We start from the raw sequence: 72,089 nt of genomic DNA on the forward strand, positions 1-72,089 counted from the left end.
GTATAAAAATGATTTTAAAAATAATTATAGATTAATATAAAATTTCTTGAGGGTATTGAATTCTAGATGTTTTTTTAAAAAATATTCATAACTTTTATGTAGATAATAATGAAAGAGGGTTTGTTGGACCTAGATTATCTTCTTATGCTATAGTAAGACCAATACTTTTATACTCATGAAGTCTTTGAAATCTATTCTACTTCAATGTCTCAAAGTGTATGTTATATTAGACTATGATATAGTGGAAGAATCTTATGTCAATCTAAATCTCACAAATAAGTTCTTAATTCTTTGTAAACTAAGCCATTTATGGAATAATAAGATAAGATAGGCTGTCATATTCTAATTAATTCTTCAAGATGTTGAAGATACTACACTGTCAAAGATATGAATTTTGAAGAAGGAAAATCTCAATACATTCTTGCGTCACCCAAAAAGACTAAAAAGTCACTCAAACATAATACGATATTAAATTAGAATGGCTATTACTAAAGATAAGAAGATTAAAAAGTCTTGATATAAAACTAAAGACTAAAAAGTTATTGATAATAGTAAAGAAGGCTTCACTCTTACTTCCATATATACTCTTAACTTAGAGCTACGAGGTGATGTCCTATAGGACCTCCAAAACATGTTGACTTTGTAAGTCACATATCTTAACTTACAAGATAAGTTTTTTATATAGATGCCACATAATTAAATTGTGTTGTAAGCTATTAATATAAGATAAATTTATTGACCAAGTTTTTAATCTATCAATCAACTACAAATACATATAAAGTCAAAGCAATATCTATGAAGCTTTTCTAAAATATATTATAAAATAAATCTATTTTTATTTACTTCTACTTAATAATATAGATAAATATTAGAATAAGTATGTATGTCCATGATATTACTACTTTTTTAAGAATAAGTTCTGTAAAGAGTAGTCACCATATGTTGAAGAAATTTAAAATGCAACAAATTATATTTGCCTCATACTCTAATCTTTATTTTCTTTGAAGATAGTTGATAGGTCCTTTCAACCATCAATAGTGTCTTATACTAAGATAGAAAGATTACCTTCTTATTTGATCATTGTTGAGGCATTTATAATTTTTTTAAAATAAAATATTTTGAATACCATCACGAGTCATTTCTATCTCTAATAAAATTATCAAATATTGAAAGTCTCTTCTAAGGTCGTGATATCAAACATATTCTATTTCACCATCTATTTGAGGAAGGACATGTTATTCTTGAAGATCTTCATCTTGATTATATTATCTTGAAGATTGTAACAATTATAATGTCTCTTCTAAGAAGTCAATAAGTGATAGCTCTTGAATTGCATCTACTATTTGTTGGTTCTCCATTTCTTTGTATTTGTGTTTATATATGTTGCTAAATTCTAAAACCTCGCTTATTCTATTTGTCCATCAATTTGAGGATAAAAAGGCATAGAAAGCTTTATATCTATATTTAAAAACTTGAAAAGTATTTTTTAGAATCTTGATATGAATAAAGTTTTCTTATTTAATATAATATCTTTTAGCAATCTATAATAGCGATAGATGTTGTTAAAAAAATACTTAGCCATTTCTTCACCTATAATACATTTTATACATGATACAAAATATCTATTTTTTTTAAAACAATCTATTATCACAAATTTAAAATCAAACAAATTTGAGATTAAAAAATCTATTATAAAATCTATAGAAGCAAAAAACTATGATTGTTTCAATATAAGTAATGGCTAAAAAAGTCCATAAGATAGATGTCAAGGAATTTTTGAACTTGAATAAATATCACATGATTGTATAAAATCTTTAACTACTATATTTAATACCATTAAATTTTTTTAAATATTAGATCCAAAATATTATTATATCTAAAATATTCAATTGCTAAAAAATCATGAAAAACTTAAAAAAAAGTAATCATACTTCAACTTCTAGAATATATAATTATTTTTTAAAAATAGAATAGATTATTTTAAAATTTGAACTTAAAAATATCATAAGATTTGAAAGAACCATTCTTAAAATTATAAAGAAGAGGATTACAAGACATATTTGATTGAATTTGCTTGAAAAATATTGAATCAATATCAATATTGATTTTATTACTTGTAGATGATTATGCTTTGGCTTCAAGAGAACTATTCTTTATTAATGAAAAGTTGCATCTTCTTCTTTTGGTGTAAGATAAAAATATTTAGAAAGAGTATTTAACAAACCTTATTATTTTTTGGATCAATAAATAATCTTGAAATCAAATGTTGATAATGACATGATTCAATGGAGTTGGGAACAATTCAAAATATATATATTGATATAAAATATTCAAGGTTCTTATAATTTCTATATATGATGATTAGACTTGAGGTGCCTTCTAGATAATGATATAATTCTTAAAATGAATCCATAATTATAAGAAGTTCTTTGTTATAAATTTCATAATTATTCTCAATTGCTAAAATTTATTAAAATAAAAAGCTACCAAGTGGAGCTTTTTGTCCACTCTCATTTGTGACAAAATTGTACCTAGAGCAAAATATGATTTATTTGTTTCCATGAAAAATAACTTTTAAAAGTCAATGTAATATTAGATTGGTACAAAAATAAATGCCATCTTAATGGCTTCAAAAGATGCTTCAACTTCTTTATTCTACTTAAGTTTGCTTTTACATGTCAGATATGTAAGAAGAGCAACAACTTGAGAAAAGATTTTAATAAAGATCCAATAATAATTTTATAATTTTTAAAAAATATTACATATATTTGACTATTTTTAGAATCTCCTAATCTATGATAGTTTAGAACTTCTTAAGATCTATCATAAGACCATCATTTGAAATGATTTATTCTAAGAAGTCAACTTAAATAGTATAAAATACATACTTTTCTATCTTGGCATATAATCCCACATCTCTAAGTTTTTGTAATACAAAATAAATATGAATTTTATGCTCTTCTATGTTCTTAGAATAGATCAAGATATTGTTTAAATAAAAAATAAAAAAAATCATCAAAAAATTCATAAAAAATAACATTTATTAGATGTTGAAAAGTAGCTAGTGCATTTATGAGTCTAAAAGGCATGATATTATATTTAAAATGCCTGAACCTAGTTTAAAATGTAATTTTTTATTTGTCTCTTTTTTTAATGTATATCAAATTATATGCTTTTTTTAGATATATTTTTATACAAATCTTTGTTTGTTTTAGTTGATCAAAAAGTCTTGAAATCAAAAGTAGAGGATACTTATTCTTCAGAGTGATCATATTGAATCCTTGATAGTATACACACATCCACAAAGATCTATCTTTTTTCTTCACAAATAAGATAGGGGATACAACTAGAGATTTAAAATAATATATGAAGTTCTTAGCAAAATCTTCATCAATGTATTTCTTAAGTATAATCAACTTATTTTGTGATAGGCTATAGATTGGTCCAAGTGGTAGTTGAACTCTTTCTTAAAGATTGATGGAACAATCATAAAAAAAAATACTTTGAAAGAATATCTTCATTCTTTTTTTCTAAGATATCTTCATAATCATGGTATTAGCTTGAAATGCCACTTGAAATATTTTTTTCTAGTAATAATAAGTGTGGCATAATAACAAAAGTTGAATCTTTTTTTGTACCTTATATGAAAGTTCTTACACCTATCAATAATGATTTAGATATATTGATTTTATAGATTTCTACTTGTCTAATAGAATCTTGAGATAAACTATGGAAAAAATTAAGATTACAAAAAATTCAACCTATTTGAAGGTTATATCTTTCTTATCATGATAATCCTACAATAATTAGATAAGAAGGATATTTTATCACATTAAATATTACTAAACTGTTATGACCACTAGTTATTACTTCTATAGAAATAGTTTCTTATGTAATATCTCCAAAAGACAATAAACGACTATTTATTACTTCTACATGCACAAGTTTGATTTTCTTAACTAAGGAAATATCTTATTTTTTGACAAAGTCTTTGTCTATAAAAATAAGTTGAGGATCTTGAATCCAATAAGGCTAAGACTTTCTAATTTTTTGGTCCTAAATAGACTTCTATTATAAAATAAGATGAGGGATTTGAAAAAAAAATAAGACCTTTACTAGGAGTTGGATAAGATTTTAGCCGCAGTCTTTATTGTAGCTAGAAAAATTGGTTTTTTGATACATTAGACTCTTTAGCAACCATTCTTCTCATTTTGTGATTGCATTACTTCTTTAGACAATATTAAGCAGTGTACTTGGATTTTCTATAATATAGATATAAACCTTCTTACTAGCAATGATTCTTTTGTTGCTCAATAAGAGGTTTAAAATATACCATATCAATTTGCATTGGTTTTAGCTCTAATGAATAAGTTTTAAAAACTTGAAAACTACCTTCATTACTTGATTTATTTTTTTTTAACCAAATCTTTGATATTGATGCTTTTCAAATAATTGATTGTTATATATAATTTCTTGAGCAATAAATTATTTAAAGTTTTTGTTTCAAAATTATCAAGAACATATCTTTGATGTTGTTCTTCAATCCATATCAAAATTGATTGATAAAGGCTTTGTTATTCCAATCCATGTGGCAAGCAAAGTTTTGGAATTCAACAACATATATGGTGGTTGATTGTCATTCTTTTTGTAAAGATAAGAGCTTAATCTTTGCTATTTTTTCTTAATTACTTTCTCCAAATATTGCCATAAATACTTCTAAGAATAAATTCAAATCATAAAAGAGTTGTGAATCCATTTCCATCAAAGGTACAAACCAAAAGATAGCACTTCTAAATAAAAAGTATGCCTATAAAATCAACTTGAGTAAATCCATGAAAACATTGGAAAAGATGTAACCTTAAATAGAGCTTGACTTATTACAAAAATATTCAAAATTTTGATCTTATTCCATCAAACTTCTTAAATACACTAATTCTTGGCTTGATTGTACTTGTAGAAGCAAAATTTCTTGGATTTGGATATAAACATGACATACTTTTTTTCTTTAATTCTACAAATTTTTAACACAGACTCTAAACTTCTTCTATTGGTATAAGATTAGTGTTTCTCTAGTTAACGCTAGTGATGTATGAAATTTCTATCTTAAGAGTGTTGATAAGTTTGCGAAGGTCTGTAAGAACTACAAATCTATTTTCACTTCCACTAAGTATAGCATCCATAAGTTTTTCTTCCATTTCAAATAATTTAATAAATCTACAAGTCAAATTAGAGGAAAGTAATCTACAACTTCTAATATTAAATGTAAATTTCTACATAGAGAAATAATTTGCTCTCTTCATGGAAAAATCAGTATTAAAAAATAAGATTATTTTTTTTAAAGGTGGATAATCTACAACCTTTAAAATGAAACAATAGAATTGAAATAATTCATTCACGTTTCAAAGAAGAAAAAAATCATAAGTTAGTACTCTTATTAAATTATCAAGGATATGAATCTTAAAGAAAGAAAAACTCAATATAATCTTGTATTATTTAAAAAGACTAAAAAATCATTGAAAAATTATATAATATTAGAATGGCTATTGCTAAAGATAAGAAACAAAGATATTAAAGATTAGAAAGACTTAAAACAAGACTAAGGACTAGAAAGGTATTGGCAAGAGAGAAGAAGGCTTCACTCTTGCCTCTATATATACTCTTAATTAAGAACTATATGGTAATGTCTTACAAGACCTCTAAAACATGTTGATTTTGTAAGACACATATCTTAACTTGCATGGCAAGTTTTTAATATAAGAGTGAATTGTCATTTATGCTCCAAAATTTTATTTTTTAATTTTTTTCTTATTTATGATAATTAAACATGTAGATTAGGATTTATATAAGTAAAATTAAGTTTTATTAAATTTTTAGGATTTTAACCTTTGATGATATAACTCCTATCTTGATTCCTTGAGTTAAGTTAATTAAGATAAAAATAATAAGGATTAGAAAATTAGTATAGTAATTTGGTTAATTTTAATAATTTAGAGGTTATTAGTTACTACCATAAGGGTTGATTGTGAGCCTATGAATTCACCTACAATCATCTCATATGATTTAGAGGGAATTAGAATTAAAACTTTCTAAAAGATTTACTAAAGTTTACTAATAACAGTTTTGAAGCTTTTTCTTTAAATTTAATAAATCCAAGCATTAAAGTAATTTTTTCAATTAATGGAGGCTTTCAAATGCAATGGTAGCATTAGATTCACCTCATGGAATGAAAAAAACAAGATCAGCACCTTCTCCTCCAACATACAAGTGGAGCACTAAAATTTTCATTTTTGAAAGATTTTACAATAATTGCTAAAATATCTAGAGGTAAAACATTTCATAAAAATTACAAATAAACATTTTTAGAGGCATGTGAGTAGTCAATCTTAGCATAAAAAGATGTTTTGAACACAATGGTGGTCATATTTACCGAAAATTACTTTTTTGATCACTTACAATAGCCATCAATATTGATAACGAAATTAGCTTTTGGGTGAATAAAGGCCGTAGATCTAAATTAGGAATCTTAGAAATCAAGGGTGGAGATGCAGCCACCCTTCTACGAGCCTCAATTCAATTATATAAGAGAGGCTTGGTTTTCCAAGCCTTCTCTCTCTCTTCTTTTGGTAAAGGGCAAAGCCATGCCAAAATTTGGCCAAAAGCCCTAATCTTAATTTTATTTAGAACTTTAAATCTCATTATGAAATTTGTGGATGGATGTGCATAGATTTTGAGTTGTGAATGATAGTCATTGGATTTTAAAACATACTTCATTGTGGTAGATAGCTCCCTTGGCCTCCCAAGTATTCCAAGGGTTTCAAGAGTCTCAGATTTCCCTCACTCAATCACTCAGTTCTTTTAATTTCAATTTCAAACTTCTACTGATTGTAGTTTTTGTTGTTTTCTTTCAACTAAGATAATTTTTGCTTAATTTGGAGTTGAATTGAATTTTTGGTGAAATTTTGAGTGTGAGGGAGTTGACTGCCTTTGCAGTTCGGATTAATCGAGTTTGGAAAGGTATTTCTCAGTGCCTTATAATAAGATTCAATTGAAATTTTGGAAGCATTGAGCTTTGTAAGCTAATCTTTGAATGACATAAATTTTTTTAGATTTAAAGAAAATTTGGATTTTTAGCGAATTTCTAAGTGAAGAGGAGGGGTTGTCCAAGCAACTTAGATCACTCAACTTCACAGGAGCAATTCTCATAGCAAAGTCACTAGATTGCAATAAGATTTATTAGAAAAAAAGCGTCTTTAAGTTAACCTTACAAAAAACTAAGAACCATTAAATTTTGAGCTTATTACAACTTTTGGCAAATTTTGGAGTAGAAGAAGATCAATGCCTTCAATCCTGGAACTTTGTTAAGGTACCTTCGCTTTTACCTCTCTTATTTTAATATTACTTTTATCTTTAGAGTGACTCATAATCTCTAAATTTTGACTTGATATTAATAAAATTTAAGTTTTAATTTTTAATCTTTAATATTTTTACTTTAATTTTTAACTTTAACTTTTTAAATTTAAATTTTAACTTTTAATTTTAAGTTAAACTGAATTTTTTATTCTTATTGTGAATTTATCACGGACATATATTTACTGTAATTTTTTATTTAGGTATGAATAGGTAGAAGTAAGTAAAAATAGATTAATTTCATAATATCTTCTAGAAAAGCTTCCAAGAAGCTTCATAGACGCTGTTTTGACTTTACATGTATTTATACTCGCTTGATAGGTTAGTAACTTGATCAATAAGTTAACCATGTACCAGACATGTTGATAGCTTGCGGAACAAGCTAACTATGTAGCACCCATATAGAAAACTTGCCTTTCAAGTTAAGATACATGTTATACAAAGTCAATACATTTTTGGAGGTCCTATAGAATGTTGCCACGTTGTCGTAATACGTGAAGTCTTGCTTGAGAATGTTCCTAAATAAACCTTAAACCAAATCCTAACCAAATCCTAAACAAATCCTAAACCAAATCCTAATCCAAATCCTAAACCCTAAACAAAATCCTAATCCAAAACCTAAATAAAATCCTAACCAAATCCTAAACCAAACCCTAAATCAAACCCTAAACAAATCTTAAACCAAATTCTAATACAAACCTTAAACCCTAAATCAAACCCTAACTAAATCCTAAATCCTAAATCAAATCCTAACTAAATCCTAAATCATAAATAAAATCCTAACCAAATCCTAAACTAAATCTTAATCCTAAATCAAATCTTAATCTAAATCTTAAAGCCTAAATCAATTCCTATACAAATCCTAAATCCTAAATCGAACCCTAATTCAAACCTTAAATCCTAAATCCTAAACCAAACCCTAATCAAATCCTAATCTAAATCTTAGTAATTCCTACAACAGATTTAAACCTCAATAACTAATGAATTAACCGTTGATCTTAAATTAAATTTTTGCAAACTTCTTAAAAATTAAGTTAAAAACAAGCACAAAAAATTTGAAAAGGATCGGTATTACAAAATTGACGATAACCTCAAAAATGAGCTGAGGTCTTGGCCGGCCTCCTTCTTCAATCTTGATGCTAATTTTCTAGAGCCAATATCTCTCCTTTGCACCGTTCGATTGATCTCAAAATTCTCATACAAATAGAAAAACAAGTCTAATATCCTCTCACATAAGTTTCACTCCAATCCAACTAGAAGATTGCAAGAAATCTTAAAAACCCCCTCTAAACCTAAAATTCTACTTTCTGAGACTTTGACGTGCTTAAACCTCAATATCCTTCAATTAAACCATTAGATTAAGCTCAAATTTACAATACATATTAAATACAACTATAACCATAAACTGAAAAATTTCACCCATAGATCTATTACTTAACTCTAGAAATCATCCAAAATGTAAACCCTGTTTTATTTCATAAAATCCAAGTCATCTGAAACAAACCTTGACTTTGCAAAGCTCTTACAAAGTCATAACAACTTCAAATCATCCAAAATCAATGCCCATAGAATTTTTATTTAATCTTCTATCAAATCCCATTCTTTGATCTGTCAAAGAGTCCCGGAGTCGTCATCGAGACTCAGTTTTGTGCATCTGGGTTTGATTTCGACCCTGGTTCATAACCGACCCTCTTTGGGTATCAACATCTAGTTTTTTTAAATAATTTTTACCAAAATTTACTCATAACTTTCTCCTAAAGATGTCTATATCATTTAGTTGTCCAATCTACCTTATTTTGCCTTATTTTTGGCCCTACAAAGTAAGTAGAAGCTATTTTTTCTAAAAAAGCAGCATTACTACTAAAAGTTTTACTACATTCCTATCTTTTATCCATATTTTTCTACCTTTTCTTTTAACTTGGCTCTTCTATAATAAGATCCATATTATCATCTTTCACCATATAGTCGTATTACAATACGACAACGTAGCTCTTAGGTAGATAGTATATGTAGAGGCAAGAGTGAAGCCTTCTTTACTCTTGTCAATTTCTTTCTTACTTCTAGTCTAGTTTCAAGGGTCTCTAGTTTTCTTGTCTTTTGGCAATAGCCATTTTAGTTTCTTTTATAATATATATATTTAATTTTTTTCTATTTTTTCATCTTTCTTTGAAAAAAGTCTCACTTGTTTATTTATTTTTATCAAGTTCTTGTTCTTGATGGATTGACAAGAGTGCACCTACAATATCAGAGCTTTGTCTAATCTTCATTAAGAGTGGATTACTCCTTTCTCTTTATAAAACATAAGCATATTAGAAGTTGCGGATTACCTTTTTCGACACTGATATTGTTCTTAGTATTTTTTTTGTTCTCAATCCCTCTCTTTTATTTGTCTTGAGTGATATTAGACATCTTCTCTTTTCTAAGTGTTATCATGGCAGAACTTATTGAAATGAAGAGTGCAATGGTACAAATGCAAGAGCAATTGAGGGAGTTAATGCTTGCGATGCATCAATTCAATTTATCATTACAAAGAGCAACAAGATGTGCAGGAAGTGAAGATATAGAAATGATTGGAGCTACTTCAACATCTCCACTAAATCATGTCCCTTTTCTTATGATGGAACACACTTCCAGTATTAGAGAACCAAGAATTATCCTACCCAAGAAGTTTGATGGTACCAAATCAAAGTTTAGAAGATTTATCAATCAAGTATAACTTTTGATTAAACTTCAATCCCAAAGCTATCCAACTCCAGAATTGCAAGTGAGATTCATTAATACGCTTCTTTCAAGTTCAACATTATCCTATTTTTCATCTTTTCTTGAATGATGAGATTTAATATTAGATAATCTAAAGGCTTTTTTGGTGGAATTTTGATCCATGTATGAAAAACATGATGAAATTTGTGTTGCAAACAACAAGATCCATACTTTGCGACAAGGCAATCGATCAGTAACATTATATGCTTCATAATTTTGACAACTTGCAATTGATATCAAGTAGAATGATACTGCACTTATTAGCCAATTTTTCTACGGATTACAATATGAGGTAAAAAAATTAATGCTCAACTTACCTGATCTTCAAACATTGAGTCAAACAATTGACTTTGCTATGAAGTGCGACAATCACTTTTTTGAATTTCGATCTGAAAACTGTACAAGTGGACCTCAACATTATTATAATTCAATGGCAATACCAACATCTTTTTAACACATACATTTAAAAGTAGAGGATATACAAATTAATGGAGTACGTTTCAAATATCTTACTGAGCAAGAAAAGACGTCATCATCAAGAAAGAATATGCTTATATTATAGAGAACCTAAGCACACTACTCAACATCACCTAAAGAAGAGATGCAATCATAAAATAAGAAATACAGCTATCAAAGAAGATAGTATGTCAGAAAACAAGTCTGTTCAGCTACAATAGGGACCGTGCGGCTAGAACCTTGTACAATACCAAGTGAAGGTCTTATTCTCTCCTCAAAACCCTCTCCTTGTTTTACGATAAATGTTATTTTACAACCTGAACATGACAATGCCTCTACCTTGCTAGATTCACGAGCCTCAGTATGTTTCTTAGATGATGAATTTGCTTAAAGACATAGCATACTTTTAGTGAAGAAAACTAAACTTGTTCATAAAGAAGTCATAGATGGTCGTCTATTGTCTTCAGTAGTTGTTATTCATGAAATTCTTCCTATAGAATTAACAACTAATGGACATAGTAGCTTTGTAATATTTAATATCATTAGATCTCTCTCTAATCCAGTCATTTTAGATTTATTATGGCTAAAAAAATGTAATCCTAAAATAGATTGCACTTCTCGTAGTCTTGAATTTTCTAAAAGTATAACTAAGAGTATAGTTAATCAAATAGAAAGTCATAAGTCTAGTATAATTAAACCTATATTTATAGGTGCAAGTGCTTTTTTGCATGCCGCAAAAGAAAGATTACCTTGTGTTATTTATGCCACACTTGTTTCTATTAGTGAAAAGACTTGAAGTGGCATTCCAAGCCAATATCAAGATTTTCAAGATGTATTTAAGAAAAAGAATGTGGATACTCTTCCAGAACATCGTTCCTATGACTGCTCAATTGACATTCAAGAAGGAGCACCACTGCCATTTGGACCAATCTATAATTTATTTCAAAATGAGTTGGCTGAATTCAAGGAGTATATTGAAGAGAATTTGGCCAAGAACTTCATATGCCAGTAGGAGCTCTAATTTTATTTGTGAAGAAAAAAGATGAATCATTGCGGATGAGTGTTGATTATCGTGGATTCAACTAAATCACTATCAAAAATAGGTACCCGCTACCTTTGATATATGGAGTTCTTGATCAGTTGAATCAAGCTAAGATCTATATTGAAATAGATCTATGGGGAGTATACAATTTGATACGCATCGAAGAAGGAGATGAATGGAAGACTGCGTTTCGAACAAGGTATGGACATTTTGAATACAACGTCATGCCTTGTGGACTTACAAATGCACCAGTAGCATTCTAACATCTAATAAATGATGTCTTTTGGGAGTTTTTAGATGATTTTGTTGTCTGTTACTTGGATGATATTTTAATCTATTCTAAGAACATAGAAGAACATGAACTTCAGGTTCGTCATGTCTTACAAAAACTAAGAGATGCGGGATTCTATGCCAAGATATAAAAAGTGTGTATTTCACACTACTCAAGTTGACTTCTTAAGATACATCATTTCAAATGATATACTTATGATGGATCTTAAGAAAGTTTAAGCTATTATGGATTGTAAGATCATAAAAATGGTAATAGATTTTTAATGCTTCTTGGAATTTGCCAACTACTATTGAATCTTCATCAAAGACTTCTCTCAAGTTGAAGCTTCAATTATACATTTGGCTTATATAGACAAACTTCAATGGAATCAAAAAGTGGAAGTAGCATTTGAAGCTTTGTAGATAGCCTTTGTTTCTACACTAATCTTGTGTGACATTGATTTTTTTAAGCCATTTTTTTATGAAAATAGACATATCAAACTTTACTTTGGGTGTCGTATTGTCACAAATGGGAACAAATGATAAACTTCATCAAATAGCTTTTTATTTCAGAAAATTATTAGCAGCCAAGGTCAACTACGAGATCCATAACAAAAAACTTCTTGCAATCATGGATTTATTTCAAGAATAGCACCATTATCTAGAAGTGCTCCTAGTGCAGTCATCGTGTATACAGATCATAAGAACCTTGAATATTTTATGTCAACATGTGTTTTGAATTGTCGCTTAATCCGTTAGAGTATGTCTTTGTCAAGATTCAAATTCATGATCACTTATCGATCGAGAAAACAACATGATTTTTCAGATGCACTCTCTAGACGATCTTACCTTGCACCAAAGAAAAGAAATGCTGCTTTTGATCAGTAACGGATATTTCTCTTGAAGCCAAAACATCTTCATCTTCGAGCTATGAAATCAATACTAATTGTTGATTCAACTTTCATTAAGAAAGTTCAGTCAAGTATGTCTTTTGATCCTCTTATTTGTAATAGTAAGGAAATCCCTTCAAAGTCTCATGATACTTCTAAGTTTGAATTCAAGAACAATCTACTATACTTTGAGGGACACCTATATGTTCCACAAGGTGAAGCTCGATTACGTGTTCTTGAAGCTCGTCATGACTTTCCAGTAGCAAGATATTTTGGATACAATAAAACTTTGGAACTAATATCTAAGGATTTTTGGCGACTCCAAATGTGGAAGGCAGTGAAAGATTTTGTATAATCTTGTGATATTTGCTTAAGATCAAAAACTCCTTGTCATCAACCTTACGAACTTCTTTAGCCAATATCTATTCCAGAACAACTCGGTCTTTTGTTTCTATGGATTTCATCATGGATCTTCTAATCTCAAGTTCTTATGCCTATATATTTGTGATAGTAAATTGTTTTACCAAGATGGCACATTTTGTACCATGTACAAAATCTATCACATGTGAAGAAATAGCTAAGCTCTTTCTCGACAATATCTATCTCTATGATGGATTATCTAAGGATATTATATCGAATAGGAGAATTGAGTTTGTATCAAGATTTTGGCGGACTCTTTTCAAGATTTTAAAAGTGAATATAAAACTATCTTCGACATTCCATTCTCAAAATAATAGACAAACGAAGCATTTTAATCAAGTTTTGGAGTAGTATTTAAGATGTACCATCAACTATGAACAAGATGATTGGACAACTCGTTTACCATTGACAGAGTTTGTTTATATTAACATAATACATTCTTCTACAAAACAAACATCTTTCTTTGTTAATTATGGTTATTATCCAAGACTTGATACTTTTGACTTTTTAGAAGCTGATAATCTTATGACAGAAGATTTGGCAAATCGTTTGTCAGAGCTATATGTAATAATGAAAGCAGAGTTAAAAGAAGCTTAAGAATAACAAAAGATCAATGTGGATGTCTATCAAAAGGAACAACCACCATTCTTCATAGATGACAAGGTATGGTTACTTTGTTACAATATGAAGACTACTCGTCCTTGTGACAGATTGGACTATTGAAGGCTAAGACCATTTTCTATTTCTGCACAAATCAATCCAGTTGCTTATCATTTATACCTACTGGAGTCAATAAAAATCGATCCAATATTCCACGTGTCTCTTCTTAAACTTATACAAGATAGTAGACATACCAAGAAGAAAACAAGCTCCACCTCTTCCTATAAAAGTAGACAATAATAAAGAGTTCAAAGTAGAAGAAGTCATAGATTCAAGGCGGTGCCAAAATAAATTAGAATATCTTGGCCAATAGCATGGATATAATATTAATGAATGCACATGGCAGCCAGTAAAGAATCTTACAAATACAAAAAATACAGTGGAGGCTTTTCATCAATGACATCCATCAAAATCTTCATGAAAACCTTCCTTATAAAAGAAACAAGATCTAAGCAAGATAACATTTTACTTTCAATCCTTGTTTGTAGCTTCTTTATAGTTGTGACGTTAAAGAGATGGAAAACCAACAACTAGTATATTTGACTCAAGAGCCTTTGATTGCTGACCTATGAGTCAAGACATTACAATTGTTACAACCTTGAAGACAATGCAATCAAGATAGAGATCATCAAGAACGACATGTTTTTTCTCGAATAGATGGCAAGATATAATGTTGTCATGATGTAACATGACTAATAGGTGAAAGAATGTAGAAATTATTATAATGTAGGAGATCTTAGTTCAAATTATTAGAATAAATTATCTTAGATATATAGTTAATATTCAAAAGGGTACTAAAACTAAAAGAAACCAATGCTGCCTTTTTAGAAAGGTGACTTCTACTTATTTTGTAGGACCATAAATAAGACAAAACAAAGTATATTGGAAAAATAAATGATATAGGTAACTTTATAAAGAAGTTAAGAGTAAATTCTAGCAAAATTTATTTAGAAAAATTAAATATTGATACCCAGAGAGGCCCGGTTATGAATCAAGGTCGAAATCAGGCCCTAAGGCACAAAAAGTAAGTCTCGACGACGACTCCAAGGTTCTTTTGTACATTAAAGAAAAGGGTTTGATAGCAAACTAAATAAGATTTTTAGTAGCATTGGTTTTGGATGATCGGAAGTTGTAATGACTTTGTAAGAGCTTTACAAAGTCAAGTTTGTTTTTGGATGACTTGGATTTTGTGAAATAAAATAGGATTGACGTTTTTAGTGATTTCAAGAATTTTGTAATAGATCTATAAATTAAATTTTGTAGATTAATAGTCATAGTTGTGCATAATATGTATTGTGAATCTTAGCTTGATCTAACGGTTGAATTGAAGGTTATTGAGGTTTAAGTGAGTCAAGGTCTCAAAAAGTAGAATTTTAGGTTTAGTAAGGGTTTTAAAGATTTCTTGCAATATATTGGTTGGATTGAAGTGAAATTTATGGGTGAAGATAGTAGAATTATTTTTCTATGTATATAAAGATTTTAAGATCAATTGAATGATAAAAAGGAAAAATATTGGCTTTGGGAGATTGGCATCAAGGTTGGAAAAAGAAGCCTATAAATATCCCAACTTGTTTTTGAAGTTATTGTCTATTGGATAATTCCGATCATTTTTAATTTTTTTGGGCTTTTTTTCAACTAAGTTTTTAAGAAGTATACAAATTTTTAGTTAAGATCAATGATTCATTCATTAGTTATTGAGGTTTAAATCTGTTATAGATATTATTAGGATTTGATTATGATTTGATTTAGGATTTAAGATTTGATTAGGATTTGATTTAGGATTAGGGTTTGATTTAGGATTTAGAATTTGGTTAGGATATGGTTTAGGATTTAGGATTTGATTTAGGATTTAAGATTTGGTTTAGGATTTAAGATTTGGTTACGATTTGGTTTAGGATTTACGATTTAGGATTAGGATTTTATTAGGATTTGATTTAGGATTAGGGTTTGGTTTTGGATTTAGGATTTGATTAAGATTTGATTAAGATTTGATTTAGGATTTAAGATTTGATTAGGGTTTGATTTAGGATTTGGTTAGGATTTGGTTTAGGATTTAGGATTTTATTAGGGTTTGTTTAGGATTTAAAATTTAGTTAATATTTGGCCTAAATTTTGAATGAAGTCGAAAAGGATTTTAACTAGGATTAAATTAAGATTGAATTGAGATATATTTGAAATATATTTGTGATCATTCTTATATTTCTTTAATATTTCTTATTATTGCTTTATAATTCCTTTGAATTTTCTTTGAATTTGATTAAAGCTTACTTAGCATTGTTATGATCTAATAAGAGTTTAGTTAGTATTCTATTAGAGTTCGGATTTTGTTGTTGCAATTTCCATTCTACCTTCCACAGCCATATGCCCGAAGCATTCTCAAGCAAATCATCACATATTACGAGAACGCATTTGGTATCAAAACCTTGGAAGGGACTCCCAATATTTAGTGATTTTACTAGATGTAGGAACAACTTATGATGGTGTTCCAAATATTTTACTTGAAGGAAGTTATAAAGGCCTCAACAGCAATCAAATAATTGGGTGATCTTGTTGCCCTAGTATGTAACACTATCGATAATTGAGAGGCCTTATCAATCATCTTCAAAGAGGACAAAGATCAAAGTATGTGACAAATATAATTTGCCACATTTTAGACTTCCTCGAGATGTAATCACCGCTCCTTGTGGAACTCGCCCTTAGAAGGAGAGATAATATTATGGACATATGTTCACTATAATTGTTACTTAGGTGATATGAATAGATAGAAGTAGATAAAAGTAGATTAATTTCATAATATCAAATCCTATATCAATCTACTTTGCAGTAGAACTTGGTTTAAGAAAATCTTTCAATTGTCAAATATATATCACAAACATACATATTTATTCTAATCTTTACATATATGATAACATAGAAGTAGATAAAAATAAATTTATTTCATAATATTTTCTAGAAAAGCTTCCGAGAAGCTTCATAGACGCTGCTTTGACTTTGCATGTGTTTATACTTGATTGATAGATTAGAAATTTGGTCAACAAGTTAACCACGTGCCATACATGTTGGTAGCTTACGAAACAAGCTAATTATGTGGCACCCACATAAAAAACTTGCCTTCCAAGTTAAGATACATGTTGTATAAAGTTAATACGTTTTTGGAGGTCCTATAAAATGTTACCACGTAGCTCCTAGGTAGATAGTATATATAGAGGCAAGAATGAAGCCTTCTTTACTCTTGTTAATTCATTTCTTGCTTTTAGTCTAGTTTCAAGGGTCTCTAATTTTCTTTTCTTTTGGCAATAGCCATTTTAGTTTTTTTCTTAATATACATATTTAATTATTTCTATTTAGTCATTTTTCTTTAAAAAAAGTCTCACTTGTTTATTTATTTTCATCAAGTTCTTGTCCTTGAAAGAATTAATAATAATATTTTATTTTATTTTATTTTATCATTTTTGCATAGTAAATTTTATTTAATATTTTAATTTAATATTGATAGCCATTGCTTGAAAAGCATTAGTTTTAATTGAACTACAAACACCTGCATTTAAATTAAATTAATAATTTCACAATTGGAAGTTCTTCCATTCTACCTCTCAAGCTCGTTATGTAGTACTAATTCTATACAGTGGTGGATTTTAGGTTCACAATAAGCACTACATAATTAGCTAATTTTACAAGCTATCAACTTATGGTTAACTTATTGACCAAGTTTCTAACCTATCAATCAACTACAAATACATGTAAAGTCAAAGCAACATCTATGAAGCTTCTAAGAAGAATTTTTAGAAAATATTATGAAATAAATTTATTTTTATCTACTTCTATGTTATCATATATGTAAAGATTAGAGTAAATATGTATGTTTGTGACATATATTTGACAATTGAAAGTTTTTCTTAAACCAAGTTCTACTGCAAAGTGGATTGATATAGGATTTGCATTTGTGAAGGCAGCCATATTAATTTAAGCTAAAATTGAATATAATATATTATTTTTATTGACATCAATGTTAGACCTCATCATGATGGAACATGTATTTTTCTTTTTTTGTATTAGATTCTTATAGATGTACAAATTAACAACCTTCTTTATAGGTTCTTATGTCATTATCAAATTATTCTATAGATCTATATTGGTCAATGGTATAAGATTTTCTTTCTAGTCCATATAACTTCTGCTTGGCCTTACTATTTTTTGGTTGACAACTTGATTCAATATTAGCAAAATTTTAGACATTGCCTAATATTACAATGATCATTGATATATCAAGTATTGGATTAATTTTTTGGTATATCTCAATTTGATGACCTCGAGATCCATTAAGAGATTCTACTGCAATCTAAATCAAGTTAGATATGGAATTTGGCCTCTTATATATTACTTGTATTGAACAATGAATATGTATAGTCAAAAAGATATCAAAAAGAAACATGATACTTTATCTTTTATTCCAATCATTTTGAACTTCACAAATTTTTTTGACATTCAAGAATTTACTTATATTCAATGAAGACTCTTTTTTTTTCTTACTGTCTTTGCGCTTTCTATTGTATCCAATCCAAGCTCATACCATGTCCTAGATTCTAGTTACTCTTATGAAGTTTGAGCCAATTAATATCACCTCCTATAATATAGTTTAGTTATTGTGAGTATTTTTAATTTGTTAATGAGTTTGTAGTGTATGTGGATATTGTTGTAGTCCGACCTTCTATTGGAGTTCTAATAATTTTGTTGTTTAGCAAGGGCATCCATTGTTCAATAGTATGAAGTTGTACTTTTATAGATGTGCATGATGGAGGAGGGAGAGATACATGTACTTCACATGGAATTGGTACAAGTATTTTTTTTCTCTATCTATTCTGCCTTAATCTATGTCTAGCATTTTAATCTTTCACAAAATGTGTTGTTGATATGTAATATTGACAGCTTATTGGAAGATTATTGTAGTCGAATTTAATTAGTGTTATGTAATTTGTAATAGGATTAATAGCTCTAATTGTTAAATCAAATGGCACTTTGATTTTTAATGCTATATAATATTTTTGATCTACACTATTAGCATTGCTTTGATATTTCTCATGAATTCTGCTTAGACTTTGTGCCAATTCATATAAACTATTCAAGATTTTTTTTAGAATAACTTTGAATATAATCCATATTAGCATCTTCATGCCTATGGATTTTGCAATATTGAGTTTGAGGATCCAAGGTTGTAAGATATACATCGTCTAATGAGATATATGAAATATTTTCATCAAAAGTTTTTAAACAACTACTTCAGCTTTGCTATTGACTTGAAAAAATCTGTAACCTAAGTCACATTTTTATTTCAAGTCTTCTTATGTATGCAATGATTTCTCTTTTTTGATAGAATTTTATTTCAACCTTGACCATCAATTCACTTAATTTAACCTGTAAAATTCTATTATTTAAAAATAAGCCTTTACAACTTCAAAACAAATCTTCTACAAAAAAACTCACCAAAAGATGCTTGGGTGGACTGTATGTTGTCATACTTTCTCATTTGTGTTGCTACATTGGCTAACTCTAGCTCTATCCTATCATCTTAAAATTCTTGTTATGTTGTATATTTTTCTTCTAAAGCCATTGGCAATACAAGAGCATGCGCAAGTTGCATTTTCAATGTTGTTGCATAAGTTGTTGGCAATACTATCTTGTTTCCCACTTTAATCACAATGTTGATATCTAATATAACTTAACATTGATTTACTTACTTGCTATTGTTGACACTATGTTTTGTAGTCAAGCCCAAAATCCTAATATGTCCCATCTTAAATATATATTCCTTTTTTTGTTAAGCACATGATGAAGGAAATTTTCATAGGAACTTTATGGTACTACTTTGGATTAGATATAAGATTGATCTAAGATTGGAATGCATGCATCTTCATGAATCCATGGATATTCTTTGCACCAAGGCAGAGGAGCCCATTATGGCTTCATTGCAATCTTTGAGCCACCCTATTATTTTAAGTTTTGATAAACTTATCAATCTCAACTTATTATGCCATTCAAAAGCTTTGTAGGATATTATAAGAATATGGTAGAATTTCTGATTAATAATCACAATTTATTTTTAACAACTTTTATTGTATTGGAATCTATCTACATACTAAACTAAACACATCTGGTCTAATATGATTCTAAAGTAAATATGTAATGCAAATTAAGATGTATAAAGGAGATCATAAAGCAGTAGTAAATACACAATATCTATACTATATTTGTCATAAAAATTAATTATGGAAGAGAAAAAGTTACAATATAAAACTTTAAATTAGCCATGTAAAACTAAAGTATTGTAAAACTCAAGTAACATTAAATCAATGAAGATTCTCTAGTTCATTCAACACATGAGTCCTATTTTGCTAATTAGTATCATTTTAATAAGCTTGAATTTTTTTTCTTCTTCTGAATGGTCATTTTTATTGAAAAAAACCTTTCTCTTAATTCTATTTTATGTTAATAGTTGGAGTTATGTTGTATACAATTTGATTTATTTTTTATAGAACCAATCAAAATTTGTGATGAAAGCAATGGAGCATCAAAAGTCTACAACTTGATTTTTGAGGCAGTTCCTGAAAATTTTGATTATATAATAAATTGTTTAAAATACAAAAAGGAAAGAAAAAACTTCCTTAGAAAGGAAAAACTCTTGTCCATAATTATTTGATGAGCTAATAATTGCTAAACTAGTGATGTTTTTCTTGCAAAATATCATGCAATCCACATAAAGTCTTGAATAAAAAATTTAGAAATATTCATACTTAAATGAACATGAAATGAGCATTTCCCACTTTACAACCTTGATAAAATTAAGATCACAGGGTGATTAGTCAATCTGCTTGGGGAACATTAGAAAGCCAAAGATGTAAAAACAACCCACCCTGAGTAACTGATTCAGTCACCCCAGTTAATAAGCTGTATGTTTTTGTCCCAAACCAGAATTAGCATGAGCAATGTTTTGTGCCGGGTTTCTAAAATAATAGACCACGCGTGTCCCTCCAAACCCCTACACGGAATTAGGATGGGACCCAAAACCGAGGCAGACATGGGACCCAGAGCTAGCCAAGTGGCAGAGCAGCTGAAACGACTATCCTGACGTGGCAGTTCATTCCTTCGATTGTTGTGGTGGATAAGCGTCCCCCGTTATCTGACGTGGCACAAGCTAGATGAGTTTCATGGATGTACATCGGTGCTTCGTCACAGTTATTCATCTGAAGACGGATGTAGAGCGGCGCAGTTCGAGATTCCCTGGAGCACGGTGAACTAACGAACCCCTAGTTGTGGAGTTGGCCCTCTTAACAACAGACTGTTTGCATCGAGAAACGAGTTTTTGGGGAATGTGAGGAATTGTTGTTGAGATGCATTTTGTCAAGCTGAGGCTGCTCTCTGGCACGCGAAGGAATGTATATTCTGGGAATGTGACACAGGGGAATGAATGAGGGGAGAGAACGTACGATTGAAGGGTATGCACAGCAATCACCTGGCAGGTCATGCTCCATGTTAGTGGAATCATGCGTGAGCAGAGGTCGCAAGGCGGCAGTGCGGCACTGAGATCGCGTCAACTCTAACATAAAGGAAAGCTCCATGCTGGTCGAGTCTTAATTTGTCTCCAGCCCCCGACACAAGCGTCGCTCCTTAGCTCATCGTTTTGCGTGCCCTTGTTGACCGCTTTGTGCTGGTCTCTGACTCTCACTTGTCGTTGCTCTGCACCACAACTAGGGCAAGCAATGGACTTATTTTAAGTGTTGCTTCACGAGATTGTAGTTTCCCGAGTTTGGAGTGGGGAATGTGGTCCTGTTGCAACAGAGTGATTGGGAAGTCGCATCACTAATAATCTCCATGGTAAAGTTTGATTATTCGCGTGCGTGTATTCGTGACTTTCGGCAGTGGGTTCCATGAACAGAGTAATGTCGCGGCCATTGAAGCTATGCACATCAATTACGAGTGGTGATTTTTGATAGATCACAAGATTTGTCCCAGCACCTCACTTGAGATGCCGCATTGATCAAGGCAGTATCGACAATGCGTGTGTGATAGACTAATCAATAAATCGGACGCCATTTGAAAGCACGCATATTGAAGTCAAAGTCTTTACTAGTCGTTATTTGTTCTGCTTTAAGCACGTGAGTATAATCTGAGGTTGATGCGTGACTCGCACAGGTGAGGCTGGCAGCAGGACTTGGATCTACTTCCTTTGTAATGAGCAGGCACATAAACTTCAATGGCAGCCAACGTGTATGCTGAAGATATGAGGGTCTCATTCAATTCAGTTATTCTTGTACGTTAGCGATGAATTTCTTTCTCCTGAGAGAATCGAAGGATGTGCTTAGAGAGTGATTATTTTACTCTCAGAGCCCATCAATAGCTCAAGTGCTTTAGCTGTGTACGTGCCGTATTATGAAGCAGAAGGCTTTACTCACATAACATAGCTTCCCTGCAGCGAAGTCGATGATGAATATACAATCTCATTTCGGTTCCGCAAAAGACTTTCATTCTCATTATTCTACATCGAAAAGCAATATATCTAGTTCGAAAGGTCGACATACCAAGAATTCCTTCCAATTGCAACCCCAGCAGAACTGAATTTGGCACTTAGTTTGCAATGTAACACTCCACCTATTAACGATGACATCTTCAAACGAAAATGAGAGCTTAATCTTAACAGTTCCAACCACATCGGATTCTAAAGACTAGCCTGGAAGTTATCCTCAAGCACCCACAGTAGCAATCTCAGCACAAACTGTCGCAATTGATAGCGGCAGTTGAACAATGGCGAGCAAATTCTTCTCGAATGAATATCTGGGTCAGGGCTTGGACACACTTTCAGAGCTCCACGAGTAACGCCCGGCTGCCAATAATGATATAAAGTGCCAAGTGGAACGAGAATGCATCCACGAGTAACGCCCAGCTGCCAATAATGATATAAAGTGCCAAGTGGAACGAGAATGCAGAAGAAGAACAATCCCAGCACTGGGTTAATCACCCTAATGGTGCTCTCACTCTGGGGTGTTCGTAAGGAAACCAGCTGAGCCCTTAAGCTCCATCCAACGATAAATTATATTTGTTTAATTTTAATATTTTATAAAAATTTACATATATACAGTTGAACAATTACATTGCTCATACGGTCCCATGGTCCAGTGGTTACGACTTTGGACTTTGAATCCAAATACCCGAGTTCGAATCTCGGTGGGACCTGATTTATAAAAGTTTGGAGGTGATCAAAGAATTTATGACTTTTTATTTTGGCTTGTTAGCATCGTTATTAACGAAGACACACAGGATTGTTTTTTCAGATAAATGTAGATTTTATTACTTTTGAAGAGCATTTGGATTTGTCTTTTAATCATTCTTATGCTTTCTTTTTATTTTCCTCAAGTGAAAGAGATGACACAACAAAAATAATCCATAGATAAAACTGTAAGCAACACATAGTCAAGTGAAACTATATATATATATATATATATATGTGTGTGTGTGTGTGTGTGTGTTCACTTCAGCATAGATTCAATGAAAATAATAATAATAATAGTGAAGAACTAGAAATTAGTGTTACATATGGTTTTAGATACTTGTTACTAAAAACTTTAAACATATAATTTTTTTTTAAAAGTTGATTGTCAAATTGTATTTGAAGATGTACAACATTTAGAAAAGTTTGTGGTAATTGGTAAATTTATAGGCGAAAAATCTTTCAACATCTCATTGAAACAATTGCACGTTGAGCCACAACAAAAGAAAAAGAAAATGAAAATGAAAATGAAATAGCACTTTGAAATGATTAAATTATTAGAGATAATATGTCACTATAAAATAGTTACAGTGTAATTTTATAAATAATTTGGACATTTCACTTTTTCAAAAAATAATATACATTGATATATTTATATTAAAAAAAATCTTGCTCATTAATCCTTTCACTAGCTCTATTTGACAAAATTGAGCTAGATTTCATACTTAGATAATTCTAAAAAAACCTTTGAAATGAATTTAGAGTAATTTATAAGGGTATAAAAAGTATTTTTTGATGTTTTAGCTTCCAATAAGAATGTAATTTAAAATCAATTTTTATTTAAATATTATTAATTGAAAAAGAAATGAAGATTCTATAAAAAAAAGTATTTAGATAACACATTGACATTATGTATCAAATGTGTTACAATTCAAAGACAAAAGATGAATAGATGTTCATGCATTAAGATATGAATAAGAATTTTATTTTGAATAATTAATTGAAATAAAATTTATTATTTAACTTGGTAATTACTATTATCAATTAATTAATAATCACCAACCAATCAACCATATGGAAGTTATACTTGTTTCATTACAATCATTTAAACTTAATTTTGCATTAGATTAATGTAGTCAAATCTAAATCTTAATTTGACTTTATTTTTATTTGAAATATTTTTCTTATACTAAAAATATGTTTTTTCTATTTAAATAAAAATTGATTATTCTGCCTATAATAATAAAACTTATATATAAAAAAGACTTTATTCTAATTCTTTACTTTTAAAAATATTTTCTAATATTGAATATTTATTGATTTATCTGTTACTACACTTATTATTGGATTTAGGTCATTCAATCCTCAAAAAGCCTTTGTAAACCATAATACTTTGTTATGATTATTTTCTTATGTTTAAAGTTTATTTCTTATTTTTATTTTAAATTTATAAAAATTAATTATTCATAAAAAATCAAACAACATACAGCCTTAAACACAATACAACTTTGTACTTTGTAAAAATTCTAATTGTATTTATAAGCATCTAGCTTATAAGGAGATTATGCCTACTCCTATTTCTTTAGTTTTTTTCTTCTAATATGTTTCTAAAAGATGTAATCTATTTTTCTTCTATATGTTTATTAATTTTATTTTTTCTAAAAATATATTTTATTCTTATTCTATTTCTTATAGAATAAAAAAAAAATTATTTCATAATAAGTATTAAAATCTTATTGTAAATAATGATATGTTTTTTGATTTTTTCTTATTGATTGATTTAATTAAAAAAAGTTAAGCATATTGATTTTGATATATATATATATATATATATATATATATATTTATATATAAGAAATTTTTAAATAGACTACATTTTTATTAAGTTTATCCACCTATTATGAAAAAAATGATAGCTAGATTAATTTCTTTATTATTAGATTCAAAATCAATGAAACAAATCTACAATTGATTGTTTTTATAGATGTAGTTAAGGTTATCAATTAACATGTAGAGAAGTTTGAGTCCAATTAAACAATTAGATTGGAAGTTATTAGGTAATACAAATTTAGAAGGAATTTCTATAAGAATAGAAGTGGTTTTAAAATATATGGTCACATTTAAGGAATTCTTATGTATCCAAGACTTATATATAAGTAATTGTCTTTATGATGACAAGCTATAAATAAGATTTTTGTTTTATGAACTTGCAACTTATTTGAGTAATTAGTAACAACCAAAGCCCTAATACTTTTTTGAGGCAAACTCTTCCTACTACAACATTATTCGTGCTTCCACTAAGAGAGTCATAAGGCTTTATTTTTTCAACAAGTTAAGATAGAAAATACAAAGCAAGGAAGCTCAAAAAATGGAGGTGGTCAAAATCTTAGAGAAAAATATTGCGTATTCTACAATAGTAGTTGGAAAGGTCAAGAAAAATAAATAAATAGAGCCTTAGTGTAATTGATAAGCAATCTCCATTATTAGAGTATATGTCAAGGACATGAATAAGAAGGTGATGCATAAATCAATGAAATATGTATCAAAGAAAAAATAACAAAATAAAAATAAAGAAGTACGTACTTTAAAAGAAACTAGAATGGTTTATTGCCAAAAGACAAGAAAATTTCAGACTCTTGAAACTAGACTAGAAGCAAGAAAGGAGTTGACAAGAGTGAAAAAGGCTTCACTTTTTCCTCTAGATATACTATCTAACTAGGAGCTATGTGGCGAAATTCTACATGACCTCTAATATGTGTTGACTTTGCAGAACACATGCCTTAACTTACAAGGTAAGTTTTTTATATGTGGACCACATAATTAGCTTGTTCTTCAAGCTATCAATATGTGTGGCATATGGCCAACTTGTTGACTACGTTTTTAATATAAAAAGTTAATTAAAGATACCTATAAAGTCAAAACAACATTTATAAAGCTTCTAAAAAGCTTCTATAAAAGATATTATAGAAATGACCTACTTTTACTTATTATAATCTAAATCATATAAGTAATAATTGATTTACATGTGTATGTCTATGACATTATCCACCTTCTAAGGACATGTTACGGACATACGCATGTAAGCTAATAATTATATATATAAATAGGTGGAAGTAAGTAAAAATAAGTAAAAGTAAATTTTATAATATTTACTATGGAAGCTTCCTACAAACTTCATAGATGCTGCTTTGACTTTATAGGTGTCTTTAATTGACTTTTTAGATTAGAAACGTGGTCAACAAGTTGGCTATGTGCCACACATGTTGCTAGCTTGAAGACCAAGCTAATTATGTGGCCCACTTATAGAAAAACTTACCTTGTAAGTCAAGGCATGTGTCCTACAAAGTCTATACATATTGGAGGTCCTATAGAATATTGCCACGTAATCCCTAGTTAGATAGTATATATAGAGACAAGAATAAATTCTTCTTCACTTTTGTCAACTCTTTTTTTGTTTCTAGTCTAGTTTCAAGGATTTTTAATTTTCTTGGCTTTTGGCAATAGCCATTCCAGTTTCTTTCTTAATATACATATCAAATTATTTCTATTCTTTCATCATTCTTTGATAGAAGTCTCACTTTTTTATTTATTTTTATCATGTTCTTATCCTTGACAAATTGATAAGAATACACCTACAATATCAGAGCTTTATCTAATCTTAATTAAGAGTGGATTATTCCTTTCTCTTGATAAGATATAAGCATATTAAAAGTTGCGGATTACCCTCTTCTAAGATGATATTGTCCTTAGTATTTTCTTTGTTCTCAAGTCTTTTCTTCTATTTGTCTTGAGGGATATTAGACATCTTCTCTTTTTTAAGTGTTATCATAGGAGAACTTGTTGAAATAAAGAGTGCAATGGTACAAATGCAAGAGCAATTGAGGGAGTTAATGCTTGCGATGCATCAATTCAATTTACCACCACAAAGAGCAATAAGATGTGCAGGAAGTAAAGATATAGAAATGATTGAAGCTACTTCAACATCTGCACCAAATCATGTCCCTTTTCCTATGGTGGAACGCCTTCCCAGTGTTAGAGAACCAAGAATTATCCTACTCGAGAAGTTTGATGGCACCAGATCAAAGTTTAGAGGATTTATCAATTTAGTACAACTTGTGATTGAAATTCAACGACAAAGCTATCCAATTCCAAGATTGCAAGTTAAATTAGTTGATATGCTTCTTTCAAGTTCAACATTATCTTGGTTTTCATCTTTTCTTGAACGACGAGATCCAATATAAGATAATCTAGAGGCTATTTTGGCGGAGTTTTGATCTATGTATACAGAACATGATACAATTTGTGTTGCAATCAATAAGATCCATATTTTACGATAAGGCAATCGATCAGTAATAATGTATGCTACACAATTTTGATAACTTGCAATTGATATCAAGAAGTATGATGTTGCACTTATTAGCCAAATTTTCTACGGATTACAATATGAGGTAAATATTAATGCTCAACTTACCTGATCTTCAAACATTGAGTCAAATAATTGACTTTGTTGTGCAGTGCGACAATCATCTTTTTGAATTTCAATCTGAAAACTGTACAAGTGGACCTCAACATTACTATAATTCTATGACAATATCAACATCTTCTTAATACATATATTTGGAAGTAGAGGATATGCAAATTGATGCAGTACGTTTCAAATATCTTACTGAGCAAGAAAAGACTTGTCATCATCAGAAAGGAATATGCTTATATTATAGAGAACCTAAGCACACTACTCAACATTACCTAAAGAAGTGATGCAATCATAAAATAAGAAATATGGCTATCAAAGAAGATAGTATGTCAGAAAACAAGTCTGTTCAGCTACAATAGGGACCGTGCGGCTAGAACCTTGTACAACACCAAGTGAAGGTCTTATTCTCTCCTCAAATCCCTCTCCTTGTTTTACGATAAATGTTATTTTACAACCTGAACATGACAATGCCTCTACCTTGCTAGATTCACGAGCCTCAGTATGTTTCTTAGATGATGAATTTGCTTAAAGATATAGCATACTTTTAGTGAAGAAAACTAAACTTGTTCATAAAGAAGTCATAGATGGTCGTCTATTGTCTTCAGTAGTTGTTATTCATGAAACTCTTCCTATAGAAGTAACAACTAATGGTCATAGTAGCTTTGTAATATTTAATATCATTAGATCTCCCTCTAATCCAGTTATTTTAGATTTATCATGGCTAAAAAATTTATCCCTAAAATAGATTGCACTTCTCGTAGTCTTGAATTTTCTAAAAGTATAACTAAGAGTATAGTTAATCAAATAGAAAGTCATAAGTCTAGTATAATTAAACCTATATTTATATGTGCAAGTGCTTTTTTGCATGCCGCAAAAGAAAGATTACCTTGTGTCATTTATGCCACACTTATTTCTACTAGTAAAAAGACTTGAAGTGGCATTCCAAGCCAATATCAAGATTTTCAAGATGTATTTAAGAAAAAGAATGTGGATACTCTTCCAGAACATCATTCCTATGACTGCTCAATTGACATTCAAGAAGGAGCACCACTGCCATTTGGACCAATCTATAATTTATTTCAAAATGAGTTGGCTGAATTCAAGGAGTATATTGAAGAGAATTTGGCCAAGAACTTCATATGCCATTCCAAATCTCTAGTTGGAGCTCCAATTTTATTTGTGAAGAAAAAAGATGAATCATTGCGGATGAGTGTTGATTATCGTGGATTCAACTAAATCACTATCAAAAATAGGTACCCGCTACCTTTGATATATGGAGTCCTTGATCAGTTGAATCAAGCTAAGGTCTATATTGAAATAGATCTATGGGGAGTATACAATTTGGTACGCATCGAAGAAGGAGATGAATGGAAGACTGCGTTTCGAACAAGGTATGGACATTTTGAATACAACGTCATGCCTTTTGGACTTACAAATGTACCAACAGCATTCCAACATTTGATGAATGATGTCTTTCGGGAGTTCTTAGATGATTGTGTTGTCTGTTACCTAGAAGACATCTTAATCTATTCTAAGAACCCAAAAGAACATGAACTTCATGTTTGCCAAGTATTACAAAAACTAAGAGATGGAAGACTCTTTGCCATGATAGGAAAGTGTATATTTTTTTACTACTCAAGTCCGCTTCTTAGGATACATCGTGTCAAATGATATACTTATGATGGATCCTAAGAAAGTTCAAACTATTATGGATTGCAAGATTCTAAAAACGGTAAGAGATGTCCAATATTTTTTGAGATTTGCGAACTACTATCGGATCTTCATCAAAGACTTCTCTCAAGTTTTAGCTCTACTTACACATTTAACTTATAAAGACAAACTTCAATGGAATCAAGAAACAGAATTAGCATTTGAAGCTTTAAAGAGAGCCTATGTTTTTACACCTATTTTGTATTGCGTCAATTTTTTTAAGCCATTTTTCATGAAAACAAACGTATTAAGTTTACTTTTGAGTGCCGTATTGTCACAAATGGGAACAGTTGATAAAATTCATCCAATAACTTTTCATTCTAGAAAATCTTCAGTAGCTGAGATCAACTACGAGATCCACGACAAAGAACTTCTTGCAATCGTGGATTTATTTCAAGAATAGCACCATTATCTAAAAGTGCTCTTAGTGCAGTCATCGTGTATATAGATTACAAGAACCTTGAATATTTTATGTGAGTACGTGTTTTGAATCGTTGCCAAGCTCGTTGGAATATATCTTTTTTAAGATTCGAATTCAAGATCACTTATCGACCAGGAAAACAACAAGGTTTTTTAGATGCACTCTCTAGACAATCTTATCTTGCACCAAAGGAAGGAGATGCTACTTTTGATCAACAACAGATAATTCTCTTGAAGCGAGAGCATCTTCATCTTTGAGCAATGAAATCAATACTAATTGTTGATTCAACTTTCATTAAGCAAGTTCAGTTAAGTATGTCTTCTGATCCTCTTATTCGTGATATTAAGGAAAATCCTTCAAAGTCTCATAATACTTCCAAGTTTGAATTCAAGAACAATCTACTATATTTTGAGGGATGCCTATATGTTCCATAAGATGAAGCTCGATTATGTGTTCTTCAAGCTCATCATGACCTTCCAACAGCAGGACATTTTAGGTACAATAAAACTTTGGAACTAATATCCAAAGACTTTTGGTGGCCCGAAATGTAGAAAGCAGTCAAAGATTTTATACAATCTTATGATGTTTTCTCGAGATCAAAAACTCCTTGTCATGGACCTTATAGACTTCTTCAGCCATTACTTATTCCAGTACAACCATGGTCTTTTGTTTCTATGGATTTCATCATGGATCTTCTAATCTCAGGTTCTTATGACTCTATATATGTGATAGTAAATCGTTTTACAAAGATGGCATATTTTGTACCATGTACAAAATCCATCACGAGTGAAGAAAAATCTAAGCTCTTTTTTGACAATATCTATTGTTGTCATGGATTACCCAAGGATATTATATCAAATAGAAAAACTCAATTTGTATTAAGATTTTGGTGGACTCTTTTCAAGATTCTAAAAGTACATATAAAACTATCTTCGGCATTCCATCCTCAAACTGATGGACAAACGGAGCATATTAATCAAGTTTTGGGGCGATATGTAAGATGTACCATTAACTACCAACAAGATGATTGGACAACTCTTTTGCCATTGGTAGAGTTTGCTTACAATAACACGGTGTCGTACTGTAATTACTTACAGTATGTAAAAATTAGTGAAAACATGTAATATGTTTATAAGTCTTAATGTGAGTTAGAATAGTTAGTATGTTAATTTAAAATGAATTGAAATAAGAAAAATTATTTGGAAGTTAATCTAGTTTGATCATAGAGTTTATATTATATAGGATTTAGTTAGTTAGTATAAAGACTAAGGGAAGGGAGGAGTTAAAAGATGAAAATATAACTAGAAGGAGGCTTATTGGGAAGGATGAAAGTAAGGCATGGTTGGATGAAGGCAAGGGATGAAGAACTTCATCCCTATTGGTCGAATACCATGCCCAATGGGCTTTGAGGAGGCTGCCTGAGGCCATATTAGGAATTAGGGTTCCTCTTTCGAGGCCATTCGAGCTTTTGAGGCTAGGATCAGAAGGTTTATGGTTTTGGGTATAATTTGGGTGACGATTTTGTGTGATTTCGATTTTTTATGGAAAAGATATGAATGTTCAAAGATAAGGTGTCAATTTCGTACCTACTGTCACTTTTTTTAGGCATCACATACGAATACGGAGAGCAACGGAAGATCGGCGACTGGATTTGGAGGGAGGATTTTCTCGGCTACACATTCTACTTACTGTATAGTGAATTCTAAGATTGAGTAAAGGAGTTATGAGGCGTTGAAGACAGCACTTGTAATTTGAAGGCAGTAAGTATATCGTTTTGTTGCTAGTTATGGGTGAAGCCATATCTTGAGTTTCTGGACGAATTTTTGGCTCAAAATTTCCACAAGTATGTGTAATTGGGTTAAGAAGCTTTAGATTAAAGTTTCATAGTATTTGAATAATTCCTTTGTGAGATATGAAAGAAGTTGTACACGGGTGTAAAAAAGCTAGGGTTTGAAGCTACAGTTAGGGTTTTCAAGATATCACAAGATCCAAGACGAATTTACGGTTGAATTTTGATGTGGTAGTTGCTAAAGATATATCAGTAATCCATGTAAAATTTGGAGTTTTTTAGACGGTTAGATCGTAAGTTATGAGCTGTTGAACTTCAAGAAAAATTCCTCATAAGGATATATAAGTTTTTTATAACACCTTATCAAGTATTTTGGTGTTCTTTGGATTTTAAGGCTTGTATATTGATGTAATTGCTCCAAAGGAGAGGAGTTTATATATATAAAATTTTTACCCTTATATTTCAAACTTGATTGAGTATTTAGTGACAGCCAGAAGCCCAGCGCTTTCTTGAGGCAAACTCTCTCTACCCCGACAACGGTTTATTCTTCTACAAAACAAACAGCTTTCTTTATTAGTTATGGTTATCATCTACGATTTGATACTTTTGACTTTTCAAAAGTTGAAAATCCTGCTGTGAAACATTTGGTAATTCATTTGTCATAGCTACATGCAACGATGAAGGCGTAGTTAAAAGAAGCTCAAGAACAACAAAAGGTCAATGCGGATGTCTATTGAAAGGAACAACCACCATTCCACGTGGGTGATAAGGTATGGTTACATTGTCGCAATATCAAGACCACTCGTCCTTGTGACAAGTTGGACTATCGAAAGCTTGGACCATTTTCTACTTCTGCACAAATCAATCTAATTGCATATCGTTTACATCTATCGGAGTCAATGAACATCCATATAGTATTCTATGTGTCTCTTCTTGAACCATACAAGACAGTGGATATACTAAGAAGACGACAAGCTCCACCTCTTCCTATAGAAGTAGACAATAATGAAGGGTTTGAAGTAGAAGAAGTTTTAGATTCAAGGCAGCGCCAAAATAAGTTAAAATATCTTATCCATTAGGGCGAATATAATATTAGTGAATGCACATGGGAGCCAATAAAGAATCTTCCAAATGCAATAAAGGCGGTGGAGGCTTTTCATCAATGACATCCATCAAAATCAAGATGAAAACCTTCTTTATAAAAGAAACAAGATCTAGGTAAGATATCATTCTACTTTCAATCTTTGTTTGTAGCTTCTTTGTAGTTGTGATGCTCAAGAGATAGAGAACTAATAACCAGTGGATTCGACTCAAGAGCCTTCGTTTGCTGACGTACCAGATGAGACATTATAATTGTCTCAACCTTTAAGATGATGCAATCGAGATGAAGATCTTCAAGAACGACATGTTCTTCCTCGAATAGATGGCGAAATACAATGCATTTGATATCACAACCTTGGAAGGGACTCCCAATGTTTGGTGATTTTACTAGAGGTAGGAATAACTCCTAATGGTGTTCCAAATATTTTATTCGAAAGAAGTTATGAAGGCCTCAACAATGATCAAATAATTGGGTGGTCTTTCCGCTCTGGTATGGAATACTACCGATGGTTGAGAGGCCCTATCAATCATCTTCAAAGAGAATAAAGATCAGAGTATGTGGAGAATACAATTCGTCGCATCATAGACTTCCTCAATATATGATGACCGCTCCTTGTGGAACTCGTTCCTAGAAGGGGGAGTAATGTTATAGACATACACATGTAAGCCAATTATTACATGTATAAATAGGTAGAAGTGAATAAAAGTAGGTAAAAATAAGTTAATTCTATAGTATTTGATATCAAAGCTTCCTAGAAGCTTCATAGACCCTGCTTTGACTTTATAGGTGTCTTTAATTGACTTTTTGGGATTAGAAATGTGGTCAACAAGTTGGCCATGTGCCACACATGTTATCAGCTTGAAGACCAAGCTAACAATGTGGCCCACACGTAGAAAAACTTGCCTTATAAGTCAAGGCATGTGTCATACAAAGTCAATATATATTGGAGGTCCTATAGAACGTCGCCATGTAGCCCCTAGTTAGATAGTATATAAAGAGACAAGAGTGAAGCCCTCTCCACTCTTGTCAATTCCTTTCTTGCTTCCAGTCTAGTTTCAAGGGTCTCTAGTTTTCTTGGCTTTTGGCAATAGCCATTCCAGTTTTTTTCTTAATATATATATATATATATATATATATATATATATCAAATTATTTCTATTTTGTCATCTTTCTGTGAGAGAAGTCTCACTTGTTTATTTGGCTTTGTCATGTTCTTGTCCTTGATACCAATCCAATACTATTTCTTGAATATTACTTAGAAATTTATATGAAACAGATTTGAGTGTGACTTAAGTTGGCATCTTTATATTGACTAATCTACTTGGGTCAAACTCTAAACTCTGTGGCTAGAGAATGCACATCCTTCACTTAGATAGGTGAGATGTGTGCAAAAGCAGTTTCTACAAAGATGCTTCATCTTGCTGATTTGGAAGAATCCATGACCTAAGGTTTTGCAGAGTTTTGGATAGTTGCAACTCCTCCTTAAGGCTTCTAACCAATCCTATGTTTTTTTCACGGTTTGATGCCCTTAGACAAAATAGAATGTGTTCCATTTCATGTTTCACCTTGTCAATTTTAACCTTTACTTCTACCACTCTTATTCAAAAGAAATCATGCCCTATTGAGGAATAGCCTCGTCCAGAGTTGTTAGCCAAAGACGCTCGAGTAGGATGTATGGTTGCATATATGCCTAGATTGGTTGTCGCAGCCACAAGCTCTAGTTTCATTTTGTCATCATGACTAACACATTAAGCCTGATGTCCTTCTTTTGACTCCGTTGGGGTGACTGGTGTGTGGGCCCTCATCTGCTACCCACCGAGCTATGTTGTGTGCAACAGTCCGGCCTCCCCTCCAGTAGTTGCATGTCTTCTTGTATATTGTGTTAAAAAGTTGCTAACCCTAAAATTAGGAATCCTAATATAATCAGTCCTACCACTAATCACTCCCTGTCCCTCCGTTGAGTTGTGGCCAAGAGTAAGAAGATGATCTGATATCTTGCTCTGTTATGGTTGAACGCGTAATACTTTAGGACACAATGTTAGACCTTTCGCACTCACGGCAGCTTTGCGCGCCAGCGTGAAGAGCCATCCCGGAGCCTCAACGTGTCCAAATCTGAATGCATGAGTGGCCAATTTTGGCGAGTTCAATGATTTGAAAGGGTTTTGAATAGGTTTACTAGTTCACATTGTCTGCCCACGGCTGATTTTCGGGCACTTTGTCTGCAAGACTAGGTTTCTACATCACTATTCTCAACAAATTCTTTATAAGAAGTGGTATTTTTATGTAACTCTAAGATGACAGTGATGACAAACTGCGATGAACTGAGGATATTGAAAAATTAAATTTTAGTTTATTCGACGTCATGCTTTTTCAATTTTTCCAGTCAGTGATAACTGGATCGCAATATTTCGCACCTAATAGACTCGTAACATCTGTCCTATTTACAGCATCCAATTCAGTATAAGAAAGTAGTGTAAAAATAAAGATGCCTGTACAAACTCTGAAAAATGATGGTGGAAGCCCTAGCTCAGCTCTGCAAACTTGGTTCCATAATTGCTAAATTAATGAAGTTCCAAATAACCCAAAAAAAGAAACTTTGATAGTCATCGACCTTCTGACTCCGCACACCCCCTCAGGATCACAGAAAATGCAGCAACACACAGCGAATCATTCCAATTTCAGACACATTTCTCAAGCAGGATTGAATTTGGTTGAAGGAACAATCAGTTTCTCTGCATGAACTGAAGTTTTCAGTTCATACAGAGCCAACATGGGACACACTGGATGCTGAAGAATGTGATGGCCGAAACCATTCCAAATCAATGGAGAATGTTAGCATTACAGTGTGTTGTGTTAAGGGTAACGTCCCCATAATCTCTTTGCTGGTAAACAAATTCGTGATTCCTAAAAAAAACAAGCCTGCTCATCTCTCAAAGGCCGCGTCTAAGCTTTTTATGAGACTACTTCACATGTTTATCTGCAGGACCTTGGCACGCAAAGAGCGTTTATTGGGTGTAAAAATAGTGGGAAAAAAAATCAAGAACAGTCTCTCAGTGGCTCACTCGCCAAATCATTGTCGGGGTGATTCGGCTCCTTGCATGTATAGCCTCAATGCCTCCAACAAATAATCATGTTTAGAGGACTGTTCTCCAAATGCACGTGAAGTCCGGGAGTAAAACTTACTCACCAAGTTGATGGAATGGAGAAAGTTCTGTGGGCGCGGCTGCACTCAGCCAGAATTCCAGAAGCAAGCGACGATGAGCAGAATGGCCGTAGTCCAGCAAATGTATTGATTCATGTCGGCGTCACTCAATTCCGGCGGTGACGCCGGTGGGGATGACAGAGGGATTCCTACGGCAGCAGGTAGTACGGTGGCCGAAATCTTCTGACCCTCCAAGCAATGACCCGAGACAGTGCAGACAGCATAGAGCATTTTGCCTGACAGGGATTCTGGGATTATCATCTGGAGGTCACACATCCACCGAGCATTTTTAATACAGTCCGAAAGCAGAATTAATTTATGGCTTGGCACGGAGAATGCACGAAATAATCATTGATTCGGTTTGATTGCAAATAGCAAGGACTAAGAAGAAGGTTGAGAGATTAATTTTACCGTGTAATTTTCCCCCGGTCTTGCAGGGTGGGTAGCATTAGGTTGTATTCCTCCCAAGGTACACCTTTGGTAAGCATCGAGGGAGTCGAGGAGGCTGACGGTGTGGTACTCCGAGTCAGGGTTAAGAAAAACTGCACAAGACCAAAAGATGGCATCAGCAATGATCTGCGACAAGAAGAAGACGGGTTAGGCTTCGGCGAAATCACATAACACGAAGCAACACAGATGGGTTTGCAGCTATTGAGACTGACCGAGAGAATCCCCAACTCGTGGTCGAAAATTCTGGCTTGCAGCCCAGGCATCGTAATCAAACCCAGTGGTCCACCCCTTTGTGCCGCCCACAACTATCTCGACGCATTCCGAAACTGACACGGCCAGGAGCAGCACAGCCAGCAACAGACGCACAGAATTCCCCCTCATCTCGACCGACTGCAGACAGATCAGAGGAAACTCGACGTTTTTTCAATCACAGAGCAATACAACCCATATTTGTCAGCCTTGAAAACTCGACTACTTCGTGAGTCACTGCCGAAGGCGAGATTCCGTTAGAGCTTGGATGAGGGGGCAGGCCTCCTAAAATTTCTGTAGCTAGTTATGTTGACAGACCTCTCTTCCTGTCCTTCCGCGCGTTTTCTCCGGTTACACTTGCTTCGAAACCCCTAGAGCATATCGCGTCGCGGCTCATACCAAAATAAGCCAGAAGAACACAACAGGTAAGACCCATCCTACTGGCTACAGGCATAATAATCCTTCAATAGAACCTGAACCTAAAAGCGGCACAGCGGAATCTGTGGCGGAGGAGAATTGATCCTACACACCCGGCGAAACAGTAGCCATAGGCAGGATGTGAGAACTTTAGAACGTTCTACCCTAGGCTAGATTCCTCACCGCGGTGACAAACCCATCGACTTGACCAGAATGCCAGTTCTTCAGAACCTGACAGGGATGGCTCGTGCTGCAGGGTCACGACTCGACCACGCACGCACACACTCGACCACGCACGCACACACTCGACCCCGTACACACCACGCACTCGTCGCGACGCTGCTAACTTGGCAGATGTTTGATAATTTTAGAGGGGTTTTTGAGATGACTAATGCAAGGCTTTCGAGTTTTGTGAGTGATATCTTTGTCATGACAGACGCCGGAATGTTTACTTGCCATTGCGCTCAATTTCCAGTTTTTTGTGGAAAAAGCGGATGTTTGTGTAAAAATATATACACATACGTTATTTCGTTTATAATTTAGAATGTAGAATAGTTGGCCATGGGAATAATATAGTTGTATCAATGAAAAGTTAATAAATGATTCCATTGTTTTCTTGTTTGTTAAATCGCTTAGATTTGTTATTTATTTGAGAAATAGTCATTACTTATGTTTTGCTTATTGCCAATGTCTAATAGACTATTCAACATGATATGTGTGCATGTATGATGTCACACACTTGTAACGATTTTGGTTCTATAATAATAATGGAAGAACATCAACAGGCAGTATTGCTGAATGAAACATCGTACATGTATTTGCACATGTTTGTATAAATCACAAGCAGGATAACACATTGCAATTTGAGATTAAAAAGTGTTGTACAACATAATTATATATCTATAGATATGGAAACTATCATATACGTTTTTTCAGAAATAAAAAATTGAGATCTAAAAGCAATCTCAAGAGTGCCAAATAACTATGATATTTTTATTTTATGAAATTATATATAGAACCTTCAGATTTAACTTCATAAAAAATTGTTTGCAAGTGCTGTAGTTTAGAATTTTAACATTAATTTTACTCTATTTCATAACTCCATTCTATATTCAGAAATATAAAATTTCACTGTCAATAAATTGGTTAGAATAATAATAAACTTCTGTTATTTCTTCAGATATAAAATTTATCATATTAAACTGTTACAAAAACTCATCAATAACCAACAACCTTCAACTCTAACTGGTTTAATCAAGTGATGATGCTGAATAAACTACATACATACTTGTTTTTCATAAAGTTTTAATCAACAATAATTAAAATTTTCTTTTATGCCAAATGTCTCAATTCTACATCAACATCTCTAAAATTACAGTTATGTAACTTAAATAATTACATATATAAAAAAATATTCAATATTACCATTTGATATTTTTTTAATATTTAAAGGTATTTTTTAACTTTTTGAAATTTTATAAGGTTTTGAAATTTAGAAAGAAATCCGTAATTTTGTTTCAATAAAATTAAATAAAAAATATTCGATATCATTCAATGATTATGTATTTTTACAGTATTGCAGAAACTTCTAAGATTTATTTTTGATTTTTAAGTGCCTTTGTGTATATCATGTGGTCATAGACTTTTTTCTTGTAAATTTCTTAAATTTAATAATTTACTAAAAAAATATATCTTATAATCTAGATACTAGCTTCACAAGCCTAGTGGTTCTTAGAAAACTTTTATATGGCTATTTTATAAGTTATTGTATGTGGAAGAAAAAATAAGATCATTAATACTTTTTAATAAAGATATTTGTTTAACTACCTTTTGTTTAATTAAAATTGAAGTAAAAACTCTTGCTTTAATTTTAATTTTTTTAGCAATTATTACACAACGTTACTAAGGATCAATTACAAAATTTCTAAAATTTTCAAAAAGATTTATTGTTAGAACTTATTACAAAGTTAATAAATAATATTAAAAATTATTTATAGTTTAAGGTATTTATTAGGATTGTTTTTGCTAAACATATCTTGAGATCTATCAATAAATATGTGTGTTTTGTATTTTATTTTATTTCAGATTATAAATTTATAAGTATCAGATCCAATAATAAAATGAATGATAATGCACACACGATATTTTTAATTCAACTTAAATCTTAGAAATAAAAAAACTTTATTATACAATTTTACTGTGCACTACAAAGCATAACTTCTTTATTAATTTTATTGTAAATTAATAGATTAAAATTTATAACAAATTCCAAAAAAGAAGTGAAATTAATTATTAACTATTCATAATAAACTTAAACATGTGCCATGTTTATCCATATTCTAAAAAAACGTGAAAATATCTGATACTTTCAATTACCAACAACGATGTAAAATAAGAGAGCCTTATATTATGCCATTATATAAAAAATGTGGTTACTTGCTTTCAATTTTGTTCTTCTAATGTCTTTTGTAATGATAAATTCTTGATAAGCTGCTACATAATTTTTTTGAGTTTTTAATCAAGAAAGCCAAGAATGATTGCAAAAGCCAAAAACTTTATAAAAGCCAAGATCAAATACATGTTAAAATTTTATTTGCCTTTTGAACAAAAAACAATTTATATTTTACATAATCAGGATACTGTGAAAAAAACATTACTAACAATTTAATTTTTAAAACTATTCAATATTTTGAAAATGATAAACATAACCCTTTTAATACTGAATTTAGGTGTAAAATACTTCATTAATAATTTTACCAGTTAAATGCCAATTGTATTTTTGGAAGACATGAAAATATTATAACATAAACCACTATTGTAATTGCAATATTCAATTTAAAAATTCAGTAATTTTTTGAGTGATAGAGCAAAGCACAACAAGAAATAAAAGATCTATTAATCAATATTATACTTTATGTATAATAAGAAATAATCACTTATGTTGTCATCTACAATAAATTCCAAAGGACACAATCTAATGTAAACATTAACATGATAAAATTTTACTTGCTTCATGAACGATGAAGTGAGGAAGGTAATCAATTATCATTTATATATATATATATATATATATATTTGATTTTTGTCATTTCACAGGTAAGCACTACTCAAAAACATAACAATTGAATAAGACCACTGTTAAATATCAATACTACCCTGATTTGATGTATTATCGAAGTATAATTGCGTACCAGCTCTGTGTTCCCGTACGGCCATTCTAATGTTTCATGGAATCTTCAGGATTCCAACTTTTAGTTGCTTTCTCAGATACATGCTGAATAATATTAAATTGTACCCGTAATACTAGATTGATGACAAGTTACTCTTTGAGAAATAACAGATTCTTTCTATTTATTAATGCATGAGTAATTTAATAACAAATCTGATAACTTTGTAATTTGTTTTCCTTCATGATTTTGATTTTGAAATACTCAAATCTAGAATCTTGCACTAGGTTTTACTTGAATCGTCTTGGATTTTCTAACCTTTTTACAAATTTCAGCATGATATATTTTGAAATCATTGTTGGCAAACTTTTGGTTTGCAAATATGCAACATGATCCAAATTAATCTACACCTAGTGTTACACATAGTTTATTTCAGAGCATACGGTTTGTATTTGAAAATGCATCTCCCATTTATAAATGTACACTTGACATCACAAAAAATAAATATCTCTATACATACACCACAATACAATATACAAAATACTTGTCCTTATACAAGATCTATGTGATAAATGTTTGACTTATGCTTTAATATGACACAAATATTAAAGATTAACAAATAAATGTCAATTGTATTAATTTCAGTTGACATCTTTTAAAAATCTAGTTTACTTAATCAAATGTATAAGCTTCTAAAATTATAATATTCATGAGTAAATTGCCTAAAAAGTGATAAATTTGATTATTAAATCAAAAAGTATAAAAAATAGAGTTTAATACTAAAACATTATCCAAAAAGTTAACAAATAGTTTAAAATTAAAAAAAATTACTAAAGAAAATAAGATAAATATTAATTTTTATCTCTAATTTATAATTTAAATTATAAATTCAAAACTTTTATTAGTGTAAATGTGATCTATAACAACACTCAAGTGCTAAAAACCTTCTATGTGCTCTATATAAATAAAATCAACATTCAATTAATAGTTCATCTTTATTTAATATCTCAATACATCTTAGAATTATAATATTTTTTTGTAAATTGACATTGCTTTATAGATGGTAAAGTCTTAGTTCTAGTCATATCTAAGATTTTAGAATAGTATCACCATATTAAGTATTCCAATTGTACTTAATAACAATATTATTCTACAAAATGTACTACATAAAGTAGTTATACTAATACTTTCTTAGTGACTAAGAAACAGATTTCACATTACTAAAGCAACCAAATGATACTACTTTCTATGAAGGAAACTTATTATTACATAAACGAATAAATAAACAAATAACTATATATATATATATAGATGCAAATAAGTCCAACAATTCTAATAGTTGCAAAATGTCGAGAATTGGTTGATACTACACATCCTACACAAGTTGCATCTTCTTCTATTTTTTTTTAGTTCTATTTAATAATGCATAAAATAAAAAACCACCATTTCTATCTGGTACTTAATGTAATCCTTAAATAGAAGATTAGCTAAAGCTTTTATTGTTATTACATATTGATTCTAATAACAAAATTAATGTTGTTACATGTGTCTTTAGCAAGTGTTAGTTACTATAACATCTTACATACATGCAGTCAAATCATTGAATAAGCATTTGTGGAACTTGTATGTCCATTAGCTTTGAGAATAACAAATAGGATACTCCTCCTAACAAGTAGCAGAGGAATTGCAACTTTATCTTTAGGAATGTTGCTACAGGTGGATTTTCTACAACATAGAATGTCTTACTACACCACAAAGACATCTAACAACCTTAAGCATCCAACAATCATATACAAGCATATACCAAAACAATTTTGGTAACAGTTCAAGTTCTCAATATTCATCACAAATTGATTGTGGGATTCATATAAATAAAACAGCCTTAGTTTAAAGATCATGCTTTCCCAACAATTAAGCTTCTTGCAAGCAGTAGGTGGGGGGCTCTGGAAAATTGCCACATTCTTGCAGCAGCAGTTGGTATGGAGAGCACTGAACAAGGGACGGGGATGCTTTAATTTCAACCGACCTGATGAGGAAAGCACCGAACTTTAGTGTGTGTTGCATTCCCCATCTCCCCATCAGAAAGAGAAGAGCAGAGAAGAGAAGTGAAGAGAGGGAAAGAGCAGAGAAAGAATGAAAGGAAGAAAACAAGAGTAGAAGAAGAAAAAGAAAGAGACAATGGTAGGGAGCAGGGGCACAAGGAGCAAGTGGGGTGCGTGGGTGGGTGGGGCAACCCAGTGTTGCCTGCAAAGCTGCAGAACCAGTGTTGGCTAATGCGAAATAAACTGTGTTCCACAACAAAGGAACTTGTGAGGTGCGATGTGCAAAAGAAAGAAATGGAGAGGGGGTGGCTGTGCAGCGTGACACCAAAAGTAGATGATCCAAACTCTCGCAATGACATTGAGTTGTGAACGTGTGGGAGGCCAGGCAGCCAGTGCACATCATTTTCTTCCTTGCCCCAGTTTGGAACAGTCTCATGACGGAGGGAGGGGCCAATTGACTCGAAGCCTGGAGCATTGGTTAAGGGATTTGAGGGGGGGGGGGGGGGAGTTTTTCTGGTCGGACTGCGCCTCTGAATGGATGCCGTCTACCGTCCATTACTGCGTGTGGCATTGGAGGGGGAGTTGCATGAACTCAACTTCGTAAGCAGAGTATGATTATAAGTACCCCTTCTCTTGCAGCCGATGAGAGTTTTCGTGGTGTAGTTGGTTATCACATCAGTCTAACACACTGAAGGTCTCCGGTTCGAACCCGGGCGAAAACACTTGTTCCTGCTAGCTCTTTCAACTCCTCACGCATCCTTTTAACACTTGTCCTGCACAGTGCCCTGATTGCAATCATGTCTGCGTCTCGTACCCCCCCCATGTCGCGCTCTGCCCCGTTCTCGTAGGTCAGCATCAGTACTCCTGTATTATCAATCTAACCCCCCATCAATCCGGGTACCAATCCCAGCAGTATCCAATCCACCCTGAACGCCGACTCCACCACAGCGTGTACCAACACAAATGCCTCGTTTTCGCTGCTGGCAAGAATCTGCAACTTGTCCTCTCTGCTACTGCGTTCTCTCAACCAGCCCTTCGCTCGTCAAAATGCTCCCTGAGCTCCACTTCCCAACACCCCCCCCCCCCCCATGCCAGCATTGTGCTCATTTCCACTCACACCGCACCTCTCTAGGCATCCCTCCACAAACTGACTCTCTCCACCGCCCTGTTCTCCCAGAATACTCCAGACCATGGCGGGCTCATCTGCTTGTCTCTAGACCGATAGAACATGGAGCACTGGAATACGCCTCGAATTCCACCCGGCGTTTTCCCGTGCTTGGAAGCATGACGGGCGCAATGCGGCGAGAAGCTGTACGTACCAGTGCGCACACTGCTCCTGTAGATGCGAAACGGTCCACCAACTTCGCGGGGTTTGTGCTGGTGTCAATTGCATCATCCCCCAGGCAACTCATCACTAAACCTGTTGGAAGGATACCCACTGCTGCGCGATTTTCAGTGGTGGAATTGTGTTTAGAACTAGCTGACAGCAGAAGCCGGTGCAGGCTCAGTCGGGAAATCATTACTGTAACGTGGACCAACGTTTAGAAGCCAAACCCTGAGCCCGAACACAACAGCAGCTTCTGCGCGAATCATCCTTGCGGTATCCAAAACTGATAAAGCTAGCGCGTTCTGATGAATGGAACGCAGGTTGGCGCAACAGGCCACGGATGATATGCTCGCCTTTCAGGCCTCTTTGACAGTCCGTGGTGACCGTGGCCAAACCTGACGTCTTCGTGTCGATTCTGCAATACTGCACCCGGACGAAGCCCCGTCTCTAAGGAAGCGTGATGTGTCGCGCTGGGTCCACCGAAGACATGAACGCCCGTGTCGCAGCCTGCACATAGAGAAGCACAAGCGTCTCATCAAAAGATCACGGACGCCGCGCACACATACCCTAAACCTCGAGCTAGATTCTCTCTCTCGCCCCCCCTCCTCATGCGCGTTCCTGAGACATTCAGGACCCTCATGCTCAATGGGTTCAGCGATGCGAGGAAGAGAATGCCGTCGTCCTCCCCGAGTGCCGCAAGTTTCCGCCCACGCCTTCCATCCCAGCGATGCACGTTTTCAGAAAGTGGACGAATGCAACGTTACGACCACAAAAATGCACGACTCTCAAAGACTGTTCCGAATTCTCAATCATCGTAAAACCTCCACACTGCACGGCATTGCACACTCTTGGAAAGAACGTCTGGAAGTGGATTGAGGTTTTCAGCCTCGAAATGCTTCAATTACCAAAGCCACTCGTACATATGACGCGATTGAAACGCCGTCAAATTGAGCCTGACACGGCACAACAGGAGATATTCAACTACCGGCGCCCGGAACATGACGCGCAGTCTCTAGCTGTGGCACAGTTCGGACCGCGGCGGATCCTACACTGTCCCGCGCAGCGCAACAGCACAAACAGGAACGAAATCCAACCTGGTCTGTACGATAGCTTAGGTGGTTACGGACAAGCTACTACTATCTAGTTGGGGCTCCGCCCCTGAACATCTACTCTCCAACCTCGCTTGTGCAATGCAAGGGTCGGAGGTCGAAGTCGGGCGTGCTCGTTAGGAGACTATACTATCTGGTAATCTCGTTAGGAGATTATATTCCTGATTGAAAGAGAGCCGATCGTCTTCATCGATGTCGACGATCCATCGCTTTTACGCGATGCCAATTACTTAGTATCCAATCCCCGGAGAATATGGTGCAGGAACATCCAGTGGATTCGGAGAGTCGGCTGTATGTCCCGGATCTTCAGAGAAGCTGTCCGGCGCATGCGCTGGACCCTCATAGAAGCTCTCCGGCGCGTGTGGGAAGTGAGCAGGGGCTCCAACTGGTCCGTCGCCGTGTTCTGGCGAAGGAGACGGCGATGGCTCATTGTAGCCTGGAGGTGCTGGAGGACTGTGGTGTTGATGGTCATGGCCAGGTCTGAAACTTCTGGCGTCTGCTCCAACTGAGAGCGTGGAGGCGACAACCAGCGCCAGGACGGTCACCACCGCTGTGTATGGTATCCCTCCAGCCTTGCTTGCCACAGCTGTAGGTGCCATCGCTGATGCGGCCTCTGCAGTCAGAGAAACCTGTTTCCGAGGTCGACAAACGCCGAGGCGGTGGTAGGCAACGGCGAAGGCAGAAGACAATGTCACACGATCTTGCGGAATGACTTGAGTGAAACTGCGAATGCTGGCTGGGCTTTTGTAGGTACGAGTGATTGATAGGCGTGATGCTGAATTAGCGCAGCGATCCTGGACAGCCTCGGTGCTCCTGTTCATTGTCCGTTCACGCCAGAAGTGGCAGGAGGCATAACTGTGCAATCTCCACCGAGGATCATGGCTGATGTGTGTTGTCACCGAAATTGTGAGTACACCTTTTGGATGCTTAGTTGTGAAGATGGGGATGAAGTGGTGCCATTCCTGGGACGAGGTGCGCTCAAACATCTAAATTTGGTAGGGCTGTGTTGTGGTTCGAGCGTTTGTCAGTGGAGCGGCCGCCGCATCCAATTTGGTGTTGTTGGTTGCGGAGATGGTGGAGGTTTATTATTTGTTGTAATGCAGGACCGAATGTTCGGATTGCGGCGTTTATACGGTGGTTTCTACAGTTCTGGCACGTGCATGGTTGATCCTATGAAGCCATACTTCATCGTGTGCTTTGTTTCCGCTTTTGTTATTTCAGAATTACCGCTTTTGTTAAGCCTGATATGCATCATTTACGGGCTAAGTCTGCATGGTTATCAAAAGTCTTTTCTGCTTTTCTTGTGAAGAAGTTGATTCACTCGAAGAGTATCGATAGGAATTGGTGCTCTTTGGTATGGTCTTGTTGTGTTGAAGCTATCTTAAATTCAAATGAGTCTTCATAAAAATGAGATTATTGAAACCAAGTTCAATTTGTGTAATTGATTTTGAAATCAATTTGAAGTAATTGAAATGGTAGAAGTGGAATTTAGATTGGAATAATTTTTCCCCACCATACAAGTTATGCCTATGACCTATTTTGTAACTTTTGTTAATATAGTTTAGATTTTATTATCTTATAACTAAATTTATTCTAATTTTACAAATCATTTAATTTTTTTTGGTTTAGTTTTTTACTTCATATAATCAAGGCAATCCATATTGATTTTTAAGTATGTTTTTTTTTTTTTTTTTTTTTTTTTTTTTTAGTTTCAAAGATTATTTTATAATATACAATCATTTTTAGATCATTTAGTGCAATTATTTTTTAGATGGTAAAATTTTATTATAATATTATAATATTTATTTAAAAGTATAATATAGCCTAATTTTATATTTTTGTTGATTGTAGTTAAATAAACATTAGAAAGGTGTAGAGCTAATTCACTAATTGGATAAGACTTTAAAATACTTGGTACTTCTAAAATCTTTATATCTTTAACATGCATTCTATTCCATGAATATTAAAAATATTTATATATCTTTTTATTTATTTATTTATTTAACTTAAATTATTGTTCTTTTAATCTTTTGTATTGGAATGATAGCACAATAAAATAGAATATTTATTTAACTATTTAGTTTATTTATTTTTTGAATTATTATCAATGTAATAAGCATTGATGTTTTTAATTTTTAATTTTTAATTTTTCTAAAGTATCTTTGTTATTAATGCAATATCATTAATATATAATATAAGATATTTTTTATATTCATGATTTTTTTGTCATATATTTTTAATAAAAAGTAGTGATTTTATTTTTTACTATTAAAAAATAAAAAAAATTATATTTTTTTAAATTTTAATAAAAAAATATTATTTATATTATAAAATATATTTTTTATGCCATTTTAATAATAAAAAATTATTAATTAGATTTTATTTTTTTATTCCTATGTATAATATTACTTAATTATTAATTAAAATTTATGATTTCAATTAGTTTACAGTTCACATATTAAAAACCACTAAATAGATATCTTCCTTTTAATGCATGGACACCCTCATTTTACTTATTGGACATCCCCTACACTCACTTACATTCAAATTCCAAATTCCTTGATTTGCCTTTTAGCATTGCAACTAATTTTTGCTTGAACTTATTTTATAATTGAGTCCCATGTGCAAGTCATGGTAGGCAACAATGAATAACATTATATAATTCTAATCCTACTCGGTTAGCTTTTTTTACAAATACAACTAAAGAATCATCTAAGAGTTGGAGAATCTTAGAGATACCTTTGTGTTCTTTTATATTTTTTAAGTTGATAAAAATCTAGGTTAATTAAAATAAATAATTTAAATTAATTCTAAATACTACAAAGCATGTACATGGGTGTGTTGATCCTCTCAGCACCTTGCATTATTAGAATATGGCCCTTTAAAATAGCTCCATGGATTTGAATCCTTTATAAAGAAATTTGAATGACAAAATACATAGATAAGCTTGTGGTCAAAACAAAGTCAGTTGCTCCTTGTCATTTAGTTCATGTAAAGATTATTCATGTTGAAGTAGAGGTTAGTTGTATAAAAAATCACCAAGTTGAAGTTAATAAAATTTTCTTACAATGGTGGCCTCCAAATTGAATTATTTTACGGTGGTACTCTTCTTTGGTACATGGCTCTAAAAATGTGATCAATTAAAAATAACATTACATTGTAGTGGAAGAATTAATACAAACTTGCCATGCTTTTGGTGTTAGCTTTGTCTAGTGCTAACATTGTGTGTAAAAGACACCTATAAAATCTTTTGTAGAAGTTACATAGATGAACTAAAAAACAACATTAACTTTGGAGTGGTATGTAAGTGGCAATTGAACAAATAATGCTACATAAAAATAAAAAAATGAAATCAAGCTTTAAAATTGTACCACCATAGAAGAAATTTAATTTGGATTCTACTACTATAAAAGAATTTTTCATATTTTAATTAGATGAATCTCCATAAAATTGATATTTGCTTCAATATGAATGTTATTCATTTAAATTAGATGGCAAGAGATGACTAGTTTTACTTTGACTATAAGTTCATTTCTTTGTTTTGCCATTCAAATTTCTTCAATGAAGATTCAAAGCTAAGAGACTATTTCAAAAGGCCATATTCTATCACTATAAGATATTTGAATGATCAATATATCTATAAATAGGTATTTTAGTACTTAAAATTAATTAAAAATACTTACTATAATTAGGCTATATCCTTATAAGTTTGAATTATGAAAGAATACAAAAATATATTTGAGATTCTTTGACTCTTGGAAAACAAATTGGTTGCATTTGTGAGAGAGTTAATCAAGGGGGATTAAAACCATACAATATTGATTATTGTTATGTACCACTCTTTATACATGGGATTTAATTTCGAAATAAGCTTAAGTGGAAGATACTTATTATGCTTTAAGACAAATGAAAGTATTTTGATTATGAATTTTAGTAAGTATATGAGATATCTATGTAATAACAAGAAGGTGCCTATCTAGTAGTTCTTTATATCTTTTGTATATTTAAAGAAGTCAAGCTAGGATAATGTATAATCTTTAATGGGCACACATATTAATTAAGTTCATAAAATTAAAAAGAAGTAGATAGAACTATGTTAGATAGATAATATCTTTTATAAATAACTTCAAGTAACGTTTTACATGCAAGTTATGTATTTTATTCTTTAGATTTACTTCATTGCTATTAAAACATATTAATTTTAATTTTTAATTTTTAGTTTATTTATTTTAAAATTTATATTAAATTCAACCTACATCTTTAGTCGTGAGCTACAAGCTTTACTACCATTTGAAAGCTTCTTCAAGATTTTCTTGGTATCTAGTATATATGAAAGAAAAATTAAAACTTTCTTCAATCTTGTGAATATATTAATTATATTTTAATCTTGATACAGGAATTTTTAGTTTTTTTGTAATTGATAAGAGTTTTTTTTATTTTTATTTTATTTTATATCTATTTCTTATTTATGCCCATTCTCTATTTTAGTAATATAAAGGTGTAGGATCTTTTCAAAGTTTGAACTTGTTTCATGGTTTTGAAAATTTGAAAGACTATTATCTTGTTATAGATTTATATAAGAAGTAAGTTACTTCACTTTTAAAAAAACATTTTTGAATTTTAAAAGTTATAAACTATCTACCTTCAAATTAAAAATATATATTTTTATATTTATTATTTTTTAAACAAAAAAAATCTTTATAAAAATATTCATTTGATATTAGAATATAAATAAATTTCTTCTAATTTGGCTTTAATGTATATTAGATAGCCATATTCATTAGTATTTTTACCTAGATAAATAAAATTAGAAAATAGAAATAGGTTAAATTATTGATATCATATTAAAAATCTCTCTAGAAGCTTTATAGACATTACATGTGTTTATAAGTGATTAATTGTCCAAAATACAAACTAAAAGAAGATACATAAACTTGTGGAATCTGTATCAAAAGGAAAGTGACAAAATAGAAGAAAGTATGTATATTCAAGGAAGAACTGGAATGGCTATTACCAAAGACTAGAAAATATAAGATTCTTGAAACTAGACTAAAAATAAGAAAGAAATTGACAAGATTGAGGAAGGCCTCACTCTTGCCTCTATATATACTACTTAACTAAGAACTATGTGCGACATGCTATAGGACCTCTAATACACATCCAACTTGCAGAATGTAAGGCCAAATTTTACCACTTGATGAAACCTATGCCACACAACAAGTCCAAGAGGTGGAATTCGAGAGCTTCCAATTGTGTAATTGTTAGATTAATTTAAATTTTTATATTTAAAATTCAATTAGTTTTAGGCCTTCCAAGCAATGGTTACCAACATTAAATTAACATATTAAATAAAATTTACTATGCAACATAGTAAAAATAATTAACTAAGTTATTACTATTAATTGACCATAAGAATAAAAACTTAAGTTTGAATTAAAAGTTAAGTTAAAAGTTAAGTTAAAAAAGTTAAAGTTAAAAATTAAGATTAAAAGGTTAAGTTAAAAGTTAAAATTAAAAGGTTAATTTAAAAAATAAATTAAGTTAAAATTGAGATTAAAGGTTAAGTGAAAAGTGAAAATTAAAAGTTTAGTTAAAAAGTTAAAGTTAAAAGTTAAAGTGAGAATATTAAAGGTTAAAAGTTAAACTTAAAATTTATTTGCCAAAAAGTGAAATGTGGAAATTACAAGTCACTGTGAAGATGATAGTAAAAATAAAGTAAGAGAGGTAAAAGCGAAGGTACCTTGACAATACGTAAGGATTGAAGGCAGCGACTTCCTTCTACTCCAAAATTTGCCAAAATTTGTAATCGGCTTCAATTTGAATGATTCATAGCTTGTTGCAAGGTTGATCCAACAATCTTTGTTGCAATCTAATGATTTAGTCGTGAGAATTCCTCCTTTGAAGTTGAGTGATCCAAACTACCGCAATGACCAACCCTCTTCACTTAGAAATTCACTAAAAATTCAGATTGTCTTCAAATTCAACAAAACTTGTGCCTTTCAGAGCTTAGCTTATAAAGCTTGATGCTCCCAAAATTTCAAATAAATCCAATCATCAAGCACTGAGAAATGCCGTTCCAAATTCGATTGATTCAAACTGCAGAGGCAGTCGACTCCCTCAAATTCAAAAATTCACCAAAAATTCCTTCTTACTCCAAATCAAGCGAGTCTTATCTTTTCGAAAAGCTAACAAAAAAAATCTACAACTATTTAGAATCTCACATTGAAAAAAAGAAACTGAGTGACTAATTGAAGAAAATCCAAGGCCCTTGAAACCCTTGGGATATTTGAAAGGCCAAGGAGATATCTACCTCAATGAAACATATTTTAAAACTTAATGACCATCCTTCATAATTAAAAATCCATAAATACACAATCACAAGGTTCAAAATCAGAATTAAAATCTAAATAAAATTAAGATTAGGATTCCAGCCAAATTTTGGCATGGCTCCGCCCTTCACCCAAAAGAGGAGAGAGAGAGGGCTTGGAAAACCAAGCCTCTCTTATACAATTGAGTGGAGGCTCGTAGAAGGGTGGCTACATCTTCACCCTTGATTTTTAAGATCCCTAATCTAGATCTTTGGCCTTCATTCATCCAAGAACCAATTTCGTTACCAAGGCTGATGGCTCTTGTAAGTGGTCAAGAAAGCATTTTTTTGTAAATCAAACTTCAATATTGTGTTCAAAACACCTTTTTAAGTTAAGATCGACTACTCACATGCCTCAATCCATGCTCAATTATAATTTTCATGGAAGTTTTTACTTACAAGGATCTTGGCAATTTTTGTGAAATTCTTCAAAATGAGAATTTCATTGCTTCTCTTGTATTTTGAAGGAGAGGTTGCTGATCTTGTTTTCGTCACTCCACGAGGAAAATCCGGTGCTACCATTGCATTAAAAAGACTCCCATTAAGTAGAATAACCACCATACTGCTTGGATTTATCAAATTTGGAAGAAAATCCAAAATTATCATTGCTAACTTCTCTAAATCTTTTAGAGAATTATAATTCCAACTCCTAAATCATGTGAATGATTATAGATGCACTCATAGGCTTTTAATCAACCCTTATAGTAATTAATAACAACCTCTAAATTATTAAATTAACTAAGTTATTATTCTAATTTTCTAATTCTTATCACTTTAGTCCTAATTAATCTAATTCAAGAAATTAGGCTATAATTTATACCATCAAGGGTTTTAATCCTAAAAATTCTATAAAACTAAATTCCACTTATATAAATCCTAATCTAATATATTTAATTATCATAAAATAGGAAAATAACAAAAACTTAAATTTTAGAGTATAATTGAGAGCTCACACAAGACACATGTCTAATTTGTAAGGCAAGTTTCCTAGGTGTCCACCATATGTCCAACTTGTAATACAAGTGGTCAACATGTCAACATGTGGCCTCCATGTTGGCCAAGTTTTCAACCTACTAATCATTGATAGACATGTATAAAGACAAAGTAGCATGTATAAAGCTTCTAAGAAGCTTTCTACAATATATTATCATATTTATCTACTTTGAATTACTTCTATTTATTCTTATTATCTAGATAATTATCAGGATAAATATATATATATATGTCATGGACATACATTGGAAGATTCTTCGAATATTCTTCTAGAATATTCTCTAAAGATTCTCTAAAGATTCTTTTAGAAGGTTCTAGAAGATTCTTAGAATATTCCCTAAAGATTCTCTTAGAAGGTTCTAGAATATTCTTAGAAGGTTCTAGAATATTCTGATAGATTCTAGGAAGTTGCTCGAGAAGTTTCCTAATTAGTAGAAGTTGTTGGAGAAGCGTCCTAGTTAGCGGAAGTAGCTCGAGAAGCTTCCTATTCAGTAGTATATATAGGAGTCGAGGCTGAAGAGTTCTTCAGTCTCGACAACACATCTCTTGGAGTTCTAGCTCACCTTTCTGGTGTTGTTCTTGTACTCATCTGTTTAATCTAGTTCTGCCACTTCTTCTTGAACTTCTTGTTAGATTTCAAGTCTGTATTTTGTGTCCGTGACAGTTTGTCGAGACTACATTTTCACTGGTATCAGAGCTAGTTCCTTCTTGTTAGAGAGTGGATTACCCCTCTTCTTGAAGGTGTGCTAGTGTTTTAGAGGTTGGGGATTACCCTCCTCTAAACTGATATCTCTTCTTTCTCAATATTGGAGCCTTATTCTTCTCGGAGAGAGTGGATTATCCCTCATCTTGGAGTCTTAAGGCGTTTTAGAGGTTGCGGAGTAATCTCCTCTGAACCAATATTGTCCTCTTGTCAAAACTCTTTTTTCTTCTTTCTGAAGGTTAGCCGAAGGTTAAGACGTTAAAATGGCTGAAAGTTTGGAATCCAAACTAGACGCCATCATAAATGCTCTTGCCTTGTTGTCACATAGGACAACAGAGATTGAAGGAGTCATGGTAGGACTCCATAACAATGGAGCATCTGGGATAGCGCCATCTAAAGCATATCAGCCTCAAACTTCTGCGCCAGAAGAAGCAGTTCTACCTCCATTTCAACAAGATCGAGTAGTCCTCAACGAAAGGAGCCTCGAGTTAGTCTTCCGGATAAGTTTGATGGAACTCGTTCCAAGTTTCGAGGTTTTGTCAACCAAATCAGGTTGATAACAATTTTACAGCCCGAACGTTATCCGACGGAGGAAGCGCGTGTTGGGCTTGTTGGAACCTTGCTTACAGCACAAGCTCTGTCTTGGTTTACTCCCTTGTTTGAGAAGCGATCGCCAATCCTGAGCAACTTTGAAACGTTCTTGGAGGCGTTTGCAGGAGCATTTGGCGAGCATGATAAAGTTCGATGGGCTACAACAAAGATCCGATCGCTACGACAAGGAACACGCTCTGCATCAGTCTATGCCTTGGATTTCAGACAATTGGCAAGTGACATTAATTGGGGTGAAGAGGCGTTGGTGAGTCAGTTTTATTGGGGCTTGAAGGATGATGTGAAGGACTTGCTGTTATCTCTTCCTGATCCTCAAACGCTCAACGAAGCTATTAGCCAAGCTGTAAAGTGTGACAACCGCCTATTCCAGCGTCGCCAAGACCAACGTCCAAGACACCAAATGACTCGTTATGACGTGACTATGTCTGCAAATAGCTTAAACTCACATTCGGAGGCAACAGACATGCAAATCGATACGGCGCATGTCCGATCTCTTACTCCAACAGAGAAGAAACGGCGTATGGAGGAAGGGTTATGTTTGTACTGTGGAGAAGAAGGTCACAAGGTTGGAAATTGCCCAAAGAAGCAAAATTGGCACCCTGTCAAGACTAGAAGTGCGATGATTCCGGAAAACGACGACGCCCAGCCACAGTAGGAACCGTGCGGCTGGACAATCTAATATCACGACAACAATCAGGTTCCTCCTTCTTTGTCCAACCTGCCCGTTGTTTTACAATTCCTTTGTTTTTAGGCCCTCAAAAACAAAAAACTTTAGCTTTATTGGATTCGGGGGCATCTACTTGTTTTTTAGATGAAGAGTTTGCTAAACGCCACAAGATCCGTTTAGTACAGAAGTCCAAACCTGTTCACGTAGAGGTGATAGATGGACGATCCTTATTGTCAGGCAACGTTACCCACGAATCAGAACCTATAGAAGTGGTGTTTAAGGACCATAGTAGTCACGTTATTTTTAATATTATTAGAACCCCATCAAGCCCTATTATCCTTGGTCTTTCTTGGTTAGAAGATCATAATCCGTCCATTGATTGGAGGCTACGAAGGATAACATTTCCTGAAAAAAATAATAATAAACTTGTTGGTAGAACCTTTATGAAGAAATCCATGTTTATTGGAGCGAGAGCGTTCCTAAGATCGTCCAAGGAAGGCGCACCATTTGTCATTTATGCAGCTCCAACTAGCGGCGAGAATATCTCAACATCGAATATACCAGAGCAATATAGGGATTTTGAAGACGTGTTTCAGAAGAAGAACGCCGATATACTGCCGGAACATCGACCATATGATTGCACCATAGACTTAGAGGAAGGAGCGCAACCACCTTTTGGTCCAATATACAACCTATCGCAGACGGAGTTGGCAGAATTGCGGAAGTACATCGATGAGAATCTAGCCAAGAATTTTATTCGACATTCAAAGTCGCCAGCTGGAGCACCAATCCTATTCGTGAAGAAAAAGGATGGCTCACTGCGGATGTGCGTGGACTACCGAGGACTCAACAAGGTGACCAAGAAAAATCGCTATCCCTTACCTTTGATCTCCGGCCTCTTAGATCAACTTGGACGTGCAAGAATTTTTACAAAGATTGATTTAAGAGGAGCCTACAACCTTGTGCGAATCAAAGAAGGAGATGAATGGAAGACAGCCTTTCGTACAAGGTATGGCCATTTTGAGTATAATGTCATGCCTTTTGGTCTTACCAATGCTCCAGCGGTCTTTCAGCATATGATGAACGACATCTTTCGGGAGTACCTCGATGACTTTGTTGTCATCTATCTGGATGATATTTTGATATTTTCCAAGAATGAAGAAGAACATGAGAAGCACGTTTGTTTGGTTCTTGAAAAACTATGCGAACGAGGACTCTATGCCAAGTTGGAGAAGTGTCAATTTCACCAAAATGAGATGGAATTTTTGGGCTTCATTGCGACTACAGAGGGCTTGAAGATGGATCCAAAAAAGGTAGAAGCAATTATATCTTGGGAAGTTCCGAAGACGGTTAGAGATGTTCAGTGTTTTCTTGGATTTGCTAACTTCTATCGGATCTTCATCAAGAATTATTCTCAAGTTGCTGCACTACTCACGCGTCTAACAAGCAAAGACAAGCTCGAATGGGGATCACAAGCAGCAAAAGCATTTCAAGATCTCAAGACGGCATTCACTACGGCTCCAATCTTGGTACACCCTGACTTTGCAAAGGCTTTCTATTTAGAGACCGATGCTTCAGATTTTGCTTTGGGAGCTGTGCTTTCACAGATGGGCATAGACAAGAAGCTTCACCCAGTTGCGTTCTATTCACGAAAGTTCTCTGCTGCTGAGATCAACTACGAGATCCACGACAAAGAGCTCCTTGCTATAGTGGATGCCTTCCAAGAGTGGCGTCACTTCCTCGAAGGAGCTGCACATCCAGTGACTGTTTATACGGACCACAAGAATTTGGAGTACTTCATGACAGCTCGAATTTTGAATCGTCGTCAAGCTCGATGGAATATGTCTCTATCACGATTTGACTTTATTATTACCTACCGCCCTGGAAAACAGCAAGGATTATCTGACGCATTATCGAGGAGATCGTATCTTGCGCCAAAGGCTGGAGAAGCAGCGTTTGATCAACAATATACAACATTGTTGAAACCAGAAAAATTCAGGATTTTTGCTACTGTTGCAACTATCGATGACGGCTTCCTCAGCGAGGTACGTACTGCGACCATTGAGGATTCTATAGCTCTTGACATCAAACAACGTGTCGATAATGACAAGTTTAAGGTGGAGGGAGATCTTCTGTATTTTGAGGAGCGGTTGTATATCCCGAAAGGACCAACTCGACTCCGAGTACTTCAATCTCGCCACGACTTTCCAGCTGCGGGACATTTTGGATTCAACAAGACTTTGGAGCTCATTTCACGAGATTTTTGGTGGCCCCAAATGTAGAAGGATGTGAAGGAATTTGTCCTTTCTTGTGATGTTTGTTCAAGATCCAAGATCCCTCGACATCGTCCATATGGACTTCTCCAGCCATTGCCTATTCCGCACCGACCATGGTCTTCAGTTTCTATGGACTTCATTACGGACCTATCGCCATCGAATTCATTTGACAGCATCTTTGTTGTGGTGGATCGATTTACAAAGATGGCGCATTTCGTGCCTTGCAAGAAAACATCGTCAAGTGAAGACACCGCAAGACTCTTTCTTGATAACATATATCGTTATCATGGCCTACCAGATGATATCGTGTCGGATCGAGGTACTCAGTTTGTATCCAAGTTTTGGAGGTCCGTCTTTGAGATATTGAAGGTGGATATTAAGCTCTCTTCGGCTTTTCATCCTCAAACTGACGGTCAAACGGAGCGGGTGAATCAAGTTTTGGAGCAATATTTACGATGCACCATCAACTATCAACAAGATGATTGGACTGCATATCTACCGCTTGCTGAGTTCGCATACAACAACACTCTTCATGCGTCAACTCAACAAACACCATTCTTCTCCAACTACGGATACCACCCCAAGCTCGATTTATTGAGTTCTTCAGCAAATAACAACCCAGTAGCTGAAGGATTTGTGAAGCAACTATCGGAGCTTCAAGCGACGTTGAAGCTTCAATTGCAATTTGCCCAAGAGAGTTACAAGGCATCTACAGATAAATATCGAAATGAGGCGCCTACTTTTAAAGTTGGAAGTAAAGTATGGCTTCTTCGACAGAATATCAAGACCAAGCGACCATGTGACAAATTGGACTATCGGAGATTAGGGCCATTTGTTATCGGGAAGCAGATCAATCCGGTGGCATATCGTCTGGAGTTACCAGCTACTATGAAGGTACATCCAGTCTTTCACGCGTCTTTGTTGGAACCTTATCGAGAGTCAGCTTTTCCCCAAAGAGTACAAAGTCCGCCACCAAGTATCGAAATTGAAAACCATGAGGAATACGAGAGGGAAAAGGTACTAGATTCACGGCGTAATAGAAGAAAATTGGAGTATTTAGTGCATTGGAGTGGATACGACATCAATGAACGAACGTGGGAGCGTGCCGAAAATCTTGCCAATGCGCCAAAAAAGGTACAAGAATTTCATCAACGATATCCTCATAAACCTAAGCCGATTCAACGATAGCTTCTTGCTGAAGCTTGCTCATCAAGTAGCATAAAAAGGGAGGAGGGCACCTCCAAAACCCATAGTTCGATAGTGCAGAACTTTGTTAGCAACTATAGTTTGCTCTCATCATTTTAGCCTTTAGACATGGATAGTCAAGATACTACACTTGTTATGTCATCTCAAGCGACTAGCTCACGAAGACGACCGCGAGATGAAGAACCGCCTGCACCACGACGACGTCGGAGGATACCGAGCAACAGATCGCTAGTAATTGTATTTGAGGTCGAGCCTGCCTATGACGGTCAGCCAGAAGGTGTGTTTGGAGGACAGTTTCACAATGAAGACACAGAAGTCCACGCTTGGTCAGAGGTTGAAGGTGTTGGTCACTACCGTTGGCTCCAAGGGCCGATGAATCATTTGCCTCGCGAACAACAATTGGAATTCATAGCGGATGTGATGCGACAGATTTTTATTTTCTTGCGTTGGTATTGACTGATAACAACATTGCTTCTCGGAGACCTCGAAGCTAGAAGAGGAGGTGATGTCATGGACATACATTAGAAGATTCTTCGAATATTCTTCTAGAATATTCTCTAAAGATTCTCTAAAGATTCTTTTAGAAGGTTCTAGAAGATTCTTAGAATATTCCCTAAAGATTCTCTTAGAAGGTTCTAGAATATTCTTAGAAGGTTCTAGAATATTTTGATAGATTCTAGGAAGTTGCTCGAGAAGTTTCCTAATTAGTAGAAGTTGTTGGAGAAGCGTCCTAGTTAGCGGAAGTAGCTCGAGAAGCTTCCTATTCAGTAGTATATATAGGAGTCGAGGCTGAAGAGTTCTTCAGTCTCGACAACACATCTCTTGGAGTTCTAGCTCACCTTTCTGGTGTTGTTCTTGTACTCATCTGTTTAATCTAGTTCTTCCACTTCTTCTTGAACTTCTTGTTAGATTTCAAGTCTGTATTTTGTGTCCGTGACAATATATCCGTGATATTATCTCCTCTTTTAGAGACATGTTCCACGAGGAGTGGTGATTATATGTTGATAAAGTCAAAGATGCACTAAATTGTATTTACCATGTATTCTACTCTTTGTTTCCTTTGAAGGTAGTTGATAGGTCCTTTCAACCATCAATAATGTCTAATACAAGGGCGAGAAGACCACCTTGATATTTGATCATTATTGAGGCCTTCATAACTTCTTTCAAACAAAATATTAGTAATACCATCAAAAGTGGTTCCTACCTCCAAAAGTATCACTAAACACCGGAAGTCCCTTCTAAGGTCATGGTACCAAATGTGTTGTATCTTATTATCTATTTGACGAAGAACATGTCATTCTTGAGGATCTTCATCTCGATTTTGCTGTCTTGAAGGTTGTGATAGTTACAATGTCTCGTTTGGTAGCTCAACAAATAATAGCTTTTGAGTTGAATGTACTGGTTGTTGGTTTTCTATCTCCTAAGTACTAAAAAATCCAAAAAACCAATGATATAAGATAGAATAAAATCTCCATTGGGTTGGCTTTGCTTTGTAGCAAAATATTTCTTGACTCTTCATCTTAGTTTTGATGGATGTCATTGATGAAAAGTTTTAACTTTAGTTGATGCATTTGCTAGATTCTTAGATGGCTCCCATGTGCATTCATTAATATTATATCCATGTAAATATATTAGATATTCTAACCTATTTCAATGCCACATTAAATCTAAGACTTCTTCTACTTCAAATTCTTCATTATTGTCCACTTCTATAGAAGTTGGTGGCATTTGTTTCCTTCCTTGTATATCCATTGTCTTGTATGGCTCAAGTAAAGATACATAGAATACAAGATGGATTTTCATAGACTCCGGTAGGTGTAATTGATAAGCAAATGGATTGATCTGTTAATAAATGAAAAATGGTCCAAGCCTACAATAATCTAGCTTATTTTTTAAAGACGAATAGTTTTAATATTATGACAAAGTAACCATATCTTATACTCCACATGGAATTAAGGTTATTTCTTATGATAGACATCTGCGTTGGCTTTTTGTCATTCTTGAGCTTCTTTTAATTGTACCTTTATTGTTGCATGTAGCTTTGATAATCCATTTGCCACATCTTTTGCTGTAGGATTATCAACTTTTGAAAAGTCAAAAGTGTTAAATCATGGATGATAACTGTAATTGGTAAAAAAAAGGTGTTTGTTGAGTAGAAGAATGTACCAAATTATTGTAAGCAAACTTTACCAATGGCAAAAGAGTTGTCCAATCATCTTATTGATAGTTGATGGTACACCTCAAATACTGCTCTAAAACTTGATTTATCCATTTTGTTTGTCCATCAGTTTGAAGATAGAAAAAAGAAGATAGTTTTATATCTACCTTCAATATCTTGAAAAGAGTTCTCTAAAATCTTGATAAAAATTGTGTTCGTATGTGTGATATAATATCCTTAAATAATCCATGATAGCAATAGATGTTGTCAAGGAAGAGTTTAACTCTTCCTTTACATGTGATAGATTTTGTACATGGTACAAAATGTGCCATCTTGGTGAAACAATCTACAATAACGAATATAGAATCATATGAACTTGAAATTAGAAGATCCATGATAAAATCCATAGAGATAGAAGACCATGGTTGTTCTCGTATAGGTAATGGTTGGAAGAGTCCATAAGATTGATGACGAAGAGTTTTTAATCTTAAATAAATATCACATTCTGCACAAATGTTTTAATAGCTTTCCACATTTGAGGCCACCAAAAATCTTTGGATATAAGCTTTAAAGTCTTATTATATCCAAAATATCCTATTGTAGAGAAATTATGATGAGCTTAAAAAGCACGTAATCGTGCTTCTCCTTCTAGAACATATAAGCGTCTTTCAAAATAGAGTAGATTCTTCTTTAATTCAAACTTGGAAGTATCTTGAGACTTAAAAGAATTATTTTTAATATCATGAATAAGAAGGTCTGAGGACATACTTGCTTGGATCTGCTTAAAAAAAGTCAAATCAATAGTCAATTTTGATTTCATTGCTTGGAAATAAAATTGTTCTAACTTGAATAAAATTATCTTTTATTAGTCAAAAGCTGCTTCTTCTTCTTTTGGTATAAGATAAAAATGTTTAGAAAGGACATCAAAAAAACCTTGTTGTTTTTCTGGCTAATAAGTGATATTGAATTTAAATCTTGACAAAGACATACTCCAATGAGCTTGGCGACAATTCAAAACACGTGTTGATATGAAATATTTGAAGTTCTTATGATCCATATATATGGTGACTAGATTTGAAGCGCCTTCTAAATAATGATGCCATTCTTAAAAAGAATCCATGATTGCAAGAAGTTTCTTATTGTGGATCTCATAATTAATCTCGGTTGCTAAAAAATTTCTTGAATAAAAAGGTACTGGATGAAGTTTATCATCTGCTCCTATTTGTATCAAGTTTGCACCCAAGGCAAAGTTAGATGTATTTTTCTCCATAAAAAATGCTTTAAAAAAGTCAATGCAATGTAATATTGGTGCAAAAATAAAAGCTTTTTTCAAAGCTTCAAATGATACTTTTGCTTCTTTATTCCACTTGAGCTTATCTTTATAAGTTAAGCGTGTAAGTGGTGTTGCAACTTGAGAAAAGTTCTTGACAAAGTTTCGATAGTAATTAGTCAATTTCAAAAATTATTATACATCTCTTATTATTTTTAGAATATTCTAATTCATGATTGTATGAATTTTTTTAGAATCCATCATTAGACCATTATTTGAAATGATGTATCCTAAGAAGTCAACTTGAGTAGTATGGAATACACATTTTTCCATCTTGGCATACAATCCTGCATCTCTAAGTTTTTGTATCACACAACAAGCATGAATTTAATATTCTTTTGTATTCTTAGAGTAGATTAAAATATCTTTTAAGTAACAAATAACAAAATCATCTAGAAACTCATGAAAAATATCATTTATAAGATATTAAAAAGTAGCTGGTGCATTCATAAGTCCAAAAGGCATGACATTATATTCAAAGTGTCCATACCTTGTTTGAAATGTAGTCTTCCATTCATCTCCTTCTTTAATGCAGACCAGATTGTATGCTCATTGTAGATCTATTTTTGTATAGATCTTAACTTAATTTAATTGATCAAAAAATCCAGGTATCAAAGGCAAAGGATATCTATTCTTGATGGTAATCTTGTTGCGTCTTCGATAATCCACATACATTCTATAGGAAGTATTTCATAAATAACATCTCCAAAAGATAACAAATGATCGTCTATAACTTCTACATGTAGGAGTTTAATTTTTCATACTAATCATATATTATGACTTTTAACAAATTCTTCATCTAAAAAATAAGCTGAGGCTCTTAAATCTATTAAAAAAAAGGCTTTGTGATTATTAGATCCTAAACACATATTTATTGTAAAAAAAAGAAAAGATTCTGAGAAGAGAATAGGACCTTCATTAGGAATTGTATAAGATTCTAGCTACACGGTCCCTATTGTAGCTAGACAAATTTGTTTTTTGACATGTTTTCATCTTTGATAGCAGTACTTCTCATTTTATAGTTGCATTGTCATATCATAATTGCTTATAGTATGTAAAAATTAGTTAGGACATATAATGTGTTCATAAATCTTGATGTATATTAGAATGGTTAATAGATTAATTTAAAGAAAGTGGATATAAATAACTTTATTTTGAGTTTTATCTATTTTGATTATAGTATTTAAAAATACTATAGGACCTAAATGTTTAGTATGAAGCCTTGAGAGGAGATTAAAGCCTAAAGAAGAAAATCTTAACTAGTAGGAGGCTTATTGGAAGGGATGAAAGCAAAGCATGGTTGGATGAAGGCAAAGAATAGAGATCTTCATTCCTATTGGTTGAAGGCCATGCCTAATGGGCTTCAAGGAGGCTGCCCGAGGCCTTATTAGGAATTAGGGTTCTTTTTTTGAAGCCATTTAGGAATAAGAAGCAAGAATTGTGAATTTTAGGATTTGGGCTCTAATATGTATACAAGAATTAGAAGATTTGGAGTTAGGATGAAGAAGATATAGCCATTTGAAGTTAAGATATTAATTTAAGATATATTATTACTCTTTTGAGGATATGAAGAGTTGTACGATAACTTTTTCAAATCAAAAGATGCAACTAGAACAAAAATTTTAAGACCTACATCTTTTATGAAAGAATTGTTGTTTTTGGAGTTCATGTAAAGGAATTATAGGGAGTTGAAGGTGACACTTCTAAATCAAAGGCAGTAAGTAAACGGTTTCTTTTATAATAATGGTTGGAGCCATAACTTGAATTTTTGGATGATTTTTGCCTCAAGTGTTTTGGTAAATGTAATATTTTGTGTTTAAAAGCTAAACATACAAATTTCGTGGCATTTGAGCTAATATTTTGTGAGATATGAAGAAAATTTCACGCAAATATATAAAGTCAAGGATTTAAAGTGACTATTAGGATTTTTAAGATATCTCAAGATCTGCAATGAATTTGTAGTTGAAATTTATTGTAAAAGTTAGTAAAAATACATCAATATCTCATATAAAATTTGAATTTGTTTAGATGGTTGGATTAGGAGATATGAGGTATTGAAGTTTGGAAAAATTTCCACATAAGAATATACAAGGTTTTAGAAGATTTTATCATATTTTGGGTATTGTTGGTTATTTGAGGCCCATGTATTTGGTGTAATTTCTTGAAAAGAGAAATTTCATATATAAACTTAGTCTTTCTTATCTCAAGACTTGATTGAATAATTAGTGATAGCTAAGAGCCCAATGCTTTCTTGAGGCAAATTCTCTCTACTCTGACAACATCATTTTTTTGGATAATATTGAGCAATGTGCTTAGCTTCTCCACAATATAAACATAGTCCTTCTTGACAATGACAAGTCTTTTCTTGTTCAGTAAGAGGTTTAAAATATACTGCATCAATTTGCACGTCTTCTACTTCCAAATGTTTAAATTGAGAAGTCGTTGGTATCGTCATTGAATTGTAATAACATTGAGGTTTCCTTGTGTAATTCTCAGATCGAAACTTAAAAAGCCAATTATCACATTTTACAGCAAAGTCAATAGGTTGACTCAATGTCTGAGGATCAAGTAAATTAAGCATCAATTTTTTTACTTCATATTGTAATCTATAGAGAAATTGGCTGATGAGTGTTGTATTATTCCACTTCATATTTGTTGTTAATTATCAAAATTTTGAAGCGTATAATGTCACTGATTGATTACCTTGTCGCAAGATACAAATCTTATTAGTTGCAACATAAATTGTATCATGTTTTTCATACATAGATCAAAATTTTGCTAAGAATGCTTTCAAATTATCTAATATTGGATCATGTCATTCAAGAAATGATAAAAACCATGATAAAGCAAAACTTGAAAGTAGTGTTTCAATAAATCTGACTTGTGATCTTTGAGTTGGATAACTTTGAGGTTGTAGTTCGATCACCAATTGAACTTGATTAATAAATCCTCAAAACTTAGATCTTGTGCCATCATATTTCTCAAGCAATTCAATTTTTGATTCTTTGAAACTTGAACGATGTTCTATTGTAGGAGCAGTAGTATGGCTTGGTGTAGATGTTGAAGCAACTTCAATCACCTCTATATCTTCATTGCCTGATAATCTTGTTGCTTATTATGGTGATAGACTAAATTGATGGATTGCAAGCATTAACTCTTTCATTTGTTCTTGCATTTGAGCCATTGCACTCTTCATTTTAGCAAGCTTTGCTATGCTAGTATAATAAAAAGAAAGATGTTTATTTTCATAGAATACAATACTCAAGAATCAAGAAAAAAAAAATTTAGAAACAATATCAGTTTAAAAGAGGGCAATCTGTAACTTCTAATACACTTGTATCTTATCAAGAAAACATGGTAATCTACTCTTAATCATTAAAGGACAAAGCTTTGATATTGTATGTGTACTCTTGTCAATTTGTCAAGGACACAAACTAGAAGAAGATACATAAATTTGTGGAATCTGTGTAAAAAAAAAGTGACAAAATAGAAGAAAGTATGTATATTCAAGGAAGAACTGGAATGGCTATTGCCAAAGACTAGAAAATATAAGACTCTTGAAACTAGACTAAAAGCAAGAAAGGAATTGATAAGAGTGAGAAAGACCTCATTCTTGCCTCTATATATACTACTTAACTAAAAACTATGTGGTGACATTCTATAAGACTTCTAATATGCGTCCAACTTGCATGACACATGTCTAATTTGCAAGGCAAGTTTTCTAGGTATGCGCCATATGTTCAACTTGTACTATAAGTGGTCAACATGTCGACATGTGGCCTCCTTGTTGGCCAAGTTTTCAACCTACCAATCATCTATAGACATGTATTAAGGCAAAGTAATGTCTATGAGGCTTCTAGAAAGCTTTCCACAAGATATTATCATATTTATCTACTTTGACTTACTTACTTCTATTTATTCTTATTATCTAGATAATTATCAGGATAAATATGTATATCCGTGACATTAATAGGTATACAACTTAGTCAACAAGTTGGTTATATATCACACATTTAACTATTTATATTAGAAGTTGGTCATGTGGTGCACATGTCAAAAACTTGTCCTACAAATTAGATATGTATTTGGCAAGTTTGATGCATGTCATATAGCATATAGGATATTATCACATAGTTCTTTAGTAGATAATATATATAGATGCAAGGATGAATCCTATTTTATTTTTGTTAGTATCTTTCTTGTATTCTATCTTAGTTGAAGATTTTTTAATTTTTATATATTTGACAATAGCTAATTTAGTTTTAATTCTATGGATGCTACATTTAAAAAAAATAAAAATAAATTTATAATTATTATAGATCTTCACAATTTTTTTAATATTCTTCAATTAAAAATCACATGTATTATAATATAATTATTGAATGAAAAAATATATTATATTATAGAAGAAATTATTAAAAATTATAGTAAAATATTACTTTAGAATCATAGATAGTAGTTAAGAAAATAGTATAATAAATAAGTACTAATACTATATTTTTATAAAAAAATATTTTATTTATTTTTTAAGGCCATAAACAAGAGAATATATGATAGATTAAAAAAAAATAGTATTATAGGCATCTTAAAGTAGAAATATAGAATACCAATCAACAAAATTTACTTTGATAAATCTTAGATTAATACCTTTAAAAGATCGATTCTAAATCAAGGTCAAAACTAGACCTTGAGGAATAATACCACGTGCCTATGCCATATGGAGTTCTCATATGTTGATTAGAGTGTAAGTTTTAAAAGCATACTTGATAAAATTTCTATAAGCATTGGTTTTGCAAAATTTGAATGCGTATTGACTTTATAACAACTTTACAAAGTCAAGATTGTTTTGAGTGACTTTATTTTGTGTTGAATAAAAAAATATTTTATTTTAGTGAATTATGTGAATTTTGTAGTAGATCCATAAAAGTCAAAATCTCAAAGCTCATGTAAAAGTTTTTATGTCTTAAAAACTAAAAACTTTTATAAAAATATATTTAGACCATTAGAATTATAGACATAAAAACTATGGTTGAAATCAAAATTAAAAGAATAAAAAAGTAAATAAAATGGTATTTTATTATGTAAAAATTAGTATAGAAATACATTGGGCATCTTATTGTAGAAGAGTTTGATCTTATCTTGAAGTTGAATTTATAACATATGTAAGGTATTTAGAAACATCATGTGGCAATTTTGAACAACCAAAGTAAGTTCTCAATTATCCTAAGTACATTCTATTAATCTAAAAAAAATTATTTATATATATATCTTATTATATTTTAATCAATTTCAAATAAATCCTAAACAATCTTTACTAAAATTTAATCAAATTCTAAAAAAATCATAATTAAATCTTAATTTAATATTAATAATTCTAATTAAATTCTAATTAAATCATAATAAATTCTAATAAAATCATAAAAAAAATCTAATGAAATTTTATTCAAAGCCTAAATAATCTTAAATAATCCAAAAAAAACCTTAATAAATCTTAATAAAATTTTAATAAAACTTCAATCAAATTTCAACCAATCTTAAGTAATCTTAATCAAATTCTAATCAAATCCTATATTAGATTCAAAAAAATTAGTAGTTAATGAATTATTTGCTGATCTTAAATAAAATTTGAAATTTTTTCAATCTCTTAGTTGAAAACTAGTACAATTTTTTTGAAGAGAATCAAACTTATCAATTTGGAGAAAAAGCTTATAATCCACTCAAGTATAAACTAGCCTCCTACTCCAACCTTGATGCTAAGCTCTTAGCATCAATATTTCTCTTTGGTACCATTAAATTGATTTTTTTTTTTTTTTTTTTTTTTTTTTTTTAAATGTTGTAAATCAAGTCAAATATTAATTTATCAAATTTCACATCAATTAAATTGGAAATTTTTCGCAAATCTTAGAAAACCTTATTAATCCTTAAAATCCAATTTATAAAATCCTTATCTTCTTAAATTTCAATAACTTTTTATTTAATTTTTTGATCAAGTTAAAAGTTGTAATGCACACTTGAAACAACTATATTCACAAATCCACAAATTTCTACTCATATGTTTGTTATAAAGCTTACAAATTTTTTCAAAATATAAACATTTTTTTATTTCATAAAAATTAGAATCATTCAAAACAATGTTGACTTTGCAAAGCTTTTAGAAAGTCATTGCAAATTCAAATCATTCAAAACCAATACTTAAAGAAGTTTTTTAAAGTTTGCTCTCAAATTCTACTTTCTAATCAATATAAGAATCCTATTATTACCATAGATGTATGATTTTGTACCTTGATATCTGATTTTGAATCAAATTCACAATAAGTCGTCCTTGGATATTAATATCTAGTTTTTTAAAATAACTTTTGCTAGAAGCTACTATTACCTTCTACTTAAACATGTCCATCATACTAATTTTGCTAATCTATCTTTTTTTTAATCTAATTTATGGCCCAATTAATTAAATATAAGCCATATTTACAAAAAGATAATATTAATACATATTAGATTAATGCCTCTTTAATTATTATTCATATTTTAAAATAACTTTCAATTATATTTTGAAATACAATCTTCTATAATGCAATACTTTCATCTCTCTTGCATTCAATAGCCATGTTACAACAAAAAAATAGAGACATTAATATAATCCTAAATACCTAAATTTTAATCTCTTAATCTAATTTTTTACTTAATAAGACTCTTCTTATTTGTAAAATCTTTTAAAGCCCAGTAAATACTAAATTTTAAAATAAATTTTATAATCTTAATATCTTTTTATATCTAAATAATAATAGAACTTTATTTTGATAATTTTATTAATTAAGATGCATTGATAGAATTTATAATATATTAAATCAAAATTAAAAAATAAAAAAGTCAAAAAATTGAGCACACATATGTAATCCTAAATTCTAAACTCTTAAACATCTTTTGCTTAAAATTTAAATCCTAAAATCAAAGTCAAAACAACTATATCTTTCAAAAAAATATTTTTTTGATTAAAATATTTATACTATTGAAATTACAAATCTCAAAAATAAAGAGAGATGTTGAGTCAAAATTGAAAAATGAAGATGTCAAAAAACTAGAAATACTAAAAAAATCCTAATTTATAAATCATAAATTTTAAATCTTAATCTTTTAATTGAATTTGTAAACTAAATAATTTAAATAATTTGAGTATGTACTTATAATAACCTCTTTGTCTAAATTTCTTTAGTATGATCTAAATTAATTTTTTTGAATTATTATTATTTTTGTACAATTATATTTAATATATATCTTATTAGTATTAATTTTATATATTTTTTACTAATTTATAAATATAATATCTATTAATTTTAATCTATTTTTAAAATAGTTTTTTTAAAGAAATAAATAATTATTTTTTTTGACAATGATATCAAACTTGAACACCCTCTTATATTAATGGTAGTCAAAGATGTAATGTTGCCTCATTCATGTAGTAGTAGTGACAAGCTTGACTAGTGATTTATTCTTAAAATAATTAAAGATGTAAAGTTGTATAATTTGTTTGGCAATTTTTTCAACCTTGAGTATTTCTTCACATCAAAATATCAAGGATATGAATTTTAGGGAACTGAAAGATCAATACACTCTTGTATTACTTTAAAAGATTGAAGAATCACTCAAAGATGGTATAATATTAAATTAAAATGACTATTGCTAAAGATAAGAAGACTAAAAAGTCTTGAAACAAGACAAGACTAGAAAGGCATTGACAAGAATGAAGAAGGCTTCACTCTTACCTCCAAAAATAATATCTAACTAAGGGCTATATAGTGATGTTTTATAGGAACTCTAATACGTGTTGACTTTGTAAGACATATGTCTTATCTTATAAGACAAGTTTCTTATATATGTTGTCGTGTTGTAGTTCGGCTACTATATGAAAATAATGTAATTATGTACTTAATATATAATTTATTAAGTAACATAATGAGAGCCATGTTAGTAGATTTTAGTTGGTTGAAGAATATATTTTGATTATTACCTTGAGAAGAGGCTGTTTAAAAAGATTACTATAGAATTTGTATAACTTTAATTTCTTTTGATAGTAGCTTTTAAGATTGGTTTTGGTTGATAGTAACTTCTAAATATTTAGAGTCACCTTTGTTAGACATTGGTGACCTTTGGAAACTTATTTTAGTTCTTTTATTTGGTATTTAGAGCATAAATTATGTAAATCTTATAAGAAAAAGGATTGAAGAAAGGTTTTGGTAGCAAAGGGAATAATTAGGGCACCAATATAGATGAACGGAGATGGATGATGAAAATCTCCATTCCTATTGGTCAAAAATCATGACCAATGGGCTTTGAGGAGGCTGCCCGAGGCCATATTAGTCATTAGGATTAGTTTCTCGGGGCCATTCGAGCTTTGAAGGCTAAGTTCAGCAAATTTAGGTTTTTGGCTATGATTTTGGTACAAATTTTGTATGATTTGGAGTTTATATGAAGGAGATATAGGCGCTCAAAGTTAAGGTGTTGATTTGGGAGCTACTGTCACTCTTTTTGGCATAACGCATGTATACAGATGGCAATTGAGGATCGACAACTGCAACTAGAGAGAGCACTTTTGCGGCTACACTTTTTGCATACTGCTTGCTGAATTCGAAGTTGAAGTGAAGGAGTTATTGGATTTTGAAGTCAGTACATACAATCTAAGGGTAGTAAGTGATCCAATTTACTAGTGGTTAAGTCTTGAGCTATACCTTGAGCAATTTGACAAGTTTTTGGCTCAAAATTTCAAGACATGTGTAATTTAATATTAATAAACTTTATACATAAGTTTTATAACATTTGAGTATTGGGTTCTTGAGATATTAAGAAAATAGTGCTCGGATGCTTGTAAATTAGGGTTTAGAGCATCTGCTAGGGTTTCTTAGATACCAAAAGATCGGAAGTTAATTTGTAGTTGGTTTTTTTTGTAGTAAAATTTAAGGGTAAATTCTACCTATATGATGAATTTGAGACAAACTGAACGGTTAGATCAAGAGTTATGAATTTCTAAAGTTTGAGACAAGAAAATCCTTCCCGGGAAAAATATGTTTTGAAGGGATTTTGTTATATTTTGAATTTTATGCAAATCAAAGGAGTTTTGGAAGCTAAGACAAGATTCACATAAAGGTTTAAGCTAAACTCTCTACAGTCAGATACCTAGTGTATTCCCAGATAGCAAATCACGCCATATGACAACGTACCACATTGTTAGCTTATATCATAAGCTATCAACACATACAATATGTAACTTTTTAGCTAAGTTTCTAACATATCAATCAACTACAAACATGTATAAAGTCAAATATGCATCTATGAAATTTTTAAGAAGCTTCATCATAAGATAATATTAAATCTATTTACATTTATCTTCTATCCAATACTTTTGATCTATGTAAATATATATATATATATATATATATATATATGACATTACCTCCCCTTTCTAGAAATGAGTTCCACAAAGAATGGTCATTATTTTTCATAGATCTTACTATTCTTTATTTTAATTTTGATAGATGTTGTCAATAAAAAGCATCAATCTACTTTGTTGCATTTACAAGATTCTTAGCAGATTTCCATGTACATTCACTAATCTCATATTTGTGCCAATGAATAAGATATTCTAATCTATTTCATTGCCGCTTTGAATCTAAGATTTCTTTTATCTCAAACACTTAATTATTATCTACTTCTATAGGAAGAAGTGGCATTTATCTTCTTTTTAAGATATTCACTACTTTACATGATTAAAAAAGAGATATATGAAATATAAGATGAATCTTTATAGACTCTAATAGACATAATTGATAAGCAACTAAATTGACTTGTTCACAAATAAGAAATGATCTAAGCTTATGATGATCCAACTTATTACAAAGATAGTTAGTATTAATATTTTGATGAAGTAAACATATCTTGTTGCCAATATGGAATTGAAGTTGCTTTTTGCAATAGGCATCTACATTGATCTTTAGTCATTTTTAAGCTACTTTCAATTGTGCCTTCATTATTATATATAGCTCAAATAAATGATTTTTTAATTTTTTTGCTACAAGATTATCAATTTTTGAGAAGTCAAAAGTATCGTTATAGATGATAAATATAATTAGTAAAAAAATATATTTATTGAATAGAAAAATATACCATATTATTATAAGTAAATTCTGCCAATGGCAAAGGAATTGTCCAATCATCTTGTTGATAGTTGATGACACATCTTAAATATTGCTCTAAAACTTAGTTTACATATTCTATCTATCCATCAATTTAAAGATGAAAAACCAAAGATAGCTTTATATCCATCTTTTAGAATCTTAAAAAAGATTCTTTAAAACCTTGATACAAATTGAGTCTTCTTATCCAATATAATATCTTTGGGCAATCTATGATAGCAATAGATGTTAAGAAAATTTTTAGATGTTTTTTTTATTTGTGATAGATTTTGTATATGGTACAAAATATGTCATTTTTATAAAATGATCTACTATCACAAATATAAAAACACACAAATTTGAAACTAAAAGATTTATGATAAAATATATAAAAACAAAAGATTGTGGTTGTTTTGGAATAAATAATAGCTAAAGAAGTCCATAAGGTTGATGATGAGGAATTCTTGATCATGAACAAATTTCACATGATTGTACAAAGTCATTAATTACCTTGCACTTTTGAGGTTGATAATAATTTCTTGATATTAATTCTAAAGTCTTATTGTATCTAAAATGTTTGGCTGCCATAAAATCATAAAGAGCTTCAAGATTACATAATTGTCAAAGACAAGAATTCTATGAAAGCAAATAAATAAGTAAGACTCTCTCAAAAAAATAAAAAATAGAGAAGTATGTATATTAAAAAAAAAAACTATGATGGCTATTGCCAAAATATAAGGAAACTAGAGGCTCTTGAATCTAGACTAGAAGCAAGAAAGGAATTGATAAGAATGAAGAAAGGCTTCATTTTTGCCTCTATATATACTATCCACTTAAGATCTATGTGGCAACGTTTCATAGGACCTCCAAAAATATGTTGACTTTGTATGACACGTATCTTGACTTACAAGGCAAGTTTTTTATATGGACGCTACATAGTTAGCTTGTTTTACAAGCTACCAATATAAGTGGTACATGGATAGCTTGTTCA

At 32.0% G+C, this 72,089-nt stretch overlaps 1 protein-coding gene, 1 long non-coding RNA gene and 2 other non-coding genes across 4 annotated transcripts; 3 read left to right on the forward strand and 1 right to left on the reverse strand.

The window, feature by feature from the left end:
- Positions 1 to 21,206: 21,206 nt before the first annotated feature.
- Positions 21,207 to 23,118, forward strand: LOC149986582 (uncharacterized). Its single transcript, XR_016500405.1, has 2 exons — positions 21,207 to 21,395; positions 22,093 to 23,118. It is a non-coding gene; the product is annotated as an uncharacterized LOC149986582 (long non-coding RNA).
- TRNAQ-UUG (transfer RNA glutamine (anticodon UUG)) lies at positions 23,059 to 23,130 on the forward strand. The gene has a single exon. It is a non-coding gene; the product is annotated as a tRNA-Gln (tRNA).
- A 12,315-nt stretch (positions 23,131 to 35,445) lies between these two features.
- LOC112275617 (mavicyanin) lies at positions 35,446 to 36,725 on the reverse strand. The gene is made up of 3 exons (XM_024506126.3): positions 36,525 to 36,725; positions 36,274 to 36,404; positions 35,446 to 36,123 (listed from the first exon to the last, which is right to left on the reverse strand). The coding sequence occupies exons 1-3, from the start codon at positions 36,691 to 36,693 to the stop codon at positions 35,890 to 35,892; spliced, it is 534 nt and encodes a 177-aa protein (XP_024361894.1). The 5' UTR covers positions 36,694 to 36,725; the 3' UTR covers positions 35,446 to 35,889.
- Positions 36,726 to 42,835: 6,110 nt separating this feature from the next.
- TRNAV-AAC (transfer RNA valine (anticodon AAC)) lies at positions 42,836 to 42,909 on the forward strand. The gene has a single exon. It is a non-coding gene; the product is annotated as a tRNA-Val (tRNA).
- Positions 42,910 to 72,089: the final 29,180 nt, after the last annotated feature.

This window comes from Physcomitrium patens, chromosome 23, assembly GCF_059467195.1.
Source record: "Physcomitrium patens ecotype Gransden chromosome 23, ASM5946719v1, whole genome shotgun sequence".
Lineage (NCBI taxonomy): Eukaryota > Viridiplantae > Streptophyta > Bryopsida > Funariales > Funariaceae > Physcomitrium > Physcomitrium patens.

Bases quoted from the DNA above. Each gene is read 5' to 3' on its own strand.
- LOC112275617 (XM_024506126.3), bottom strand. From the start codon at position 36,693: ATGAGGGGGAATTCTGTGCGTCTGTTGCTGGCTGTGCTGCTCCTGGCC. The intron at 36,405-36,524 runs GTCAGTCTCAAT...GGTCTTGTGCAG, and splicing joins ACGAGTTGGGGATTCTCTCG to TTTTTCTTAACCCTGACTCG. The intron at 36,124-36,273 runs GTAAAATTAATC...TGTGACCTCCAG, and splicing joins GACCGGGGGAAAATTACACG to ATGATAATCCCAGAATCCCT.